The sequence below is a fragment of the Paramormyrops kingsleyae genome, chromosome 12 (assembly GCF_048594095.1).
Source record: "Paramormyrops kingsleyae isolate MSU_618 chromosome 12, PKINGS_0.4, whole genome shotgun sequence".
In the NCBI taxonomy this organism is placed as follows: domain Eukaryota; kingdom Metazoa; phylum Chordata; class Actinopteri; order Osteoglossiformes; family Mormyridae; genus Paramormyrops; species Paramormyrops kingsleyae.
In genome coordinates, this window is record NC_132808.1 from 25,446,191 (window position 1) to 25,507,138 (window position 60,948).

The 60,948-nt window shown below is 42.7% G+C and overlaps 3 protein-coding genes across 8 annotated transcripts; 2 read left to right on the top strand and 1 right to left on the bottom strand.

Annotated features, from left to right (window-relative positions):
* The first annotated feature begins 6,011 nt into the window (after positions 1-6,011).
* LOC111840405 (uncharacterized) lies at positions 6,012-28,574 on the top strand. Of its 4 annotated transcripts, none has more exons than XM_072697769.1 (4): positions 6,012-6,090; positions 11,962-12,090; positions 15,750-15,866; positions 17,200-28,574. In XM_072697769.1, exons 2-4 carry the CDS (start codon positions 12,066-12,068, stop codon positions 20,535-20,537), a joined length of 3,480 nt encoding a protein of 1,159 aa, XP_072553870.1. In that variant the 5' UTR covers positions 6,012-6,090; positions 11,962-12,065; the 3' UTR covers positions 20,538-28,574. The 4 variants fall into 4 exon arrangements, with proteins under 4 accessions (XP_072553870.1, XP_072553867.1, XP_072553869.1 ...); XM_072697766.1 differs by lacking the exon at positions 6,012-6,090 and adding an exon at positions 6,612-6,697 and having other exon boundaries at positions 11,905-12,090; XM_072697768.1 differs by lacking the exon at positions 6,012-6,090 and adding an exon at positions 6,648-6,697.
* On the top strand, positions 27,907-40,419 carry LOC111841400 (uncharacterized). 3 transcript variants are annotated; one of them, XM_072697763.1, is made up of 5 exons: positions 27,907-27,964; positions 28,146-28,171; positions 31,346-31,462; positions 35,791-39,492; positions 40,253-40,419. In XM_072697763.1, exons 1-5 carry the CDS (start codon positions 27,948-27,950, stop codon positions 40,375-40,377), a joined length of 3,987 nt encoding a protein of 1,328 aa, XP_072553864.1. In that variant the 5' UTR covers positions 27,907-27,947; the 3' UTR covers positions 40,378-40,419. The 3 variants fall into 3 exon arrangements, with proteins under 3 accessions (XP_072553864.1, XP_072553866.1, XP_072553865.1); XM_072697764.1 differs by lacking the exon at positions 27,907-27,964 and adding an exon at positions 28,493-28,580 and having other exon boundaries at positions 28,059-28,171; positions 40,253-40,418; XM_072697765.1 differs by lacking the exon at positions 40,253-40,419 and having other exon boundaries at positions 35,791-40,159.
* An 8,591-nt stretch (positions 40,420-49,010) lies between these two features.
* Positions 49,011-60,629, bottom strand: LOC140593547 (uncharacterized). Its single transcript, XM_072718474.1, has 3 exons — positions 60,441-60,629; positions 59,823-60,334; positions 49,011-49,203 (listed from the first exon to the last, which is right to left on the bottom strand). The coding sequence occupies exons 1-3, from the start codon at positions 60,627-60,629 to the stop codon at positions 49,011-49,013; spliced, it is 894 nt and encodes a 297-aa protein (XP_072574575.1).
* Positions 60,630-60,948: the final 319 nt, after the last annotated feature.

Genomic DNA, 60,948 nt, shown 5'->3' on the forward strand with positions numbered 1-60,948 from the left:
ATAGTATATGTAATAAGGGTTATACAGTACACGCAATAAGGGTTATATAGTATATGTAATAAGGGTTATACAGTACACGCAATAAGGGTTATACAGTACACGTAATAAGGGTTATATAGTACATGTAATAAGGGGTATATAGTACATGATGCAGTATTAAAAATGAAAAAGCAGTTATGCAACAGTTGAGTTATATGTATATTAGTTGTTTCTGAAAACTAACATTACAGAGACTTTCACTCTGCTCCAGAAAAAGAACTACTAAGTACGTCAATATTTGTTTTTAAAAATGTTCATGTAAAGGTCAGAAAATTGTGCAGTTCACGGTAAAACCAGCCTAAATTTTTTAATCTTCCTGTAAGTGCTTGTAAAACAAGCAAATAAATGTGCACATACATATATGTTCATTGGGTAGCGTGGCTCCCTGACCTTCCCAAAATAAAGAGTTTGTGTTACCACCCATTGATTAAAAAGGCTTTAAATTACTACATTTCATAATCAAATTATTAGACCCAGAACTGTTCAAGTTATATGGAGACCAGGCACAAAGTTTTGAGACACTGCTTTTTAATGGTCAGCCATAAATGGCGGCTAATCGGCATTGACCGAGGCTGTAACACCAAAAAAGTTACTATTCATGCTCCTAGACAGGAAAAATTTGACAATATTGAAGGAATCATTCTGTAATTTTAAGTTTGCCTAATCATTACACATTTGTCATCTTCAAATATCTATGCAATGCGATATAATGTAAGCATGGCCATAGTTTGATTAATTTCTACAGTATACTCACTTTGGACTGAAAGACCTCTTGGCTGAAGATGCCCATGTAGTATCATCCTGTACCCAGAGTTGGATGGCGCTTCATGATCTCCTCCACTGCATGGTCCAGGTGTGCGACTGTGATTTCTGAAGTCTGACACCTTATGCTGAAATAAAGTAAGGAATCACATGAGGGTGTGTTAGGTATTTAAAATTATGTGAAATTACAATAATTTAAAACAAGGTTTATCAAATGTCATTCCTCAAGGGCTGACTCCTACAGCTCTTCCACCCTCCCAGTACCTATGAGTAAGGAAAAGACCAGCCAGCAAACCACAAGAACTAATGATTAAAGGACCTCCTTAGTACAACTACAAACTGCAAAGTCTTGTATTAGATATAAAACTATTCAGTATGTGCTGCAGTATTACATCACTGTCTTTGCAGTGCTAACCAATAACCAAGGGGCTCAAGGCAAAGCAAAGATCCTGCCCAACACCAAGTCACCTAGCATGGCCTAAGCTTCTTGTGCTGCCATTGTGATTCATACTGACCACTAATGCCACAGAGAGGTGGTAGTCATATTCAGATTAATTTAGCAAAAGTGGCAGTTCCACAATGGAGAAATACTCACTCAAAAACCAACTCAATTGCTATTCATTGGTGTTAAATTGTCTCTATTACAAACTATACATAACAGGGCTTGCACATCTCTAGCCAATTAACTTAATTACCTGACAACAAACTCCTGCATTCTTTGTCTAATCATCCTTTCATAAACGCCAAAGAGATCCGCTATTTATCACGCCTTCACTCCATGGAGCAGGTACTTCCTCATCACGTCCAGGTCGATGTTTAGTCGAGGCCGACCTGGCATTTGCTATTGAGTTAGTTAAGGAGCATTCTTCCACTATATTACTGTTCATGTTACATGTTCTGCTCTTATGTTCCTATATACCAGTTCATGAGTTGACTTCCAAATTTGCCTTTAATATGCCAGTAAATAATCTTATATTTATCAACACTATCAAAAGCATCTTACAGAAATCACATAATAATACTAATAATATTAATAATAATAATAATTTGTCTTTCCTGATTAGAGAGATGACCAAGAGAGCAATGTAGCGTTCATGAAATAGTAGATAATGCCCATGTACCCCACCTATTTCTCTGGTCACAAGCCGCTACTGCTACTGTGTGAAATGTTGCCCACCCAGAATTTCTAGTTGCCCACCCCCAACCTGAGCAGTCTAGATCGGGGCCTGCTGGAATGTGAATTTTTACCAGAAGTACAAAAGGGAGTATGAGAATGTAAATAGGAAGAGAACATCTGAAGAGCTTAAAGCAAAGTATGAGAAAGCATCTGATGCCAAACTGACATCTCAGGAAATAATTAAAAAACAAGAGGAGGAAATTCAGCTTCTTCAAGATGAAGTACTGGATCTAATGGAAACAACACAAAGGAAATTGCTTTATAGCCCAACCCACTTTCCACACCAGAATACAGTGATTTGCTGATTAAGAGTGAAAAGGCAGAAGCTAAAGATAGATTCCTGCAGCAAATTCAGTCACTTTATCTATGAAAGAACAAGCAGTGATCATACAAAAGGTCAGCAAGAAAGAAAAACTTTCACCAGATGAGGAAAGAATACATAAATTACAACATGAAAGGCAAAATAATAAAAATTTAAAGGCTAAGGTATTTGAATTTTTCATATCCCTTTTCAGAAAATGAAAATACCGAGAGTTTCATGAATGAATTAAATCAATCATGAATAAAATTTGATTTAAAATGATTTTTTGAAAAGCAGAACAAAATGAAAGTCATCCAACATGTAAAAATATGGCTGTCACATCGTTCACTGATTCATTGACTGTATACAGTTGCATACATTTAAAATTGATATAATGGCAGTACGTTTTTGTGCTAAAATTGTTTCTGTTGTAATAATAGTAAAAAATCTGGTATTCTGATCATTAATAATTAAATGAAAAATTCTGTTATTTATATGGGCACCTGCATTATATTAATAATGAGAGGCAGGGTTTCCATATTAAGAAACCCCAGACACTCAGTCCTCAATCTATAACCTTGGAACTGAGGTATTATCTTTTTGTGGGGTTGAGAGTGTTAATTTTTATTTTCCATCTTAATATACTGCATTAAGAAGGTACCTATAGTGCATTATAGATGATTTCTTGATAGAGCATTCATAATGCATAATAAACATGGCTATGATGTCCTTTGCCTTTTTAATAATACTAATAGCCATGTTTATAATGCTTTATGAATGCATCATAATGTGTTATTAATGTGTTAATAGATTCTTATACACATAGCATTCATAGAAGTATTGACTTGGAAATTTGAAAAGGAAAATTTTCAAAATTTGCAATCATAAATGAAGATCTTGTACCAAAGATAAAACAGTTTTTCTATGAAAGCAGATAATAACAATTACAGTCATTATTAATATCTTTCTTTAAATAGAAAGTGTTACTTTGTCAAATTAATTTGTATGTAGATTTATAATGAAAAGGAAAAAAATGGGTACTTCTGTGGCTTAACGTTTTCTTTTTTCTTTTTAAATCCCCGCCTCTACTGATACTCTTGAACTTGTTGTAGACTGTAATTGAATTTATAGTGGGGTAGAAGATGTATTAACTTTAATCTATATCACTTTGTAATTGGACATTTAATCATTTGATGCAATGAAATATTTGCAATATAATATAAGCAAATTAAAATTAATTTTTAATATCAGCAACTTTTCTAATAAATAATGTAATAATCATAACATTAAGTTTGTTTTTCCTCATCATTATTATGCATCTATGGTCCATGATCACTTATCCAGTGCAGTCTATGGATGAGACACCCTGAGTGTCTCTCTGACATTCATTCACACACACAATCACACACAGTTAAGGAGATGTTCCTTTATTATAGGAGGAAAATGAAATCCAGACAAACATAGGAAGAAATACAAGCACCACACACACAGCCAAAGGCATAAGCCAATGTGCTGCCCTGGTCAAATGAACTGGATTATATAGTATATCTGCCCAAATGATGTAGAAGAAGTAGTCAAGCAACAAATCTATTACGTGCATTTACATTATAGTCCACCAGAGGGCCACAGTAAGCTGGTTTCCCCAGATGCATCCTGGCATGAGCCTGAATCACAGCGTTTGCAGAAAAAGAGCAAGTAAGTATGTGGAAATTTATCTAAAAAGTTCATTAAAATTTCAGAAAATGGTGCAATTTATGCTGAGGCTAGCCTTATTTATATATCTTCCTGCAAGTGTATGTATTGCATATAAATAAATTTGCACGTACATATATTTCAATTGGGTAGTTTGGTTCCCTAACCTTTCCACAATAAAAAATTGAGTTTCCACCCATTGACTTAAAAGGACATTAATTGCCTCATTACACCTTAAATTGCACCACCAAGAATTACACTGAGTTATAAGAGGGGACCCAGCCATCAAACACTCATATGGAATGAGACTTGTGTTCTCTGCAACTCATTGCAAGATTCAGAACAGCAAGGACTGAAAGCTGTGTGCTGCATAAAGAAGGTATTTTACTTAAAACGTGACTCTTCACAGCATATAGGAGGCCATGTATTAACAGCAGGCACAGAGGTCTGAGCTACTGATTTCAATGCTGAGCCACAAATGAGCAAATCAGCACATTTTTCATTTCATTTAAATTAATTTGTATGAAACAGTCACAAAAACACTGCAACTGAAACTCATCATTTTATTGGTGAAGTAACAGCTTTAATGTGCAAAAAAATCAGCAAATTGTAGAGGAGACTGAAATACATACATGACCATACACACATCTTCCAAACAGTACAGGTTAACAGGAAAGTTGGGCCCAAGGCAACATGCAACATGCACAGTGGGGTAAAAAAGTATTTGGCAGTATTTTATAGGACACGTTTAAAAGATACGAGAAATGTTATGGAGATAAAACATATCAATGCCACATATAAACGCCAGATGCCAGTCCATCACAGGGCACACAGTCACACTCTTGATCTAGAGAAGGTCGGTCCCCTAACTCGATCTGTGGGAAGAAGCAGAAGTACCTGATGGCCGCCCAGAAAAACACAGAGAGTGCATGCAAACAGAAGGGCATGAATTTCAATGAATGGGTGACTCCTCATCTGGGCTCATGCGGTACAGGGCTGCAGGCAGAGGTGCTTTAACTCGGCCAGGGGCCCCGGGGCTCATCGAGTTTTACAGGGGCCCCGGGGCTCATCGAGTTTTACAGGGGCCCCGATGATAAAATTTGTGTCAGTTCAGGGGATCAGTTGCGCAGTCTGGGTTAAATTGAATTGAGCACGATAAACTGCATCCGATATTGGTTCCAAATGGGACCCCTTGTTTTATTTCTCAATACAAGAAGATCCTGTAAAATACGGGACAGGTGGCAACTCTGGGTTTTAGATTTTATTAAACGATTTAGTTGAAGCTCCTTCTTAGCAGATGCCCCTGGGCTTCGGCCCCGGTAAGAAGATGTACATGATAACAGATATATAGAGTAGTGTGTAGTTCAGCAGGTTAAAGCTCTGTGTCTGTGTCCAGAAGGCTGTGGGTTCAAATCCTGTGGTTTGCAGAGTAATCCCTGCTCTTGGGATGCTGGCCGCCTCTGTGTTCTGACCCCAAAATTTGCTCTTCCCTGTGTATATATGCCTGTCTGTATATATATATACATGTCTCTCAGGATGAGATGTGTGAAAACTACCCAGTTTACCCACATGAATGTATAAAGTGCCTCTATTATGTACAGTGGGGCAAAAAAAGTATTTGGCAGCTACTGATTGTGCAAGTTGTCCCACTTAAAAAGATGAGAGAGGTCTGTAATTTTCATCATAGGTACACTTCAACGGTGAGAGATAGAATGTAAAAAAAAAAAATCCAGGAAATCACATTGTATGATTTTTAAAGTATTTATTTGTATAATGGTGCAGAAAATAAGTATTTGGTCAATAACAAAAGTTCACCGCAATACTTTGTAATGTAACCTTGGTTGGGAATGACAGAGGTCAAATGTTTCCTGTAGGTCTTCACCAGGTTTGCAGGCACTGTAGCTGGTATTTTGGCCCATTCTTCCATGCAGATCTTCTCTAGAGCTGTGATGTTTTGGGGCTGTCGCTGGGCAACACATATAACCCCCTTGCTTGTTTGTTTTATGCTTATCTGTATAAAGACCAATTGCTTCAGTGGAGTCCGTCCATCGCCGAGCACAGGGAAGCGCTTCAGCTTATCAGTGTCCCCCTAAGCGCTTCAAATGGTACATGCGGAATGGTAAAGTACTGCTGTCACTTTCAATTCCCGTTAAAGAACCGGCCGGTTTCTCGTACAATGTCTGATCTATCAGATCGGTAAAGTTGGAAAGATATTGGCAGATTCGAACTTCGCGGCTCAATAAATCTTAAACAAAACGTTCTTATAACACAATATACGTGTCTATTTAACAGTGGTAAGGTAGACAATGAGCTACAACCGGATTTTCGTCCAAACGATATGTATTCAAAGAAATACGGATAACATTGCTCCCTATATGAAAAGTCCGCTGTCAGAGGAGAGCTTAGGGATCGTCTGCAAAGTGCAAAACGAAAACGGATAATGTCAATAACTTCACTTCCAAAGAGTGAAGAGCCACCAAAATCACCAAAGGCTTTTGGAATGTTATCATGGTCATACATAATGAGTCATTATCAATTTGGCTGATATGTATTTCGTTCTAACGCGAAACAGGGGAAATTTTAATTTCTCATACTGGCAGCTATACGAACCGTACCCGTACACTTCCGTTTCCAGCACTGTCAAAACGAAAGTATAAAAGTGAAAGTATTTCCTTACATAAAGAACTGTTGTCATTTCAGTTGGAGTCCAAGACCTATTAATGCAGGTTAGTCAACAGTGATTACAGTTAAACTGTAAATGTACGTATTCTGATTGATGTATCTTTTAATATGAATGTTTACCTTAAATATGTAAAATATGGGTATAACATCCTGTGGAAAAAGTGACGAACAAAACGACGGTACAGAAATTGGCCTAATTAAGCTATTGAGTTACGCCCGGTCAAGGAAGTTCAGATCGCATGTACGTGCATGGTCCAAAGTAAATAATATACACTGATCGAGAGACGCCTGACAGTGGATGTAGTAGAACGTTCGCGGGTGTATTGCTATTTATTAACAGATGTTGTGATTTTATATTTACATTATTATTTGCTGCAGAGCACTGTGTGTATATTACAGTACGGTGGTTCCGCTTCAAAATGCGAACGCAAGGCTGTAATGGCGAGTTATAAAAATGGTGAGATCGCTATAAATTAAACTAGAAATTCATTTCTTATACATTTTATTATTAAACAAAGGACAGGGCTTTCATAAATTGATTTATGTTTGTTCTGATAATTATTACGGTGAAAGTGACGCGCACTAAAAATAAGATAATTAGGCTACTCTTTACTAAACTACCTGTTCTGTTGTTTTATTTAATTTGCATTTTCTGTTTACAAAAATATTCTGATTTATGTTAAAGTCAGGGCTCAGAAATTTGGAGTGAGATTACATCTGTTAGGGGCGGAGTGTGAATCTCACGGTCTACGTGTGAGACTTAAGAGCCCTAGCTGTCTACCGCATTCATCCCGTCTTGCCAAGGGAGTTCCAAGAATATGTTCTCTAGTGGGGGCAGGGGCCAGAGTACAGGACGGGGGTGGGTGAGGGGCATAGTCTTGACTTAAAAAGACTACGGTCTCCTGCTACTCCCCTGTCCATTAGGGGGGTGGATGTGGAGATCGTTCAGGACTACAAGTACCTCGGCATCCACTTGGACAATAAGCTGGACTGGTCAAAGCACTCTCTGACCACCTACAAGAAGGGTCAAAGTAGGATGTACAGTACTTCCTACGGAAACTCAGGTCTTTTAGAGTCTGCAACACTATGCTGCGGATGTTTTATGAGTCTGTGGTGGCCAGCGCCATTTTCTTCTCTGTAGCCAGCTGGGATGGCAGCATGAAAGAGGCAGAGGCCAAGAGGCTCAACAAGCTTGGAAATGGTGGCTGAATGGAGAATATTGTTCAGACTTCAGTCCATCATGGACAATGCTGATCATCCACTCCACAATGTGGTGGCTGACCAGAGAAGCACTTTTAGCTACAGACTGACTAGCATTAAGTGCTCCACTGAACGCCACAGAAGATCATTCCTACCTACAGCCATCAGACTCTATAACTCCTCACACTGATTTCACACCCAGCCTTCAGACACTAAACATAAATTCCATCCCGCCACACACCCATACTGTACCCTGTGCAATAAACCTGCTGCTACTCAGATGTGCAATATTCATCTTGCAATTTACCTGTATTACTACATGCAATAATCACTCTGCAGTATTTATTCTATTTAATACATCGTATTTCTGTATATCTTATGTATATATCATGGTGTATATAGCGCAGAGTCTCTCTTTTATAATTTTTTCAGTTTCTTATACTTATACTGTATCTTATATTTTTACGTTCTTGTCTTGTGTCTCTGTGTGACTGTTTAGTAGTTACATTTCCTCCGAATAAAGTTTTCTGATTCTGATATCAGGGGTGGCAGGGGCGTGTCACACAATATAATGGGGCACTCAACTGATAAACAGGTTCAACCTGTTTGCTCAATCTACAGTCCCGCCCCCTGCTTGATTCTTTGTATCCAGAAACATTTCTCAAGCATCCCCAGGCATCGTTCAGGCTGTTCTGTTGAGGATTCTCCTCCATCTTCCTCCTGCATCAGTCCTTTCCCTCCTAAATCCTCCACTTCAGCTCTCTGTGGACCTTCTTGCTGTGCCCAGTGTTATCCACAGAGAAGTTGATATAGTCCATTATACAGTGTGTAAGACTATCAGTATCCTCCCCTTGTCATCCACAGAGTGCATCCCAATCTGTAACCACAAAGCAGTCCACCAGAGCTTGTTCTGCTTCATCATGTACCTCGGTTACATTTAACGCATTAATGAATTCTTTTTTGCTTGTTTCTATATTTCTGCATTAGATAGTTTGATAGAAAACCGATAAACTTTTATCTATATCAGCAGTGCTGGCGGTGAAACTTGCCAGCGCTTATTATTTGAATAATATTATAATAATATTTTTTATTCAGTGGAAAACGAAAGATCAGTCTGCTGCCCACATTTTATATAATGAATCGTAAACATGTCGTGGGTCATTTAAATAAAATATAAATAAAAAGCTTTGTCCTGCTTTGATCGTAATCGATCTCCCCAACAGCATCCTCCATTGTTTTGGGGTGGCGGTGTAGTTTTGTATGACATTACGTGTGAAGTTGAACCTACAAGCTTTTGGTTTTCCCCAAGTTTATTTGGTATAAATGTTACAGTTCCAGTCGTGTGGTGAGAAAGCGATAAACGAAAGTGGTCAGGAGTTACAGGTCCCAGTTGAGACGCCCCAGAAAGTCGGAATCAGGACCTATAGGTTCCTGAACTTCATTGGGAAATCTATTGGTTGCTAATATGTTTTTAGTTATGGATCAAGATGAGTCCAGGAAAACATCACAGGAACTTCTCTTTTTTTTGCAATAGTCTGCAAGACTACCAGAGTGCAGCTAAACTGTGGTATATCTGAGAAAAACAGGCTACCTCTGAAGTTCAATAGGTTTGGTAAGGAATTTAACCCTCATCAAACCGACGTTTTTAAATAATACTTTGCAGTGCTGAAGATTGATTTCGGAACTCTCCCATGTCTGTGGACTGTGGCTGTGCATTGCAGATTTATTATATAACACGGCTTAGCTTTGTTGCTTAATACTCTATGCAGGCGCTGTGCATGAAGCTGTTTTTGTTGTCCCTGCATCTGCTATGGGGTCCTAGTTAAGATGCCGAATATAATGTTATGTTGTAGTTACAGAACAGAGCTGATTGGTTTCTGTTGTGTCCGTTGGGGGGGGGGGAGGTCTCCCCGGGGCTGGCAGGGCCCCCGCGGGGCACGCGAGCAGCCCGGGCTCCGGGCTCTATCCGTGCCTGTGTGGCTGGCCCCCGGTGGGGGGGCGGCGTGCTGCCGCCTGTGGCCGTGGGGTTCCTGGCTCGTACTCGCCGGTGGGGGGCGCCCGGTGACTGCCCCTTCTGCCTCCTTGGGCGGACGCACAGCCCTCCGGTGGCGGGGGGCCCGGGTACCTGGCCGCCGTGGGGCGGCTGGGTCCATGATCACTTGGGTCTCTCCTGGCCGTCTGGGGGGCCCCGGGGCGGCGCTGTTGTGGCCTCACTCACTCATTGGGAATCATTCCATGTTAACCTACACACTCATACATACACTCACAGCACACACACACACACATATACACTCACCTAAAGGATTATTAGGAACACCATACTAATACGGTGTTTGACCCCCTTTCGCCTTCAGAACTGCCTTAATTTTACGTGGCATTGATTCAACAAGGTGCAGAAAGCATTCTTTAGAAATGTTGGCCCATATTGATAGGATAGCATCTTGCAGTTGATGGAGATTTGTGGGATGCACATCCAGGGCACGAAGCTCCCGTTCCACCACATCCCAAAGATGCTCTATTGGGTTGAGATCTGGTGACTGTGGGGGCCATTGTAGTACAGTGAACTCATTGTCATGTTCAAGAAACCAATTTGAAATGATTCGAGCTTTGTGACATGGTGCATTATCCTGCTGGAAGTAGCCATCAGAGGATGGGTACATGGTGGTCATAAAGGGATGGACATGGTCAGAAACAATGCTCAGGTAGGCCATGGCATTTAAACGATGCCCAATTGGCACTAAGGGGCCTAAAGTGTGCCAAGAAAACATCCCCCACACCATTACACCACCACCACCAGCCTGCACAGTGGTAACAAGGCATGATGGATCCATGTTCTCATTCTGTTTACGCCAAATTCTGACTCTACCATTTGAATGTCTCAACAGAAATCGAGACTCATCAGACCAGGCAACATTTTTCCAGTCTTCAACTGTCCAATTTTGGTGAGCTCGTGCAAATTGTAGCCTCTTTTTCCTATTTGTAGTGGAGATGAGTGGTACCCGGTGGGGTCTTCTGCTGTTGTAGCCCATCCGCCTCAAGGTTGTGCGTGTTGTGGCTTCACAAATGCTTTGCTGCATACCTCGGTTGTAACGAGTTGTTATTTCAGTCAAAGTTGCTCTTCTATCAGCTTGAATCAGTCGGCCCATTCTCCTCTGACCTCTAGCATCAACAAGGCATTTTCGCCCACAGGACTGCCGCATACTGGATGTTTTTCCCTTTGCACACCATTCTTTGTAAACCCTAGAAATGGCTGTGCGTGAAAATTCCAGTAACTGAGCAGATTGTGAAATACTCAGACCGGCCCGTCTGGCACCAACAACCATGCCACGCTCAAAATTGCTTAAATCACCTTTCTTTCCCATTCTGACATTCAGTTTGGAGTTCAGGAGATTGTCTTGACCAGGACCACACCCCTAAATGCATTGAAGCAACTGCCATGTGATTGGTTGATTAGATAATTGCATTAATGAGAAATTGAGCAGGTGTTCCTAAAAATCCTTTAGGTGAGTGTACATCACACTAAATAGTTAGACATTATGATCTTCCGGACCATTGCTTCAAGAAATTTTCTGTAACTGGACCTCTTTAAATTTTAGCTGAATACCCCTGCAATACAGCTATTAAACTAATTAGATTTTTTTAAATCCCAATATCGCAATATATATCGCAATGTGATTTTTTCCCCAATATCGTGCAGCCCTAGCGTGTGTGAAGGGGCGGGTCGGGTAACCGCTGTCGGCACTTACATCATTGGTTGTACTTGAAGTAAGAAGTTATCCAATCCGTGGTCTCGGCTGGTCTCGAAATAAAATCCCAAGTCCTCTTTGTCCGAGTCCAAGACAAATGTGGCCATGTCCGAGACGAGTCCAAGACCTTCAAAAACCCGTCTCGAGACCGAGACCGATCTCGAGTACTACAACACTAGGTCTCTCCGTTCCTTCTTGGCAGTTTGAATCTGGTGCCAGATGACTTTGGCATGCTCCAGACATCCCGAAAAGCCTTGGATACCAGCTTTCTGCACTGATGTGTTAACAAAGTTGTTTCTTTGCAGGAAAATAGATAGCCTTTGGGCAAAGACTCTGAAGAAGATCTTTCCCTCTACATTCAGCAGGCTGATCTGGCGGAACTGGCTGATGGATAAGGAGTTCTTCTCTTTAGGGATCAGAATACCTCCTGCTCTTCGCCACGCCCTTGGAATCACTCCTTTCCGCCATGCTACCTTCATCAACTTCCACAGGTATTTGAGGGCTCCAGGGGTGTTTTTATAGAGCCTGAATGGAGTGCCATTGGGTCCAGGGGCTGATGTTGATCTTGCCTGCTTCACGATCTTCTCTACCTCATTCCATGTAGGGAGCCTTATGTCCATTTGGTGTTCAGGTGCCTGAATAGGTGGCATGTTGCTCGGGATGGTGACTGGCTTGTGCCTTCAACCATCAGAGTGCGTTTCCCTCAGGTGCTCTTCCAGGTCTTTTATGGGCACTTTGAGGCCCCCACTCTTCTCTTGGACAAAAAGGCCCTTAACAAAGCTGTACGGGTTGCTGTAGAAGAAGGTCCTTGTCCATTCTTTCCTCTTCCGTTGTCGTCTGAGGTGCTCTGCTCTTCGCAGCTTAGTCAGCTGCTGCTTTATTTCATCCTGCAGATCAGCAAGTCCCACCCTTTCTGTCTCATGGGCCCTCCTCCACTGTTTCCTCAGCTGTCTTCTCTCTTTCACCAACCTGTCAATTTCCTGCTGCCTCCTCGACTTTGGCTGGTTTAATGGGCCTTTCTGCTGCCTCTGTGTCTTGCTCTGGGTAGTGTTTACACTGATCGGCTGCAATATAGCACACGGATACATCTCTGCCGCTGAAGCTTTGCACCAGTTTCAGCAGCAAATCTCATACCTGTGTTCATGGCTCAGTGGGCTAAGCCTGTAATCATAAGATCGCAAGTTCAGACCCAGCCTATTTAGAACGTGAATAGCAGTCTTCAGCTGAGAGTGGTACTATATGCCCCCGATGCAGTTAAAAAAAAGAAAGGTGACATGGTTTGCTTTTTTGCCGATTTAACCTAATTTTAAAAACTTTAATACTTCCTACAATGGAAGTTTTGAAAAGAAGACAGATTATGGATTTAATCAGTGTTTTTTTCATGATTCTACATAATGATTTCAGCAAGATATAAACTGAAATACACAAGAAAGATACGCGGTCGACGATGCCCTCATCCCCAGAGTGTTAATAATAGTGAATTATTTTATTTCCGTTAACTCTGCATAGGCACTACATCATATTTATATGGTCACAATTTTTCATTTTTCATTCCATTTACCAATAAACTGTGAAAAGGATTTTATTGTTGCTACTTTTCTTGCGTTTCAAACTGCCTTTCCAAAGTGATGGGTGCGGGGTGCAGTGACATTCCAGACTGATGGGCCATTGACAGTATGCAAACTACAACAAGTGTGAGGACACCTATCTCATCAATATTCATTGTGCAGGCCACTGACTTTGAGAAAAAGAGTGTCACTCTAAAGTTCTAACACTTTAGTAATCAAACCATGTAAAATTTCAGAATGTCTCTTTCACCTATGTGTAGCCAACCCCTGTGTATATAAGCTTCAGAGCTCAAAGGTCTGAAGGTCAAATTTCTCAGCATGTCTGAAAATAGGTTTGAATATGTTTAAAGTTGATTTTAACAAAAAATAGAATAATAACATTCGAAGTGGTCTCAGATTATTGGTGCTGAGTTTGTGCTGAATAAAAGCAAATGTAACACTTTGGGAGAAATGTTCTTTAGATAGGTGAAATATTTTAAAATGTCAAGGCAAGTCAGACTACCCCGAAAGTGGCCGAGAGGCCTCAGACTCCCAAGGGTTAATATGTTTAACCCCATTAGCTTCCAAGAATGTCTCAAACTCTTTTGACACAAACTGTGGACCGTTATCGGAAACGACCACTTGGGGAAGCCCATACGCTGCAAACAAACCCCTCATAGCATCTATGGTAGCTGAAGATGTGGTACTGCTTGTCAATTTAACTTCTGGCCATTCGTGAATAAGCATCACTAACCAACAGAAACTGATGCTTCCCCTTTTCTGCAAAATCTATATGAATTCGTTCCCGTGGTCGCTCTGGCCATTTCCATAGGTGCACTGGTGCCTGGTTAGGTGCATGTCTGGTATTCTGACAATTTGGACAGCTATTCACCATGTTGTTCAGTTCCCTATCTAGACTGGGCCACCAAAAATGGCTTCTAGCTAATGCCTTTGTCCTGACAATGCCCAAATGTTCTTCATGTACTGTAGCTCTTTTAACATCTGAGGTCTCAGTGCCGTAGGTATTATAATTAAACCCCACAAAACACAATCCGCTTCTACCGTGAGTTCCTCACATCTGTTCCAGTATGGTTTCAATTCATTGTATATCACATGTTTTGGCCGTCTATTCTGTGTTAAATGTCTGACCTTGGTAAGTGTTTTGTCTTTATCTGTCTCTTTCTTTATGTCTTTTGCTGATACCGGAATTGACATCAACCAAGACACTCTAAATTCTGGGTTGCTTTGTGGCGCCTCTCTCTGTAAGGGTAATCGGGATAACCCGTCTGCATTTGCATGTTCTAATGAGGCCTTGTAGAATATGTCTTACTGATAGGCTGACAATAATAAAGCCCATCTCTGTTAGCGAGCAGCAGCTAATGCTGGCACCCCCGTTTTTGGCCCTAGAATCTTTACAAGTGGCAGATGGTCAGTTACCAATAGGAATTTCCTGCCGTACAGATAATCCCTAAATTTCTGTACCCCGAAAATGATCCCTAATGCTTCCTTCTCATTTTGTGAGTAATTTACTTCAATGTTGTTTTTAATGACAAAATCCGTAAAAACATATTTAATCTAATAATGTTTGAATATTTGGAGGTTGTAATTTAATGTAAATGTACACTGCACCCTCACTTGGAATTTACCCATCAGTAAAATTGGCTCTGCTGAGTAAGTTTTTAGACGCACATCACAAGGCTGCAGTTTCCACTTTTTAAATCTCCGTTTGTACAGCTTCCAGGAACTAGGTTCCAGAACTTCCTTGGAAAAGCTAATGTTAGCTAATATTTTTTAAATTATGGATTAAAAATATGACTCCAGCAAGACATCTAAGGTAGGTCTAAAATTGTTCTCTTTTTGCAGTAGTCCTTTTGTCAGGCTGTTATGTAGCCTGTTGAGTGTTTCTGCATCATAATGATTATGATATGTTAGCAAAGTTGGTTGTGAGTGTTGTTGAAGTTGTGCCTATAAAGGTTATTGCTTACAATGCATTTGATATTTCGTGTGTTGTCTACAAGTTGTCTACAAGTACCTACTCTGTAGTAGGGACTACAAAAGGTTCTGGAACTACCTCAGAGGAACTATAATCGGACTGAGTTCTTGCAGTGGGTACACAACGAAAGTTTCCAGTTTCTGAAAATGGTCCTGAAAATGGTCTTGAAAAAGGCTCCTGTGATGAGAAAGCACCTAATATTAGCAGATTTATTGCAAAAAAATAACTATTTGACTGGGTGGGCCTAAACACACAGCTATACCCCTGCTGTTACTACAACTTTAAAATGACTTTTTATTTTTCCAAAAGTGGGGTGGCATAATGGTTAGTATTGTCACTTCACCCCTCTGGGATCTGGGTTCAAGTCTCTGTGGTGCCCCACCTTCAGTTGTCCTCTGCCTTGCGCCCGTAGTCTCTGGGATAGACTCCGGATCCCCTGTGACTTTGAATAGGATAAGCAGTTCCAGAAAATGGATGGATTTTCCCAAAAGATGCTTGTATGCCTTCAAATCTTAATTCAGAATTATTCATTTTTAATATGATTTAGTATTTTATGTAATTTGTGAAATTAATACAATTATGAAATAATCATATACATCTATCTTTTCAGAGTTTAGAACTGAAACTATGAAAACTACTTCAAGTAAACCCCTGGAGGTGGCAGCCCTTGGAAGACCCTTCCAGCTGGGGATGCTGTATGATTACCGTGATGATTGTCTCATTCCAGGTATGTAGATAAATGCAGCAGCTGTTTTTGGTTCATTACTAGATTTTTTAGGGAAAGAATTGTGCAACTCTAGGGTAGAGTTTTCAATGCGAGACCACATGTTTTAAAGAGTTTAATCCACACTGTGAAGCGGATCCACCAAGTGTCCATGACACCGTTCAGGGTAGCTTAGCTGCAGTAGCGCAGCAAGTACAGTACTGTACTAACAATGGGTTCAAATCCCAGAACACACATTCAGATGACAAATATCAGGATATTTTTTTTGTATCAGACAATGTGGATAATTATCACAATATATTAATTATTTCTTTACTTCAATGTTCTAATGTTCTATTTCTGCTTAAAATTCCCTTAGAATTGCCTTTAAATAGATTCACAACATGAAAAAGGTGCAACAATTTAATGGACTGCAAACTGACATTTAATGTTATTAAACAAATAATATAAAAATAAAATCTTGTCCTTGGGCGTAACACTAGAAAACGCCAACAGTACGTTTTGTTTTCTTTTATTCTCTGACTGCCTCGCTGTTCATTCCAGGGAACAGGTTTGCCTAGAGCTGGGCGATGTGCCCTAAAAGTATCACTAGTTTTTCAGAGATTTTCACAATATCAATACATATCATAATATGCTAAAATTCATATGTAGGACACAGTAAAGTTCTTGAGCTTTTCTGGTTGTGATGAGCAAATTGTTTTACTAATAGTTATGGAGCATGTGAAGAGTGTAACGATCAACCACATCAACAACAGATTCAAATCATGACAGAATTTGTTGAAGACAGCGCACTATAACTGTTTATTGTGCAAGAAAACAAGCTATATGTTTAAGCTATATGATTATACGATATTCAAGTTGATAACGATATGAATGTTCTTAATCACAATACGATATTTCATCAATATATCACCCAGCTCTAATTACAAACCTCTAATGTAAATTGCTTTGGATAGAAGTATCACATAAACAAGTTAATGTAAATGTACCCTCACTACAACTTATAAGATGTAGCAAGTTGGTCATAATTTCATACATGAACAAAAAAGCAATTATCCTTAAAGAAAAGTATCACGTCGGAACAGGGAAGCAGGCGAGACGAGCTGTGAAGACGGGCAAACACAGGTCCTGAGTATTTAGCTAATATGAAATAATTAACATAATGCACCACAACTAAACTTATTTCTGGGCATTATTTCATAAAACAGTAAGGAAAATAGCCGTTGACAAAAGTATGAGAGTTTAGCTTAATTTAATGAAAAATCTATTCCTTATTGCTCTGTTTTTAGAAATACGTTTTTATTTAAAACACTAACATGATTATTGTCCTATGCAGGAATTACCTTGTGGGATCGGGAAGGCCTTCAACAAGACACATATGAAATAATGCAGCCCAAGACAGATTTTGATGTCATTGTATCTGATTCTGTAAAGGATAAGGCATGGGCTTTGGATATTGATGCTTCACTAAAAGCAAGTTTCATAGGAGGACTGGTTGAGGTTGATGGATCTGCCAAGTATCTTAAGGATACAAAGGCTTCGAAAAAACAGTCACGTGTCACCCTGAAGTATAAAAGAACTACGAAGTTCATGCAGCTGTCTATGAGTCACCTTGGACGGGGAAATGTTAAACACCCATATGTGTTTGAGAAGGGAATAGCGACACACGTGGTAACAGCAGTGCTGTACGGTGCTCAGGCATTTTTTGTTTTTGATCGAGAAGTGTCAGAAAGTGAGGACCAAAAAAACATTGAGGGGAACCTGCAAGTGATGATAAAGAAAATACCAAAATTGTCGATCGAAGGGGGGGCTTCCTTACAGCTGACAGACACTGAAGAAGCTACCGTTGAAAAGTTTTCTTGTAAATTCTATGGGGACTTTGCCCTGGAACAGAACCCAGTTTCCTTCCAAGATGCTGTAAACGTATACACAACACTTCCAGGCCTGCTGGGTGAAAATGGGAAAAACGCTGTGCCAGTCAGGGTGTGGTTACTCCCCCTGGAAATCTTAGATTCTTCTGCTGCCAGAATAGTACGTCAGATCAGTGTCAGATTAATAAATCAATCACAGAGCGTGATAGATCACTTCACGGAAATAGAAATGCAATGCAATGATATCACAAAGAGAAAGGTTATTTCATACTTTCCTGATGTTCGCAAAAAGGTGAAATCCTTCAAGAATATGTGCTTGGAGTATAAATCAGTGTTTCAGAGTTCTTTGTCAAGCATTCTACCATCAATTCGTGGAGGTGGAACAGAGGAATGTGTGCTTGCAAACATCCTAACAAAGAAGGAACAGTCTCCTTTCAACAGCAATAAACTTAAGGAATGGCTGGACTGCAAAGAAGAAGAAATCAACCTGCTCCAAGTGTACACTGACATGATGGAAGACATGAAAATTGTGGCATCAAATAGTGAGCTTCAAAGTGAAATCTTTAAAAATAGAGATAAGAATGTAGTGTGCTTTGCTTTAACATCACTGGGTGAGGAGGAGCCGTATCTGTCCTGCTTGGCAAACCACTTAAAGGCTCTTTCAACTGCAAAGCTAACAGAACCAACAGATGAAGATGGGAAGGATGTCGAGCCGTGTGAGTTTTACTTCTCAGATTCCGTGTCAGAAAAAATGAAAGAACAAGCGATCCTCTTCATAGATTTTGCAAAAGCAAACAAGGAGAATAAGAAAACACACTTTATAGCTGCATCCATACCTAACGATGAGCACAAAGGGGCAAGTATTTACCTTTACAAAGATGGGAATAAACAAAGTGACCATTTTGAGCCTCCGTCAAAGCCTGAAAGACCAAATGCATCTGATGTCACTCATGACAGTGTGACAATAATGTTGAGTCACCCCCAGTATGGATCCAGTGAAATCACACACTACCTGGTTGAATACTGTGCTAATGAGTCAGATGGTTGGCAATTTATTAAAGTACCCAAATCTAACCTAGAATGTACTGTGTCTGGGCTGCTTCCCCACACAGGCTACAGGTTCAGATACAAGGCAGTGTGTCCAGCAGGTGTCAGTCTAACCAGTGAAGCTGACAGCATTAAAACTTTGCCCACAAGTCCTCCTGGGAAGCCAAGACAAACATATGTAGAGTCAGAGGAGATTGTAGTTACTTGGACAAAACCTGTTATAGTTGGAAATGGGGTCAGCATTGAAAATTATGTTGTTGAGTACAGAAATAAAGAAAATGAAAATAAGTCAGACTGGAAAAAAAAGACTAGTAAAGGTGAAGTCTATAAAATTACTGGGTTACAGCCAGATACAACATATCATGTTAGAATTACATGCAATTGTGGTGAATCTGGTCAAAGCAAAGAAAGTCTGACAGTCTCTGTTTCAACATTGTCAGAGACACTAGCTGAACAGATAAAACAAAAGAGTGAATGTCTCAGCAAAGGGGTCCCCTCTGTGTACAAGGTTCCCCTGCAGGAGATACCCACAAACTTAGATGGATGCAAGAGATATGCTTTTGGCAAAGAGAACATCAGGGAACATCGAACCATTATGGTCATTGGGGCAACTGGAGCAGGAAAATCAACCCTAATAAACGGAATGATCAACTATATTTTGGGTGTTAAGTGGGAAAACAATTTCCGATTCAAAGTAATTGATGAGGGTGTTTCGAAATCACAAGCAGTGAGCCAAACATCCCTTATCACGGCCTATGAAATTAATTATCAAGAGGGATATACAATAAGCTACTCCATCACTATCATTGACACCCCAGGTTTTGGTGACACAAGAGGAATAGAGAGAGACAGAGCAATCACTGAACAGATCCGAAGATTTTTCACCTCTGACAACGGAATCAGCGCTATAGATGCAGTCTGCTTCGTAACTCAGGCCTCACTGGCACGACTAACACATGCACAGAAATATGTGTTTGACTCCATACTTTCCATTTTTGGTAAAGACATAGCAGACAATATCCAGATGCTTGTGACATTTGCAGATGGACAGAAGCCCCCAGTTCTAGAGGCCATCAAAGAGTCTGGTGTACTACGTCCGAGAACAGAAAAAGGGATTCCTGTTCACTTCAAATTCAACAATTCAGCACTGTTTGCAGACAATTCTCATTCAGTCAATGTGAAAAATAGTGATGATGAAAATGAGGAAGATGGTGATGACAACTTTGACAAGATGTTCTGGAGAATGGGTGTGAAGAGCATGAAGACGTTTTTTGTTGCCATAAGAAGTATGGAAACCAATAGCTTGAGGCTAACTAGGGAAGTCCTCAAAGAACGCAAAGAGCTGGAAACTGCAGTCACAGGTCTGCGACCACAGATCCGAGCTGGTTTGGTCAAACTGGGTGAAATCAAAACTGGTGTCAAACTGGCAGCTCAGGAAATAAGACAAAAGGAGGAAATTGAACATCTTCAAAAAGGAGTACTGGATCTAATTGAAACATCGCAAAGGTGTTTAACTCGACTAAATGAAATCGCTTTAAAGCCCAACCCACTTTCCACACCAGAATACATTGATCTGCTGATTGAAAATGAAATGGCAGAAGCTAAAGCTGGATTCCTGCAGCGAATTCAATCATTTGAAGCAGAATCGGGTGATAAATTGATTTCATCGATTAATTCAAATTTCTGGTTTAGAACGATGTGTGAAGTGAAAATTGCAATTCACTTTAAACTGTCTAATTCAGATGGAGCCCATTAAGTTACCAAAATACAGTGGAAACCGCTTATAGTGATCACATCTGGCTTGGTGACACTGATCAGTATAAGCCAGGGGTGGGCAATTATTTTCCCCAGGGGGCCAAATGAGACACGGACTGTTCTGGAGGTCCGAGCCTGACCAACAGCCTGAATTAAATTATGCTCGACATGAATTTGATCTATTTACAAAAAGCCGCACATTGTAAGGTTTTTATAAGCTGCTGCTGTAAGAGTAGGTGTCACAATTGGTAATGAAAACATGGAGCAGGGATAGTAAAAACGCGAATATTTTATCACTATTTAATCAACATTCAAAAAAACGATCTTGAAAATGTGCATGTTTTTGCAGTATTTCAAGGACTAGCATTAAATTAACTTTAAATTAAAAAGTAACAAGTCCTATTGCTGTTTTGTTTGTTGAGCGTGTTTAGTGTCATAATGGCGAGTCAAATTGCAATCCTTAAACACAGCGATCTGTACTCCACAAAGCACACAGCCTTACCTTTGACTTAAGTAGATAAATACTTAGATGTCTTAAAAACTCTACTTTCTGTATCAGTCTTTCTTTTTGTAACGTTGTTGAGGACTATCAGCTAGCTCACATCTGTCCTAAACATCTGCTCGTCAACACAATAACAGTTAACAGATAAGTTAGGTAATGCTGTCAATGAGTAACTTGAAGACAACAATTTGACCAGCAGGTGCCACTACCGTGCACCGTCCAGTGAGGCTTGGAGTAATGAACCGTTTTCTGACACATTTGGAAAGGAAGCTTCATAGCTTCAGAAAGCTTTGTTTCGACATCGCTACAGTACTTATGGGTGTCGCAATACGCATCTCATTAATATTATAGGCATACTATTAATCTGCTTACGAAATTGTGGGACGTAAGCTTCTGTATAGTACTGAAAATCTGGCGTCGGCCCAAACTTTGCGCTCCCCATCTAAAGTCCTGGGGCCTCATGTATAAACGGTGCGTACGCACGAAAATGTTGCGTAGGTCTGTCTCCACGCTCACGTCCAGATGTATAAAAATGAAACTTGGCGTACCGCTACGTACATTCTCACGGCAGCTCCAGACATGGTGTACGAACGTTTCTGCTCGGTTTTGTAAACGGACGGCACTTAGTGGCAAGTCATTACTACTGCATGTGGATTCCCTTTTTAAACTCACAATCATGACGCTGACTTTATCCAATACACCGACATTAATTGTATATTGTTTACAAATGTACGGCACCTGATTTTTTATCAATTTGTAACAATAAAACAGTGGAGAAAATGACCGAACTATTACAACTACCATGGCAGCTCTTGTGTTATTGGAAGACAGCTTATGGAAGAATTAGAAGAGAGCGCATATTCAGGGATCATATACTGATTTCCTGGCCCATGATGATGACTGGCTTCTAAGTCGATTCAGATCTCCAAGAGCAATCCTTTTGGAGCTGTATGCTGAACTGGGGCCAGCATTACAAAGGTAGACGATGAGGAATTGCGCTATACCTGTTCCTTTACAAGTTCTGTCCACTCGCGGGTTCTTCGCCACAGGTGCTTTTCAGCGAGAACTTGCGGACCGATCGGGTATTTCTCAGTCAACGCTGAGTCGCGCCATGCTGGCTGTATGGGACGGCATAATCTGCTTGTCACCCAGATATATAAAATTTCCTTACACTGTGGTTGAACAGGCAAAGATTAAAGCGCAATTTGCAGCGATGTCCGGTTTTCCCAGTGTAATCGGAGCCATCGGCTGCGCGCACATTGCTATAAAGGCACCTTCACAGAACGAATTTGCTTATGCTTATGTAAATAGAAAGCACTTTCACTCTATTCATGTACAAAATGTGTGATTCGAACATCTCATTAATGCATGGGCGTGTCCCCCTCACATTTAGTAATTATTCGTTAGTTTTATGCCAGTGTGTCCCCCCCATTCAAAATGCTTATGACACCCCTGCATTAATGTTGTGACTATATATAGATGGCCTGGCCGATGATTCATTCATTTTCAGAAACAGTAGTGTTGGAAACAAACTTGAAAATGGGGTGGTACGTGATGGCTGGCTGCTTGGTAAGAAGATTTTTCCCATTTTATAATTTGGCCCAATACTGTAAGCTTTCTTTGATCTAACCATTTGACAACTTAGGGGACAGTTGGTAACCACTGAAGTTGTGGCTTTTCACGCCGCTCGCAAACGCATAGAATGAAGAGGAGCGCCGTTATAATGTTGCCCCCCATTCTCGGGCTTAGCAGTGGTGGAGCGCACTGTAGGGCAGCTTTAAGGCTGTTAGCACTGCCTGGACAAGACTGCTGGGGTGCTGCTATACATGCAGTCGGCAAAAAGTGTGTCGCATTGTACACGTGTTGCATAATCTGGCACAAAATCGTGGTTTACCGGTATCTGAAGAGCTTAGGCGAGATGAACCTGACCCTGAGCCACTAAATTTTCTGCCAAATGGAACAGTGTTACAACTTCAGTATCACACAGCGTATCATTTAGATGTTTTAATTCATTAGCAACATCTTATAGCATTCACAATTTCTTTTGAAAACACGCCATGTTTTAGCCAAGAGGGTCTAGCTGCAGACGCCTGTAGAGTAGAGCTCCACCGGAAATACGTCACCTCCACAGGAAACACGTGATCTTTAAGGACGTAAAGTGGAGCTCCGGTTAGGGTTAGGGTTAAGGTTAAGGTTAGGGTTTATTCACTGTGACACTGAGTTGAGGCCACGTGTTTCCTGTGGAGGTGACGTATTTCCGGTGGAGCTCCACTCTACAAGCATCTGCAGCTGGACCCTTCTCTGTTTTAGTGTGAATTCTATGCACGTCGTTATACATGAGGCCCCTGGTGATTATTCCGCATGCGCCACATGATGGCGAGTGCATCGCGATGTGATACCGTGCAGCCCTAATAAATACAAGTGTGCGTGTCAGTTCATTACCGCAATCCACACCCATCAACGCCCCAAATCTTACCATATAAGGTGGTGCTGCCACACGTCCCCAGGATCTGCCAAATGTCAAAAGCAAAAAAAGGAAAAAAAAAATATTGGAAGCTTAACCTTTATCTATGGAGCCCGTAAGGGATGTGGAAAAATTGTAAGTTCAAGAATAAAAAGATGGATTTTTATTATTTACATATGCACTACGCTTGGTCCTGAGAATATGTAAGATCCGTTCGTTTTTACGGACAGACAGGTCCTTACTAAAACATCGATAAAAAACGGATTTTCCCTCTATGAACAGGTTACGAACAAATTCGTTCTGCCCACATTTCAGGAACGAGACCCAATGAGTTTCAAACTTTGCAATCATGAATGAAGCTGTTGTAAACAAGTTTTTCTATGAAAGCAGATATGAGCAATTACAGTAATTAATCACAAGAATGTGAAATAAAAAATGTTACTTGGTCAAATTTGTATGTATGTTGATTCATAATGAAAAGGAAAGAAATATGATCTTTCTGTTTTTGCGGTTTAATGTTTTTTTTTATATACATGTCTCGACTGATGCTGTTTAATTTACTGTATCATGTACCATTGCATTTATGTTGGGTGGAAGAAGTCTTAACCTTAATCTATCTCAGCTTGAAATTGGAAACAATCATTTGATGTAATAAAATTATCTGCAGTACAGTAAAAGTGGATGGTGAATGAGTGTACAAAAATTGCTATCACATGAATGGATTTTAAAATTACAATTAATTTTTTATAAGCATCAGCAGCTTTTCTAATAAATAATTATCAACACATTAACAGTGTTTTTCCTTATCATTATTATCCACATATATTGTCCATTATCACTTATCCAGTGCAGTGCAGTGGTGAGACACCCTGAGTGTGATACCAGTCACAGGGCTCACTGACATTCACTCATACATACAAGCGATCTCAGAGTCTGCTTAGGTCAGATGCCAGCCACTCTACTAAATTGCACATTTTTACTTCTTGTCCACAGTTCATACTCACAGTTAATGTATGTATGTGCATTTTATGAGACTCTATCTATCTGTGGTTGGTGGAGTGGTGGGTCTGAGGCTAGAGATCTGTGCCAGCAATTGGAAGGTTGCTGGTTTGAATCTTGTGAATACCAGGTGTGATCCTACTCCATTGGACACTTGAGCAAGGCCTTTGGAATTGGAATTTACAGTGTGTCTCAGCAGGAAGACCAGCAAACAGAGAATGACAATAATCGAGAAGGGAGGAGATTAGGCTATGCACAAGAATTTCGGCATCCCTTCCGATTACCATGAGGAGAAGCCTGGCAATATTGCGAAGATTAAAGAAGGAAGACTTGGTGAGTAACCTAATGTGAGCATCAAGTCTAAGATTCATATCATTTGGAAACACAAAGGTTGTGGATAGATTTAGAAGGATTAACCAGAAGACTATCAATGTTAAAAGCCTGTATCACAGTAAATGGCAGATAGAGCATTGGGGTGGATGAATAGCACATCAGTTTTGTCAGCTGCACAGCTAAATGCTAAAAAAAAAAACATATTTAGGTGTAATTTTGGGGGGCCGGGAACCAATTAATTGGTTTTCCATTACTTCTTATGGTAAAAATTAGATCAGAACTCGAACTTTTTAGGATTCGATCTGGAGTCCGGAACGGATTAAGTTTGAGAACCGAGGTACCACTGTATTGTCTATCAATAAGAAGTAGAGTACAGTACCAGTAATGCCAATAGATGAGAGACACCATAAGTGTAGCAGAGTTTATATCCAAAATAAGAAGAAAATTGACAGTCCCAGTGTCATCTGCCAAGAAAAGGTCATGAAGAACACTAAGGAGTGCAGTCTCAGTACTGTGGAGTGAACGGAAACCAGATTGGAAAGGTTTGTAAATTACACTGCAAATGGGCTGCAACAGCTCTTTCTAGTGCACTGGAGGACATGGCCAATAGCTGTTTAGATTGGGCCTAGAGCAGGTCTCTTGAGAACTGATGTAAAGACACAGGTTTATAGATGGATTGGATCGGAACAATGCCTGAGACTAGAGACTTTGTTCATCAGATCAGATAGGGCAGCAGAGCTATCAGCAGACGTGGAAGCAGGATCTAACTGGCAGAAGGTAGACGAGCTAAATAGTTTTTAAAAACGGAAATGGGAAATATGTGCCATTTGATTTTATTTTATTTCAGTTCGTTTTGAAAGCAGTATTTATAACTGACGTTTAGGTAGTTGTATTTTTTATTTTTGTATTATATTTTATTTTGGTTTATGGAAATGTTTATGATTATTATAGATAAATCTTAAAGATTATAACTCTGCCTTGCAAACTGTAAGTACAAAGTGCACAGTTATTTTTAGTAAAATTATTGTTTATTCTAATAAAATTTGTACCACACATCATAAACATGACACTCCAGGTCTGATGTCACAGTACACGGTTGCCTGGCGTGTTGGCTCTATAAATATGAACATGCAGGATCACGGATAGTCAAGCACTACGGCACACAAAGGTCTTTGTGAAGTAAAAACCAGCCTTGAGCTACATCTGTGACACAGAGGGCAGACGAGAGGGCAGAAGCAACCAATACGAAGGTCTGAAAAAAATGATTGAGGTTATTCCCATATATCATCGATAACTCAGTTAGCATGACAGGACCAGGTCCCTGTGCTAACCCAGTTCTGAATCCATGCACATCCTCTATGTTCCCTCATGTTTGTTACCAGTCCAAGGTAACGATGAGAAACAGAGAAAGGCCCTTAACCCCCAGCTCCAGGGGGAGCCACACCTTGGCTGACCATGTTCTGTGACCCCTAATCTATGGAGAGCAAGATGGGGTAGGCAGAGAGAAGAATTGAAATGTACCTGTACCTGTGAAAATGGCAAATAAAGGATTATTAATGTTATCATTATTATCTCTCTGTAAGAGCAGATCGTGAAGACATTTTAATCGTTCATGATCTAATATCATCAAAGCACACATCCCTAATTATTACTCCTTGCTGTTAGTGTGTTTCTGGATTCTCTGTCTGTGTCCAGTCCTGTAGGTTTATCCTGAACTCCTTATATCTCCAGTGTTCTTAGTATCTCCTGGTGCTCGAGTCCTTAGTGTTTAATAATGACCTCATCTGTTTCTTGTAGCTGTGTTTAAAGAATTCTCACGATCTGAAAGCCACATTGTGGACCCACCTCCCCTCCCCCCATCGTAATGCCAGTTATGTGGTTGCATCGCTCCTGGTTACACAGGAAACAGCATTTTTCTTTAAGCCTTACAAGACAGATAGTTGCACAGACAAAAATCAGAAGTGCACGCTGCAACAATGCACTACAAGAACCTCTGATTCTCACACATTAACAATGTTCAGAAAAGGAAAATTGAGGGATATTGCAAAGCATTTCGGAAGTTGGTTGGCCAGAGTGAAATCTTCCACAGAACCATGAACAGGTTTTTCTGTGTTGCCATACTGTCAACATAAAATGAAAGAATGTTCAATCCATAGAGAATCCATGCTGCTTATTCAGAGAAGTGACCTTTTACCAAACTGGTCATGCTGGATGATTACATTTAACGTCTGAGTATTAGTATGAACCTGCTCTCATCTGTGAAGAGATGAAACTAAAAGTATTCCTTTGTTTAAGTGTTGTCCTGATATCTCACTTGACTTAATTGTGCTCAACATAAATACACATTCTAACAAGGCACGTTACATACATGACAGGAACAAGGGCAACTAAAACAGAGTGGCATGCGAGTAGGACCTCACTGATGCTGACATACGACTTTACACTCTTGTTCTTTCTCTCACTGACAGTTAGAAATATATATTTAGACTACCAGTAGTTTTTGCACACCACAGGTTTTTACCACTTTTCCATTCAGTCAAGGGCATCACCTACCCCATGCCCCATGATGGACTGGCATCTGGTCAAGGGCGTCACCTACCCCATGCCCCATGATGGACTGGCATCTGGTCAAGGGCGTCACCTACCCCGTGCCCCATGATGGATTGGCATCTGGTCAAGGGCGTCACCTACCCCATGCCCCATGATGGACTGGCATCTGGTCGAGGGCATCACCTACCCCATGCCCCATGATGGACTGGCATCTGGTCGAGGGCGTCACTACCTCGTGCCCCATGATGGACTGGCATCTGGTCGAGGGCATCACCTACCCCATGCCCCATGATGGACTGGCATCTGGTCGAGGGCATCACCTACCCCATGCCCCATGATGGACTGGCATCTGGTCGAGGGCGTCACTACCTCGTGCCCCATGATGGACTGGCATCTGGTCGAGGGCGTCACCTACCCCATGCCCCATGATGGACTGGAATCTGGTCAAGGGCGTCACCTACCCAGTGCCCCATGATGGACTGGCATCTGGTCAAGGGCGTCACCTACCCAGTGCCCCATGATGGACTGGCATCTGGTCAAGGGCGTCACCTACCCCGTGCCCCATGATGGACTGGCATATGTGAGATATGTATCTCGTTATAAAACGAAACGGGGCAAATTTTATTTTCTCATGCTGGCAGCAATACGAACTGTACCCATACACTTCCGTTTCCATCACTGTCAAAACGAAAGTATAAAAATGAAAGCATTACATACAGTTACATACTGAAATGCACTGTTCTGTTCTGTTATCTTTTCAGTTGGAGTCCAAGCCCTCTTAATGCAGGTTAGTCAACAGTTTATCGATCATTTTGTTTAACTTAAACTGTAAATTTATTCGGATTGATATACTTTTTAGCAGCAGTGTATTAAACTTTAATTTACCTTTAACATGAAAAATAAGGGTATAATATTCTGTGGAAATGGTGAGTGACAATATTCCTACATTATACAGTATGAGTTACACCTTAAAAATTCCGGTCGGTTTGTACTTATACCATATGTCAGCTAGAGTATGCTATAGCTATACGCATTATGTATATAAAGCTTTCTATAAAACAGAAAAGCACGATGTCTCTATTGCCCAACTGATGTTTCACACCTGCAGGATTCCGGATGCAGTTCCACTCTTGGTTCTTTGTGAGCAGTTTTCAAGTTTAAAAATAAAGGCAAAGAATATGACAGTCTTACATCCGGTCAGTTCGCATTCATGTCCAAAGTAAATAATATACATTGATCGAGAGACGCCTGGCAGTGGATGTAGTAGAACATTAGCGGGTGTATTGCTTTTTATTATCAAGTGTTGAGATTTTATATTTGCATTATTATTTGCTGCAGAGTACTGTGTGTATATTACAGGCCGGTGGTCCCGGTTCAAAATGCGAACGCAAGTCGACGCGCACTGTAATGGCAAGGGTTATAAAAATGCTGAGACCGCTAAATTAATCTAGAAATTCGTTTGTTTTCAGTTTTATTATTAACACTAGAAAGACTGACTGGGTCAATTGACCCAAATCAAACAAAATCACTGCTATTTCTCATTGAAGTTCTTGCTACAAAAATCTGAAAAAAGTTAGCTTCAGTTAGCTTTCGTTTGACAGCTCATGCATATTTTGGCCAAGCATTTGCCGCAAACAGGACGCTTGCACGTGTCACAGGTAGTGACAGTTTTCTTGCGTTTACAAGCGACCGTGACTTGACAGCTGACTCTTCTCTCAAGTTGCCCTGTCGGTGATGGTGTTATGACTATTATGTTATTGTTATTATGACTTGGTTATCTAATTCATTTGCACGACATTACGTCAATTGACCCAGTCAGTCTTTCTAGTGTTAAACAAGGGGCAGGGATTTCTTAAATTGATGCATGTTTGCTCTCATAGGGTTTACAGCCTATCGGAAAACGTGCCAGGCGTCAGTCAGTTAATACTGTCAACATGAAACTCGAAAATTAAGTTAAATATTCCTTTACTTGACGACCAGTTATTTCAATTATTTCGGTTTACAAAAATGTTCTGATTATTAATAAAGGAAACCACATCGATAGTTGTTGGTTGTCAAGCTTATTGCGAAGCCATAGACATGCAAAGCAATGCTCGAAGAATGGAACACCTCAGATATACAATGATTTTCAGTCACATTTTTATAGTATATATAGTTATATTGAAAATTGTTATGAAATCACACTTATACTGAGAATGGAGTTATGATGAAATAAACCGCCTCAAGCTAGATCTGTGGTTGCAGGGCAGGGACTTATAACTACAGGAAATACCATTTACTGTATATTCTGCTTAGCAAGCAGACAGGTGTGGAGATGTAGTGATTTCCGGCCCCACAGTGGAGATCCCCTTAGTGGTGGAGCTCAGTGTTCTGCAGCCAGATCCTCTTGCCCTCAAACGTACTGAGTGGCAAAACACACTGCAACATACGTCGGTTATTTTTGTTGATAAATCAAACGATTATCTGCTTAAATTGAAAGCAGCTGGACTTAGAACTTCCCAAAGGACCAGTGGACCATGGACATTGATATGTGGCCAGGAATCAGGTTTCCTGACAACATACTTTGAAACTTTTTTAAAGTTATCTGTATAACTATATGAATTTACTTTGTGGAGTAGCCCCTGTAGCAGCCAATAATGTAATACCTACCCTTAATGTAATAACTGGCAATAATGTAATAATTTTTGCCTTTGGTTCACCCAATCAAGTGGCTAATTTTTTTTTGTAACAAATCTGCTATTACAGTAAAACCGGTCTAAGTCGACACTCGCGGGACCAGCTTAAAAGTGACGACTTAGAGAATTGACGAGATACACCTAAGTCGACACTTTGTCGACTTATGTCTCTCTCGCCGTTTTGTCGACTAGTAAATATAACTCGCCATTTTGCTGACTTATAAAATCGACACTTCGGCGACTTATGTCTATCTCGCCGTTTTGTCGACTAGTAAATATAACACCATACCTCTACTACACCGCACTATACACGCGAGACTTAAGACCAGGGAGCGACTAGTGCGATAGGTGGGGATTCCAGGGTGGGTTGCCTTCTCTTGATGGGGGATGAGTTGATGCCTCAGGTGGAGGAATTTGAGTGGCTCATTTCACGAGTGAGGGAAAAAGGGAGCAGGAGATCGACAAACGGATCAGTGCAGTGTCGGCAGTAATGCGGTGTCGGCGGTAATGCAGTGTCGGCGGACATGCAGTGTCGGCGGTAATGCAGTGTCGGCAGTAATGCAGTGTCGGCAGTAATGAGGACGCTGTACCGTTCTGTGGTGCTCTCGGGTACTAGTGACAGAAATTAGTTCTCCGCAGGGTGTCTGGGCTCAGCCTTAGATAGCGTGAGGACCTCAGACATTCGGGGGGGGGGGGGGGGGGGGCTCAAAGTAGAGCTGCTGCTGCTCCTCCTCATCGAAAGGAGGCAGTTGAGCTGGTCGGGCAGATATCTAGGATGCCTCCTGGATGGCTCCCTGGGTAGGTGTTTTGGGCATGTCTAACCAGGAGGAGGCCGTGGGGCAGACCCAGGACATGCTGGAGAGATTATATCTGGGAACCTCTTGGTGTTCCCGCAGAGGAGCTGGAGGATGTGTCTGGTGAGAGGGAGGTCTGGGCACCTCGCTTAGACTGGTACCCCTGCAACCTGACACCAGATAAGCAGCAGAAAATGGTTGAATGGATGGATGGATGGATGGATGGATGGATGGATGATGATGATGATGATGATGATGATGATAGGGGAGGCACGGTGGTGCAGTGGTTAGCACTGTTGTACACACCTCTGGGTTCAAGCTGTTATTAATACAATTTTAAAAATGACTTTTTATTTTCATAAATGTTGCTTGTATGCCTCCAAAGCTCAATTCAGAATAAGTCATTTTAAACTATATAATTTGGTATTTTATGTAATTTGTGACATTAACACAATTATGAATTAATCATAGCATATACACCTGCATTTTTAGAGTTTAGAACTCAAATCATGGAAACTGACTCACAGACGCCCCTGGAGGTGGCAGCCCTTGGAAGACCCTTCCAGCTGGGGATGCTGTATGATTGCCGTAAAGATTGTCTCATTCCAGGTAAGTCGCTAAATCAAACAGCTGTTTCTGGTTCTTTACCAGATTGCATAGAGCTGCAACTCTAGGGTGGAGTTTTCAATGAGAGACCACATGTTTTAAAGAGTTTAATCCATACTGTGAAGAGGATCCACTAAGTGTGCATGACACCCTGCCTTTTGGAGTTACCAAATTGCCCATAGGTGTGCATAGTTTGTGAATGTGCCCTGCGATTGGTTGGCACCCCATCCTGGGTTGTTCCCTGCCTTGTGCCTGTACTCTCCAGGATAGGCTCTGGACCCTTGGTGATCCTGACTAGGATAAGTGGTTTCTGAAAATGAATGAATGGATGGATTTATGACTTTGGTAAATAGCCAAGCAGCTGAAGGCAGGAAACTGAGGTGAGGACACTGGCTCTTGCCAACACATGGTTCCACTCTCCAGAGACTAGCAGGTAGCTGTCTGAGCCCAGATGGGCATCTGTTAGCCACTGGGTGGTGTAGCGTTAATTAATGCAATATGGAAGAGCCCAGTGGCCTGTACTACGAAGCGGGGTTACTGGCTTATCGGGGTAACTTGTCGGATTTAAGGTATCACAGTTTAAATGGACTTCATATTCGTTCACTTACATTTTGCCCAGACTACCTTAAATCCCACAAGTTACCCCGATAAGCCAGTAACCCTGCTTTGTAGTACAGGCCCCAGGTGAACTCCTTGGGTATCTTGTCTGTTGTCTTGGTGAGTGATGTCTCACTGCCAGAGACATTTTACTCACAACTTCGCTCGGTGGTTGTTGGGTGCCCACGAGGTGACACTCCTCTGGTCATGGGTGACTTCAATGCCACCACTGGCACTGACAGGACTTGATATGAGGATTGTGTCGGTCACCTTGGGTCTGAAGACCAGGGTGAGAGTGGCTCCATGTTCCTTGACTTTGTGAAAGGTCAAGGGCTGCGGGTCACTGGATCCTCGTTCCAACACCCTGAGTTGCATGGTTGGACTTGGTACTCCAATACTGCTGGTGCAGCGAAGGAGATCGATCACATCCTCGTGGGCAGATGCTGGAGACCCTGCAAAACTGCAGGGTCTACAGAAATGCCCAGTTTGTGAATTCTGACCAGAGACTTGTTGTTGGGGGGTGATAGGGAGGAACGGCCTCCCTGATCTGAATCCGAGTGGTATTCTGTTATTGGACTTCTGTGCAATGCATGGTTTGTCCATAACGAACACTATGTTCGAGCATAAGGGTGTCCATAAGTGGACATGGTACGAACATGCCCGGGGCTACAGGTCGATGATCGATTTTATAATCGTATCATCTGATCTGCGGCCTTCCGTCTTGGACACTCGGGTAAAGAGAGGGGCAGAGCTGTCAACTGATCACCACCTGGTGAAGAGTTGGCTCAGGTGGCAGGGGAGGAAGCTGGTCAGACCTGGTAGGCCCAAGCGCATAGTGAGGGTCTGCTGGGAATGTCTGGCAGAGGCTCCTGTTCGCAGGAGCTTTAACTCGTGCCTCCGGCAGAATTCCAACTGCATGCCGGGGGAGGTTGGGGACATTGAGTCTGAATGGACACTGTTCCGGACCTCCATTGTGGAAGCAGCCGTACGGAGCTGTGGCTGCAGGGTGGTCGGTGCCTGTCGTGGCGGTAACCCCCGTACCCGATGGTGGACACCAGAGGTGAGGGGGGCCGTAAAGCTGAAGAAGGAGGCTTACCGGGAATTATTAGCCCGGGGGTCTCCGGAGGCAGCAGACGGGTACCGGCGGGCCAGGCGGAACGCAGCTCGGGCGGTCGCAGAAGCAAAAACCCGGGCGTGGGAGGAGTTCGGTGAGGCCATGGAAAGTGACTTTCGGTCGGCCTCAAAAGGGTTCTGGCAAACCATCCGGAGTATCAGGAGGGGGAAGCAGCTCTTGGTTCCTACTATTTATAGTGGGGAGGGGGTGCTGTTGACCTCACCTGGGGACATCACCCGGAGGTGGAAGGAATACTTTGAGGACCTCCTCAATCCTGCCTCAAATACATCTACACACACTGCCTTTGAAACATCTGAGGGCACAGAGCCCGAGGGTGCTGGGGGGGGCTTGCACATCACTGGGGCTGAGGTGGCCAGGGTGGTTAAAGAGCTCCGTGGTGGCCGGGCCCCGGGGGTGTGCGAGATCCACCCGGAGTACCTGAAGGCTCTGGATGTTGTGGGGCTGTCGTGGCTGACACGCCTTCTCAACAGTGCGTGGAGGTCAGGGATGGTGCCGCTGGATTGGCAGACCGGGGTGGTGGTCCCCTTATTTAAGAGGGGGGACCGGAGGGTGTGTTCCAACTACAGGGGGATCACACTTCTCAGCCTCCCTGGGAAATCTATTCCGGGGTACTGGAGAGGAGGGTGAGATCGATAGTCGAATCTCGGATTCAGGAGGAACAATGCGGTTTTCGTCCTGGTCGTGGAACACTGGACCAGCTTTATACCCTTGCAAGGGTACTGGAGGGGGCCTGGGAGTTTGCCTATCCAGTCTACATGTGCTTTGTGGATTTGGAAAAGGCTTACGACCGGGTTCCCCGAGGTGCTCTGTGGGGGGTGCTTCGGGAGTATGGGGTCCGGGGTCCGCTGTTGTGGCCGATTCGGTCCCTGTACGAACGGAGAAGAAGCTTGGTCCGCATTGCCGGTAATAAGTCGGACGTGTTCCCAGTGCGGGTTGGGCTCCGCCAGGGCTGCCCTTTGTCATCGGTCCTGTTTATAATATTTATGGACAGGATTTCTAGGCGCAGCCAGGGTGTTGAGGGTGTCCAGTTTGGTGGCCTCAGGATTGCATCACTGCTTTTTGCAGACGATGTCGTCCTGTTGGCTTCATCTGCTGGGGATCTCCAGCGTGCTCTGGGGCGGTTCGCAGCCGAGTGCGAAGCGGCTGGGATGGGGATTAGCACCTCCAAATCCGAGACCATGGTTCTCAGCCGGAAACGGGTGGTTTGCCCTCTTCGGGTCGGGGAAGACATACTACCTCAAGTGGAGGAGTTTAAGTATCTCGGGGTCTTGTTCACGAGTGAGGGTAGGTGAGATCGGGAGCTGGATAGACGAATCGGAGCGGCGTCTACAGTTTTGCAGGCGCTTAACCGGTCCGTTGTGGCTAAGAAAGAACTGAGCCAAAAGGCAAAGCTCTCGATCTATTGGTCCATCTTCGTCCCTACCCTCACCTATGGTCATGAGCTATGGGTAATGACCGAAAGAATGAGATCGCGAATACAGGCGGCCGAAATGAGGTTTCTCCGCCGGGTGTCTGGGCTCTCCCTTAGGGATAGGGTGAGAAGTTCGGATATCCGGGAGGGCCTCAGAGTAGAACCACTGCTTCTTCACATCGAAAGGAGCCAGTTGAGGTGGTTTGGACATCTGGTGCGGATGCCTCCTGGGCGGCTACCCGGAGAGGTTTTCCGTGCATGTCCTACAGGGAGGAGGCCTCGGGGCAGACCCAGGACTTGCTGGAGGGATTATATCTCTCGGCTGGCCTGGGAACGCCTCGGTGTCCTCCCCGAGGAGCTGGTAGAGGTGGCTGGGGAGAGGGAGGTCTGGGTGCCTCTACTGAAGCTGCTACCCCCGCGACCCGAACCCCGGACAAGCGGTAGATGATGGATGGATGGATGGACTTGTTGTTGCTGCTCTGATTATTCAGCTTAGGTCCGGTAGGCTACCACCTACAGTACTAGGAGAATTGGGGGTGGTTTGACCTCGTCACAGCATGTGTGCACACGAGGGGGGGTGCAGTTGCTACCAGAACAGAGCAGTGGAGCCTGCAGCAGACAGTGAGGGAAAAGAAAAGAGACTTTCCACAAGACTTAAAGTTTTTAAATAATGTTCCATTTCAAACTTCATTTAACTTGATAAAAAAGATCCCTCCTCAACACATATCTCACTCTATTTGTACCCTGGTATGTTTTAAAATCTCGATGCACCGCCCAGCCCTACCAAATACAGAGTTACTTAGAATTACCTGACATCAAATACTAAATATGTTGCACCACAACTAAACGTACAGTAGAACTGCATTTACAAAAGTTATCAAAAATAATTATACACATTTCAACAATGGATATAAGCTTGTTTTTGTCCAGTTTATCATTGATATCACAGAAGTTACCCAGCAAAAAAGTATATTCCTACTTTATAGTTATTTGTGATGAAAAAGATTATTTATCCGGAGAAAAAAATCATCCTTGTTTATGGGATTTATTTACTTCATCAAATAATATAGAAAGTAATTGTGGAAAAAAGTATAAGAGTTTAGTTTAATTTAATGAAAAATCTATTCTTGGCTCCATAATTGAAATACATTTTATTTGAACCACTTACATGATTATTTTCCTGTGCAGGAATTACAATGTGGGATCTTGAAGACCTTAAAAAAGATTCAGATGAAAGAATTCAGCACAACACGGAATTTGATGTCATTGCATCTGATTCTGTAGAAGATAAGGCATGGGCTCTGGATGTTGATGCTTCACTAAAAGCGAGTTTCGTAGGGGGACTGGTTGAAGTAGGTGGATCTGCCAAATATCTTAAGGACAAAAAGGCTTCAAAAAAACAGGCACGTGTCACCCTGAAGTATAAAACAACTACAAACTTTATGCAGCTGTCTATGAGTCACCTTGGACGGGGAAATGTTAAACACCCATATGTGTTTGAGAAGGGAATAGCGACACACGTGGTAACAGCAGTGCTGTACGGTGCTCAGGCATTTTTTGTATTTGATCGAGAAGTTTCAGAAACCGAGGACCAACAAAACATTGAGGGGAACCTGCAAGTGATGATAAAGAAAATACCAAAATTGTCGATCGAAGAGGAGGCTTCCTTAGAGCTGACAGACACTGACAGAGCTACTATTGATAAGTTGTCTTGTAAATTCTATGGGGACTTTGCTCTGAAACAGAACCCTGTTTCCTTCCAGGATGCTGTAAAAGTATACACAGCACTTCCAGCTCTGCTGGGTGAAAAGGGGGGAAACGCTGTGCCAGTCAGGGTGTGGTTACTCCCCCTGGAAATCTTAGATTCTTCTGCTGCCAGAATAGTGCGTCAGATCAGTGTCAGATTAATAAATGAAACACAGAGCGTGATAGAGGACTTCAATGAAATAGAAATGCAATGCAATGATATTACAAAGAGAAAGGTTATTTCTTGCTTTCCTGAAATTGGACGAAAGGTAAAATCCTTCAAGGATATGTGCTTGGAGTATAAATCAGTGTTTCAGAGATCTTTGTCAAGCATTCTACCATTAATTCGTGGAGGTGGAACAGAGGAATGTGTGCTTGCAAACATCCTAACAAAGAAGGAACAGTCTTCTTTCAATAGCAATAAACTTAAGGAATGGCTGGACTGCAAAGAGGAAGAAATCAGCCTGCTCCAAGTGTACACTGATATGATGGAAGACACAAAAATTCTGGCATCAAAGAGCGAGCTTCAAAGTGAAATCTTCAAAAACAGAGATAAGAATGTAGTGTGCTTTGCATTCACATCACTGGGTGAGGAGGAGCCGTATCTGTCCTGCTTGCGGAGTCACTTAAAGGCTCTTTCAACTGCAAAGCTAACAGAACCAACAGAGGAAGATGGGAAGGATGTCGAGCCGTGTGAGTTTTACTTCTCAGATGCTGTGTCAGAAAAAATGAACGAACAAGCAATCCTCTTCATAGATTTTGCAAAAGCAAACAAGGAGAATAAGAAAACACACTTTATATCAGCATCAATACCTAATGATAAGCACAAAGGGGCAAGTATTTACCTTTACAAACATGGGATTAAAAAAAGTGACCATTTTGAGCCTCCGTCAAAGCCTGAAAGACCAAATGCATCTGATGTCACTCATGACAGTGTGACAATAAAGCTGAGTCACCCCCAGTATGGATCCAATGAAATCACACACTACCTGGTTGAATACTGTGCTAATGAGTCAGATAGTTGGCAATTTATTAAAGTACCCAAATCTAACCTAGAATGTACTGTGTCTGGACTGCTTCCCCACACAGGCTACAGGTTCAGATACAAGGCAGTGTGTCCAGCAGGTGTCAGTCTAACCAGTGAAGCTGACAGCATTAAAACTTTGCCCACAAGTCCTCCTGGGAAGCCAAGACAAACATATGTAGACTCAGAGGAGATTGTAGTTACTTGGACAAAACCTGATTCAATTGGCCATGGTGTCAACATTGAAAACTATGTTGTTGAATACAGAACTGAAACAAATGAAAATAAGTCAGACTGGAAAAAAAAGACTAGTAAAGGTGAAGTCTATAAAATTACTGGGCTACAGCCAGATATGACATATCATGTTAGAATTACCTGCAGTTGTGGTGAATCTGGTCAAAGCAAAGAAAGTTTGACAGTCTCTGTTTCAACATTGTCAGGAACCACAACACTAGCTGATCAGATAAAAGGAAAGAGTGAATGTCTCAGCAAAGGGTTCCCCTCTGTGTACAAGGTTCCCCTGCAGGAGATACACACAAACTTAGATGGTTGCAAGAGATATGCTTTTGGCAAAGAGAACACCAGGGACCATCGAACCATTATGGTCATTGGGGCAACTGGAGCAGGAAAATCAACCCTAATAAACGGAATGATCAACTATATTTTGGGTGTTAAGTGGGAAGACGATTTCCGATTCAAATTAATTGATGAGGGGACTTCAAAATCACAAGGAAAGAGTCAAACATCCCTTATCACTGCCTATGAAATTAATTATCAAGAGATATATAACATACACTACTCCATCACTATCATCGACACCCCAGGTTTTGGTGACACAAGGGGAATTGAGAGAGACAGAGCAATCACTGAACAGATCCGGACATTTTTCACCTCTGACAGTGGAATCAGCGTTATAGATGCAGTCTGCTTCGTAACTCAGGCCTCACTGGCACGACTAACACACGCACAGAAATATGTGTTTGACTCCATCCTTTCCATTTTTGGTAAAGACATAGCAGACAATATCCAGATGCTTGTGACATTTGCAGATGGACAGAAGCCCCCAGTTCTAGAGGCCATCAACGTGTCTGGTGTACCATGTCCGAGAACAGAAGAAGGGATTCCTGTTCACTTCAAATTCAACAATTCAGCACTGTTTGCAGACAATTCTCATTCAGTCAATGTGAAAAATAGTGATGATGAAAATGAGGAAGATGGTGATGACAACTTTGACAAGATGTTCTGGAGAATGGATATGAAGAGCATGAAGAAGTTTTTTGTTTCCTTAACAAGTATGAAAACTATGAAAACCAAGAGCTTGAGGCTAACTCCAGAAGTCCTCAAAGAACGCAAAAAGCTGGAAACTGCAATCACAGGCCTGCAACCACAGATCCGAGCTGGTTTATCTAAACTGGATGAAATCAAAAGGACCCAACAAATAATTCAGGAGCACAAAGCAGAAATCAATACAAATAAAAACTTTGAATTTGATGTAGAGGTGACAAAGCCAGTTCAGATTAGTATAAAAGGATCTGGACAGTATATAACCAACTGTCAGCAGTGTTTTGTCACCTGCCACTTCCCTTGTACTATTTCAGATGATAAGGATAAGACACGTTGTTCTGCCATGAACTCCAAAGGCAACTGCACAGTGTGTGCTGGCAAATGTCACTGGTATGTGCATTATAACCAGAAGTATAAATGGGAATATAAAAAGGAGAAAGAGAAGAGAACATCTGAAGAGCTTAAAGCGAAGTATGAGCACGCATTTGGTAAGAAAATGTCAGCTGAAGAAATAATTAAAACACAAGAGGAAGAAATTCGGTATCTTCAAGATATAGTACTGCAACTAATGGAAATATCACAAAGGTGTTTAGCTCGACTACAGGAAATCGCTTTAAAGCCCAACCCACTTTCCACACCAGAATACATTGATTTGCTGATTAAGAGTGAAAAGGCAGAAGCTAAACCTGGATTCCTGCAGCGAATTCAGTCACTTGAAGCTATGAGAGAACAAGCAGTGATCATACAAAAGGTCATCAATAACGAAGAACTTTCACCATCCGAGGCAAGGATGTATAAGGCAAAAACAGAAAGACAAGAACAAAAGGCATTGTTTGGTAAGGTAATCAAAGGCTTCGTATCCTTCTTCACAAAGTGAAAAAGTATGATTTTCAAACATTGCAATCATGAATGATATTTGAGTGAAAATAGAATTTCAAAAGACAAGAAAATTATAGCTGCCACATCTTTCATTGATTCCTCAATTCTATACTGCTGCTTACGTTATAAAGTTACGATGTGGTGGCATATTGTCTTTTGTGCTAAAATAGTTTCAGTTATACTAATAGTAAAAGCCCTGCTGTTTTGGTGAACAACTGAATGGAAAATTAATTTATTTATATGGGCACCTGAACCAAAAATCATCCCATTCTTAATGAGGGAAGCAGGCTTGGATTTCCTTTTAAGCAATCACTGATAGTCATAAATCAGAATCCTTACAATTGAGTTATGGTGTGGGGGTGGGGCTGTTTGAGTTTATTTTTTGTTTGTGATATCTTGGGAATGTGAAAACCAAAACGTTACTTTGTCAGAAGAATTTGTATGTAGTGGGTGTGTTTTTGTTTTTTTAATTTGTGTCTCTTGACAGCTGAACTTAATGTAGAATGTTGTATTGAATTTAAATTGGATAGGACATGTACTGTATGTACCTTAATCTATATCAGTGTGATAGTCATTCGATATACTTACATGTTTTCAGTACAATAAAAATGAATGCTGACTGAATGGTGCTGTGTACAAGAAATTACTGTCTCTTAAAATGGATTTTAAACTATGATTTTACTTATCAGTATTTTTCATCCATCTTCCACACCCCAGACTGGAATACCAGTTCAACACAAGGCTCACCGATATTCACTTTCATACATCATGCTTTGACTCGACAGACAGGAATGTTTTCAAAACTGCTACTAGCAGCTTGGATGAATACACGGACACTGTAACATCATACGGAAGCTTCTGCGAGGACTCTTGCATTCACAAAAAGTCTGTTGTCAGATATAACAATGACAAACCATGGTTTACAGCTGAACTCAGGCAGCTTCTTAAGACAAAAGATGAAGCCTACAGGAGTGGTGACAAAAACCTGTTCAAAACTAAAAAGCTGGAAGACCAGTTCTCAACAAACAAGCCATCTACAGTCTGGAAAGGAATGCAGACATTAACCAACTACAAAAATAAAAATGCCACCCAGCTACTAGACCATTGATTCCCAACTGGTGGGTCGTGACCCAAAAGTGGGTCGCAAACCCGTTTTCAGTGGGTCGCTGGCCTTTGTCGGGGCAAAAAAAATGTTGAGAAAAAATTAACTGTCGTCTGTTCACACTCCTTAACAGTAGGTGGTGATAATGCCCTGTAATGCGAGTTGACAACCGCTGTTTCACACAATAGAAGAAGACCCGCAAATTTTGTTTACATATGCTGATTGAGTATGATGAAATGCAGGTACGACACAGAATATATTAGATATGGATTTTCTTATATTGACGACAAAAGAGGACAAAAACCTCAGTGTGTTTTGTGCAGCGAGGTGTTGACGTGGATTTCGAGGGGAAAGGTACTGTCCCGTTTTTATAAACTACGAGCTGAAATCGCAGCTTTTCTTGCTCAGAACAATTCGCCTCTTGCCAACCTGTTTAGCAACAGTGTACGTGAGGCTCGCACACCTCGCTTACCTCGCTGATGTGTTTGAACAATTAAACACATTAAATGTGTCTGTGCAGGGGAGAGGGCACAACATTTTTGAACAGAATGACAAATTCAATTAGACTTTGAGACTCTTGTCAGGAACAAAAAACATTCCCCCATTAATTCTCCCATTAATTCCTCCAAACTCAGGTCTAAGGTGTCAGTGTTACACCTAAGGTTGAAGTGAGTGTTGCTTAATTTTCTTCAAAGCACAATGTTTTCAGCATTTACCTACTGATAAGGTAATCAGAAGAAAGTTTAATTTGGTATACTTGAATCCTTTTGAACTTCACTCTTTGTCTAATTTATTTCTCTTTGTTAAAAAAAAAACGGCTAATGAAGAAACTGGATTTTTTCCATAGTTGTCATATTTTCAGTGAGTGAGGATTCTCTGGTAAGCACTGTCGAGTGTTAAAAACAGTTACTGAAGAGATTTCAACATTAGTTACTACTGAAGAGTTTTGGTTTTAATTCAAATGCAGCTAATTGAGTGTAAAAGGGAACGTTCCCCCCTCTAGCATCGGCAATTGCTGCTCATTTCGGTTTATCATTAATTATCAGATTTTTTGTTTATTTTACTACCTCAGGTTCAAACTGCACCATCTTTACATTCAATAAATTTGAGAAGTTGGTGGGTCCCAAAGCCAGACCAGTTGAGAACCACTGTGCTAGACAACCATCAACTGCCCAATACATTAAATGAATTCTACTGCAGGTTTGAAAAGCCACATTCACACATCATACAGCCCTCACCTTCACAGCCCTCACCTTCACAGCCCATACCTTCACAGCCCTCGCCTTCACAGCCCTCACCTTCACAGCCCTCACCTTTTCAATGTCCTTCTTCACACCTGGGTTCCTTCACCCCCCCCCCCCCCCCCCCCCCCCACGTCCAGCCACCTCTCCATGAGAATCAGTAACAGAGATGTAAACAAGATCTTCAGGAGTCAGAATACAAGGAAAGCTCCTGGTCCAAACTCTGTCTCCCCAGCCACTCTGAAGCATAGCGCAGATCAACTGTCACCTGTCTTCACAAATATTTTCAACCAGTCACTGGATCTTTGTGTTGTTCCAGCCTGTTTTAAATCATCCATAATAACACCTGTTCCAAAGAAACCCAGAGTCTCTTGCCTCAATGACTACAGACCAGTGGCTCTCACATCTGTGGTTATGAAGGCTTTTGCTTCAAACTGATGTTGAGATGGATAGCCATGCAACTGAGATGAATAGCACAGTCCAAAGTCATTGAGCCATGAACGCTTCCCGTTCCTCAAATAAGGACTTAGTAAAATCACTACTCCCCAAATTCCTTTATTCTGAGCCTCCACAAACATGGCCGCCCTTGCCCTTATATAGGCTCTTGCTCCTTATATTCCTCTAGGACAGGGGTCTCCAACTCCGGTCCTGGAGAGCTACTATCCAGTAGGTTTTCTGTCCCACTTGGCTTCTGATGAGCTGCACCTGTTTCTGGTATTTACCTGAGAACAGGTGTGGCTCATCAGAAGCCGGGTATGATAGAAAACCTACTGGATGGTAGCTCTCCAGGACTGGAGTTGGAGACCCCTGCTCTAGGAAATTATACTGACCCCTAGAGGACAGTTATGCAGCATAACAAAAAGAAAAAAGCAACTATGCTCAAATATATTATGTACATTTACATTAATGTCCACCAGAGGGCCATGGTCGCCAGTTTCTTCACATACTGTACGCTCTGGCATGGCCTGTTTCCAACAGCTAGTATAATAAACACATTTACTGTTCTCCAGAAAAGGAACATATAAGTATGTTGATATTTAGCTTGAGAAAATGGTGCAATTCCTGTAACTCAATGTGATTAAAAGTGCACATACATGTATTTCGACTGGGTACTGTGGTTCTACACGTTGATTAAAAAGGACAAATTTCAAGTTACACTGTGTTAGAAGAGGGGACCCAGCCACCCAGACCTTCTGCACAGCAGGGACTGAAAACTGTGTGAATTGAGGATTCACAATTAAGCTGCAATGAAAATCATAGAGGAAAGCAAAGGATGGATATGTGTGCCTATGTGTGATGTATATGGCTGTGTGCCTATGGGTCTGTGTACCTTGTTTAGCTATACTTGTGAGGACCAAAAGACCTCACAGGAATTCACATCCTGAAAAAACGATGAAGCCAGCCAGACCTCACTACTTTATACTTAATTTAATAATAATATGTGAATGCAATCAAAAATAAAAAATGCCAAAAGTCTTGTATTTTGTTTGGCTACTTTTGCTTAAGGTTATGGCTGGTTAGGGGTTCAGGGTGTCGGGACGTGCCTAGGTGCTAGTTCAAAGCCCATTTTCAGCAGAACTGTCCCATCTCCATCGTGAAAGTATTCAGCATATCAGAGAAAGAGTGTTTGGCAGTAGTATGGGCTGTTGAAAAGTGGAGACCCTATTAAGAAGGCAGACATTTTTCAGTAATAACAGATCATGTGTGCATCGCTGATATTCCACTTGACCAGCAGAGGGCAGATGTATTGCAATAAGCACAAATGCAAGCAGTGCAGTGAAATGGGTAAACTTTTATGAATAGTTCTAATTTTTTTTTCTATAATTAATGCTTATAGTATTGGTGCTAGAAATACGAACATGCAGGATCACGGACAGTCCGGCACTACGGCACGCGAATATCTTTATGAAGTAAAAACCAGCCTTGAGCTACACCTGTGACACAGACGAGAGGGCAGAAGCAACACGACTGGCTAAAATGTTGCTGGCATTCATTGTTATGTAAACACAATTTGCCATTATCGAGGTCAGAAATAGATGATTGAGGTTATGCCCATATATCATCGATAACGCAGTTATCGTGACAGGACCAGGTCCCTGTGCTAACCCAGTTCTGAATCCATGCACATCCTCTATGTTCCCTCATGTTTGTTACCAGTCCAAGGTAACGATGAGAAACAGAGAAAGGCCCTTAACCCCCAGCTCCAGGGGGCGCCACACCTTGGCTGACCATGTTCTGTGACCCCTAATCTATGGAGAGCAAGATGGGGTAGGCAGAGAGAAGAATTGGAATGTACCTGTACCTGTGAAAATGGCAAATAAAGGATTATTATTGTTATTATTATTATCTCTCCGTAAGAGCAGATCGTGAAGACATTTTAATCGTTCAACCCTAATTATTAGTCCCCTCATGGTGTCTTTTGTTTTAAGTGTTTGGCACTTTGTGTTTAATGAATTCTCACGATCTGAAAGCCGCATTCTGGACCCCCCCGCCCCCCATGGTAATGCCAGTTATGTGGTTGCATCATTGCTAGATAGACAGGAAACAGCATTTTTCTTTCAGCCTTACAAGACTGATAGTTGCACAGACAAAAATCAGAAGTGCACACTGCAACAATGCACTACAAGAACCTCTGATTGTCACACAATAACAATGTTCAGAAAAGGAAAATTGAGGGATGTTGCAAAGCATTTAGGAAGTTGGTTGGCCAGAGTGAAATCTTCCGCAGAACCATAAACAGGTTTCTCTGTATTGACACCAGCCATATTGTCAACAAAAAAATGTAACAATGTTCAATCCACAGAGAATCCATGCAGGTTATTCAGAATAGTGACCCTTTACACGTAAATATGACCTTAATGAATATTTTGCAGTTAAATATGGACCTGACCATGAGTAAATCTAAACTGGGCAAAAGGGTGAATTTTAGGCCCCTGGTAGATTGGTACCAGGACAACAACCTCTCCCTTAAGGTTATGGCTGGATGGCTCTAGGGGTTAATACTTTTTATCGGGGTTGGAAAGTTGCTGGTTCCCCTTGCTAGTCCTCAATTGTATGTCGCTTTGGACCAAACTGTCTGATAAATAATTTTTTTTTAATTTTTATTGTGTAGTGCTAGTATCTGCATTATTCATGCTGTACATGACTAATGTTCAATGCATTTTTACTTGCTTGCCATTTGTCGTTATCCTTTGTTAACTGTCTGTAGGAGGTATGTGAAACTGAAAGCTTGAAGCAGTATAAGGTAAAAATGACTAACAAAAAATATATAGTGAAGTTTAAAAGAAGTCAGTTACGTGCTCTGAAAATATATCTCATCAGTCACATATCACTGCCAAAAAAGTGTAAAAGTAAAAGTGTTCCTTAACTTGAAGTACTTTTTTTATTACTTCACTTCATTTGGATTTTCTCAGCTGACAAAAATGTTATTTTTAATGTCAGAAAAAAAATCCCATGTGCCATTGTTGGTCATCAAGCTTATTGCAATGTAATACAGAACAAATGTAATGCTCAAACAATGCAATACCTCTGAAATTCAATGTTTTTCAGTCACATTTAAAAAGTGATATTGCTTATATCCAGATTGAGAAGCGGTTGTTAGCATCTGTTAGCCAACAGAGAAAGAAGTTCAGTTACAATAACCCGGCTCAACCCAGTAGTCATGATCGGTCCCTGTCTTGTCCGGTTCTGTCTGTTGTTTCCCTGCTTGGCCAGTGGGGGTCGCTGGTCATCTCGTTAGTTTCCCCGTGTTCCTTTTGGCCTCCCGCAGTCATAGTCATCACTGTTTCCCTTATTCCCTGGCCCACTGCGTGGCTAAATTGGCAAAGTATGCAGCTGCAAGCAGGATCGGGATCTATGATCTTACCACAATTGTTTTTCATGTTGGTTTTTAAGACTATTATGCAAGCTACTGAACAGTAATCGGCACGTGTGGTCGAATTCTTAAAATAGGGAAGGTGTTGCATGTTGTACATTGCATGTATGGATGATGGTGCAAAAGGAAGAGAGGAAAAAACTTTAAAGCACTACCTACTGTTTGCTATTCCTGGTTTAGTGTTGTGTCAAAATGGAGTTGGCTGGGAAAACAAATTTAGATGCTTGTATGAGCCATAGAACTGCAACTGATAGAATGTCCACTGTAGCATGATGCTAACAATGATACTAACAACCAAAAGGGGTGGTGAGTTGCTCAGTGGGCCAAGTCTTGATCAGAAGAACGTCAGTTTGAGCCTTGATCTTGGCAGAACAGCCACATGCCCATAGGCCCTTGACCTAGGCCCTTAACCCCCGGTTCCAGGGACGCCGCACGTTGGCTGACCCTATGTTGTGACCCCTAATCTATGGAGAGCAAGATGGGGCAGGCAAAGTTCTGATGTGCCTGTACTTGTGCAAATAGCAAATAAAGTATTAATATTATAATTTCTCCGTAAAGGCAGATTGTGGAGACAAGTCATTCATTCATGATCTAATATCATCAAAGAACACATCCCTAATTATTACTCCTTGCTGTTAGTGTGATTCTGGATTCTCTGCCTGTGTCCAGTCCTGTAGGTTTATTCTGAACTCCTTATATCTCCAGTGTTCTTAGTATCTCCTGGTGCTTGAGTCCTTAGTGTTTAATAATGACCTCACCTGTTTCTTGTAGCTGCTAGTCCCTAGAGTTTGATTAATTGTTAATGACCCACATCAGTCTGTAGTCTAGACCTTGATACTTGTGTATTTAAGTCCCTGTCTGTTCTCACTCCCTAGTCAGCTATTGAATGTGTTTCCTGTTAGGTGGTCTCTCTGCTAATCCTGTTCAGAATCCATGCACGTCCTCTGCGTTCCCTCATGTGTGTTACCAGTACCTGTTAGTTTTTGAGTTATCTGCCTGCCATTGTTTAGTCCCCTCATAGTGTCTATTGTTTTGAGTGTTTGGCACTTTGTGTTTAATGAATTCTCACGATCTGAAAGTCAGATTGTGGACCCCCCCATCGTAATGCCAGTTATGTGGTTGCATCATTGCTAGATACACAGGAAACAGCATTTTCCTTTCATGCTTACAATACAGATAGTTGCATAGACAAAAATCAGAAGTGCACACTGCAACAATGCACTACAAGAACCTCTGATTAACAATTTTCAGAAAAGGAAAATGTGAAGGATGTTGAAAAGCATTTAGGAAGTTGGTTAGCTAGAGTGAAATCTTCCACAGAACCATGAACAGGTTTCTCTGTATTGACACCAGCCATACTGTCAACAAAAAATGTAAGAATGTTCAGTCCATAGAGAATCCGTGCTGCTTATTCAGAGAAGTGACCTTTTACCAAACCGGTCATGCTGGATGATGTTGCAGGCAGTATAACATTTGCCATGACGTCTCCAGTCTCTTTCACATCTGACACGTGTTCAGTATGAACCTGCTCTCTTCTGTGAAGAGAACATGGTGCCAATGGTGAACCTGCCAATTCTGGCATTCTTTGGCAAATGCCAGTCGAGCTGCATGGTGCTGGGCTGTGAGCACAGGGCCCACTAGAGAACGTCAGGCCCTCATGCCGCCCCCATGGAGTCTGTTTCTGATAGTTTGGTCAGAAATATGCTCACGAGAGGCCCACTGGAGGTCATTTGTCTAGGCCTCTAGCAGTGCTCCTCCTCTTCCTCATCACACATAGAAGCAGATACTGGTCTTGCTGCTGGGTTGTTGCCCTTCCATGGCCCTGTCCAGCTCTTCTCCTGGTATCTCCTCCTCACTCATGAGACTGTGCTGGGAAACACAGCAAGTCATCTTGCAACAACACGTATGGATGTGCCATCCTGGAGGATCTGAACTACCTGTGCAACCTGAGTGGTCTGCAGTTACCGCCTCATGCTAGCAGTAGTGACAAGGGCAAATTGCAAACTAGAGAGAAGTTAGTCAGAAAGGATAAGGGGAGAGAAATGGCCTGTAGTCGCCACCTGCAAAACTATTCTTTTTGGGGGTTGTCTTGCTGTTGACCTTCCTGTCCACCTGTTGTTGCTTTTATTTGCACCACAGCAGGTGAAACTGATTCACAATCGCTAATGCTTAGCGATTAGATCAATACAACCGCAAACTTTTACTGTGCTGACTTATATAGTACACATGTAATCTGCACGTTCTTGTTTAATAACATGTAGTTGGAAAAATTAGTTATGTAATTTTGCTGCTCTGATGTCAGTATGACTATCAACAGATCTCTTTTTACTGAGAACCGCTTACCACACGCGTGACAAATAGGCGCCGCTACTCTCTAGATTGGGGGTGTCAAACTCAAGGTCTGAGGGCCACATCCGGCCCCCGGTACAGTTGTATTTGGTCTGCATGATAATATCTTATGTCTATCAGAACTGGCCCACCAGTATACAGTATGCACATCAATGGCACTACAAATTCCGGATTACACAACAAACATTTGCCCAGACGCCAGGTTTACTTAAACCCACAATTTGTTAAGCAGATTAGTAGTGCGCCTAAAATATTAGTATTCTGTATAAATTCAGCATATCCTCATGTTTAATAAACAATGGGACTTTAAACTGTAAAAAGTACCACCAGACCACCAACGTATTTTTTACCTTGTTTACCCTCGATATCTCCCCTTGCAAACGACGTTATGGCTGTTGAGCTGTCCCCTTCTTCACCGCCACTTCAGTGCTCATCATTTCCATGATATACCAAAACAGTGGTATATGGCATGCTCCGCTAACCAAATTTAATACACATCAAGATACGACAAATTTATACAGATTACTAATTTATGTGCGTCACCGTATGCATGTCATTAATATGACCCCAAACACTGATGAACTTGTATTCAAGAAAACATGCCAAGCATCTGGCTCAGGCTCATGTGCATCATAACACAGTGTGCATAAATGTGTGGTTTTTTGTAATCTATTAACATGGGCACTGAAATGATGATCAGTGCTTTGCGCAGCCGCGACGCACATGCCATGCATCCAGTGTGTCCCAGGCGTTAGAGATATATAAGAATTATAAGAGCTGTGTCGGAGAACAGAAAACTTGCAAAGACTGAATAAGGAAAGGTTCCCGGGACTGGGCTTTATTTAACAGAAGGAGTGCACGAGATAAGGAGCAGAAAGGGGTCCAAGGCAGGTCAGGGCTGTCTTGGGTTCAGAGGTGAGACTGGCACACGACAGGTGGAGCAGAAACGTGGCTGAGTCTCCGGAGACGTGGAGTCAGGGCTGGAATCCAGGCAGACGGGGAAGGCAGGCGAGAACCAGGTGAGCAAGTCTGGCGGAGAAGGCAGGGATTGGGATCGGGACCAGGATCGAACTCGGAATCAGGGTCAGGATCAGGAGCTGGGCTAGGAAAAGAGAGAAAGCACAGAGATGCTTGGTACTGTATGCAACACAACAGATTCCACCCTGATTAACCTGTTAGCACACAACAGATTCCACTGTGTCATTATTTATAAAAAAAAAATAGAGCCAAAGTGGAACCATGTACCAATGTAGGTCAAGAAATTTCAAATCTGGACATTTTACTTAACTGAAAATGCAGATTCTAGAGACACGCCCCTGTTATAAAGCAGACATCACGTGAATGCAGAGGCAGACGTCACGTGTATTGATGAGAGTGTGTGTGGCAAGACCATAGCTGTGGACCACGCAGAGCACCATACAACGCGGCCATTGTTCCCGGGCTTCCCGCCGTCTCACGCCTCGCGGCCGTGGCGCCTCGTCTACAGGGTCGGAGTGACACCTGTTTCTCACGCGTGCGGTAAGTGGTCCTCAGCAAAAATAGATCTTTTGATAGTCATACTGACATCATAACAGTAACATTACATATGTGACACCTTTCACTCTTAAATGTCTAGGCTACATATCACAGTCATGGAAATGAAATTGAAAAAAAAGAATATTAGTTATTTTTTACCATCTTGGCAGTTGCATGTTATTAATGGTGGAAGTATATGCTACATGTCTACTTTATTGTCACAACAGAAACCCAGTGCAGGCTATAATTATATTATGTCGAGAAGTTAACAGAACATTAGGTAATGCGCAGTAGTTTTCAGATGCGTTCTCTGATGTTCTCTCTCTCTCTCTCGGCCTGCACGAAGGTAAATAACAATCACAAAAATACGGGAATTGCAGTTATTTATTTATTAATTTTACAATTAAGAACGTACTTTTGTCTAACCTTTGTCTGTCTAAATGAAATATATAGTTATTAGTAATGCTAGGATAAGGTAATTTCTGGCTGATACCAATAGCCGATTACTTCAACAACTGACACAATTACCAATTGTTTGAGACGTTCTGCTTAAATAAGTTTAAAGGGACACTCCACCTAAATAAAATAAATAATAAATTAATTACTTTCCAAAAATATGAAAAATTATTTATTTCTTTGTAAGAAAACACCAACTTTGGCATACCATGTCCAAGAACACTATATTTTATAACTGCATGCATCTTTTATACACTTCTCTACTTACTGTACGAACCAGTTATGTCCCGAATGACCGCTGGCGTTCGTAACTTGAAATGTTCGGAAGTCGTTATTCAACATTATTTTAAGGGTATATGGAAGTACGAAGACCTAGGATACTGGGAGTACGCACGCTACGCTGCTGCAAGACAGGAGTTGTAATAGGCGGAATTGGCGCGCAGAAAAAAAAAAAATGATGTTGCGGACAGGAAACGGGAGCCCAACGAACACAATTTGGACTTACGGTCCTCTTCGTTCGTATGTCTGAAAGTTCATAAGTTGAAAGTTCATAAGTAGAGGAGCGTCTGTATCTATAACTTTTATAACAATGAAGAGTGTATCATGAGTTTGCATGGTCTGCACTGAATTTTCTTTTGCTATTAAACTGCCTGAACCACTCTTTCACAATTCGAGCCCGATGAATCTTGGCATTCTCGTCCTGGAAGTTGCCCGTGTCATTAGAAAGAAAAACACCCATTTATGTGATAACCTGCCATTCAGTAGATTCAGGTACTCAGCTGACTTCACTTCATTGCTGCATATCTTAGCTGAGCTTCAATATTGATCCAATCATTGGCTATTAATTTGCCGATTTAAATTGCTGATTTAAATTCAAATAGTGACATTTTTTGGCCAGGCACTGTATTTTACCTTTCTGTGCATAGTAAAGACTTGCAAACACACTAAAACAACGTACATATTAATAATAATAATTATTATTACAATAATAAAGTAACTACATATGTTACTGTATTCAGAGAGAAAGAAAGAGAGAATCTGTGTTTGTGAATGTGTGTAGGTATATAGTTCCAAAAACACAATCTGACACTTTAGATAGAAAAAAGATCATGATTAAAGGCTAACATTTACTTTCGTTCCATTGATGTCTTGCATACCAGAAGGGTCACACATTTGTGAGGTAACATTATGATAACGTTAATAATGATGAATCGCTGAAGCCATGCAATGATTCGTTTTCATTGTTTTTAAAATATAAAATAAATATAAATATAATACACAGTTCATTCTTAAGTAAGGGTTGTCTGGGAGATATACTGTATATATACAGGGATGCACAGTAACAAAGTACATTTACTTGAGTACATTTTTTACAAAGTACATTTACTTGAGTACATTTTTACAAAGTACATTTTTTGAGTATCTGTACTTTACTTGAGTTTTTACTTGAGCTTTTTTTGGAAACATGACTTTTACTTCACTACATTTGAAAGACAAATATTGTACTTTTGGCTCCTTTACATTTCTGTGAAGGTTCTCATAACTCACTACTTTGAAGCATAGCTTTAAAGGCAGCAAACAAATTGTTTTTTTCTGAAATGTGATAGGCCATATTGTGTTCATTACAGGAGAAAAACCTGTCATGGTAAACTACTCCTACGCTGTCAGTCGAGTTGCTACAGTATTAGGTTATAAAGCTTGGGGTGTGTAACTGGGTTGGTTGTTTTATTTATTTTTTAGTTTCTGAGGAAGTTGCAGTTATGGAAATTCCACTGTCTGCCTGATGCATGCATGTGTATGAACACATGCACACACATGCACGCATGAACACACACACACATACACACACACACACACACACATTGCCAGAGATACACTGCCCGGCCAAAAAAAAAGGTCGCAATTTGAATTTATATCAGCAAATACTTAAGAGTCAATAACTGGATCATTATTACAGCTCAGCAACGTTATGCAGCAATAAAGTGAAGTCAGCTGAGTACCTGAATCTACTGAATGGCCAGGTTACACCTCCATCCATCATCAATGGATTTTTTCTTCCCTGTTGGCATGGGCATATTCCAGGACAAGAATGCCAAGATTCACTGGGTTCGAATTGTCAAAGAGTGGTTCAGGGAGCATGAGGATTCATTTTCACGCATGACTTGGTCACCACAGAGTTACCTTAACTTCACTGAAGGTCTTTGAGATGTGCTAAAGGAGGCTTTATGGAGTGGTTCAACTCACTTGTCAATTCAGGATCTCGGTGAAAAATGAATGCAAATCTGGATGAAAATAAAGGGTGAGATGTTGCATAAGCTTGTGGAAACAATGCCATGACAAATGTGCACCATAATCAAAGCTAAAGCTAAAGGCGGCCCAACAAAAAATTCAAATGGTGTCTTTTTTTTTGGCCGGGCAGTGTATATCAGAACTCTACCATGCTGTTTTGTGGGGCTGGAAGAGTGTTAAATAAAAAAATTGAAAACGATAATGGCTGTCCCTTTGTCAATCCAATTGTGTTTCTATAGGCACTGTAGCATATTCCACAAGCATTTTATTCTACAGGTTCTTCAAGCAAGTCAGTGCACTCAATAGGTTGTTTCAGAGTCGTCAGATTCTGTAAATGCATTGTGGCAACAATACAACAGTGCATTGACATTAAAAAGAAAATGTACTTTTGAATACTTCAGTATTTCTAAAATCAAGTATTCCAGTACTTTAGCTCAAGTTAAAATTTGACTGAACAACTTTCATTGGATTGGAGTAATATTTGACCAGGAGTATTTATATTTTCAGTCAAGTAATGCAGTTGTATACTTTGTCTGCTTCTGTGCAGTGGTATGTAACAGTTAGTACTGTAAAAATAGAACTTTGAAATGAAAAGTGAAACATTCCTTTTCACTCTTTCTTCCTTAGCCTGAAATTAGATGCTTTCAGGCACATTTTTATAGTAACATTGTTTTTATCAAAACTTGACAAGATTTTACTTAGACTAAGAAAGGAGTTCAAGTGAAATAAACAGACTCAAATCAGTTCAGTAGTTTCAGAGCAGCTTGTTATACAGGAAACAGCATTTCCGTTCTGCCTAGCAAGACAGATAAGTCAGAAGAGTACATTGCAACTGTGCAACTTTTTTTTCAGTCTTCTAAACAATTTTGAAAAAAGTAAAGAGAAGATAATTTGTTATGCTAGTGGTATTCATGTAAAAATACACTAAAATGTAATTGTACCATTAATTATTTTTAGAAAAATATTTTTTAGAAAAAGTTTGTTTTGCTGAAGTATCCCCACATAAATCATGCTTTGGTTTGAAATAGTATGACATGCTGTCATGATTTAAAATGGATGGACTCGAGGGCAGGCTTTAGGGGAAACAAAGGGGGGTTTATTGGAGCCAAAAACAGGAGCAAAGGAAATAAACAGGATGTCAGGGCTGTGGGACAGGCGAGCAGGAAAGCAGGCAAGCGGAGCCGTGACGTCGGACAAACAGGGTTTAATAGCAATGGGATGGCTGACAGGCACGAACATCAAGACAATACAATGGCGGATCTGGGTAGACTGACTGAGACAAGGACTAAATACAAAAGACAAGCTACGGGTAACGAGCCACAGGTGAGAACAATCAGGGAATCACACGAGGTAACGAGGTGGGCGTAGCACACATCGGGATCGAACGGAGCGGATCGTGACACAGGACCACAAGGGGTCAAAACAAAAAGGTTAAGATGGGGAAATCACAGGCAAGAAGAGGATTGACTTCAATGACCGGACTAGGGAATGCAGGACTGGGAAGCAGATATATACAGGCAGGGGCGTTGCTAGAGATTTTGGGCCCCATGAAAGCATATGATATTAGGCCCCCCAGTCCAAACCAGTCCAGTTATTTTCCTAATTTTTTAGGGCCCCTGTCACTCAGGGGCCCTTGGAATCGTCCTAGCTTTCCTCCTCCTTACGGCGCCCCTGTATCCAGGACTAACGAGGGGCCAACACGATGCAGGTAAGGAGGGTTCGCACAGTAGGGTTGGGGATAATAAGAAAGACACCAGAGAAGAATCAGTAGAGATCCAGCAGCGACCCCTGCTGGTCATACAGGGCGGTGGACAGGATTGATTGAGACACATGTATAAACTTATCTCTAGTTGATTGGATTTTTGTAATGGCCTCCCGACTGGTCTTCCCCAAAAGACCATCAAACAGGATTTGAGTGATAGATAGTTGATGAGACATCAACTCATTCAGAGAGCACATTACTCCAGTTCTCAGATCCTTACACTGGCTCCCTGTCTCCTATAGAATCGATTTCAAAGTTCTAATTATGGTTTACAAATCATTAAATGGTTTAATCCCAAATTATATTGCTGATATGTTTGAATAACATAAGCCTGGTAGATCCCTTAGACCAGTAGGGACTGGTCAGCTAGTGGTGTCCAGAGCTGAAACAAAGCGGAGTGAAATGGCATTTAGTCGTTACACTGCCAGACATTGGGGTCTCCTTCTAGTGAACATAAAAAATGCCCCAAATGTTACTATTTTTATCTCCTTGCTAAAAACAATTTTACTCTCCACAGCTTTCACATTATTGAGACTGGCACTTTCTCACTTTTAATATCTGTTCTTAAATGCTTTATGTTTTTTTTATTTTTAATTTTCATATTTATTTGTGTGCTTTTACTTATGTCTATTTTTACTTTATGCATTTTATTTCATTTTCCGTAAAGCACTTTGAATGACCTTTGTGTATGAAAATGTGCTATACTGTACAAATAACCTTGACTATTGAGCCTGAACTACATATAAATTGCAGACACCAGAGGTGACATTATAAAAAGAGCTATATTTGTTATGAATATACTTTCATCAGATACAGCATGAAAAACACCTACCTGATATTGTGTAGGTCCCCCTCATGCTGCCAAAACAGCTCTGATCGATCAAGGCATGACATTAGCAGCAGATCCTTCAAGTCCTGTAAGTTATGAGGTGGGGCCTCCGTGGATCAGACTTGTTTATTTGATGCGGCAGACGTGCCAAGTAAATATACTAATTTCATGCGGCAGACGTGCCAAGTAAATATACTAATTTCATGTGGCAGACGTGCCAAGTAAATATACTAATTTGATATGGCAGACGTGCCAAGTAAATATACTAATTTCATGCGGCAGACGTGCCAAGTAAATATACTAATTTCATGCGGCAGACGTGCCAAGTAAATATACTAATTTCATGCGGCAGACGTGCCAAGTAAATATACTAATTTCATGCGGCAGACGTGCCAAGTAAATATACTAATTTCATGTGGCAGACGTGCCAAGTAAATATACTAATTTGATATGGCAGACGTGCCAAGTAAATATACTAATTTCATGCGGCAGACGTGCCAAGTAAATATACTAATTTCATGCGGCAGACGTGCCAAGTAAATATACTAATTTCATGTGGCAGACGTGCCAAGTAAATATACTAATTTGATATGGCAGACGTGCCAAGTAAATATACTAATTTCATGCGGCAGACGTGCCAAGTAAATATACTAATTTCATGCGGCAGACGTGCCAAGTAAATATACTAATTTCATGTGGCAGACGTGCCAAGTAAATATACTAATTTGATATGGCAGACGTGCCAAGTAAATATACTAATTTCATGCGGCAGACGTGCCAAGTAAATATACTAATTTCATGCGGCAGACGTGCCAAGTAAATATACTAATTTCATGCGGCAGACGTGCCAAGTAAATATACTAATTTCATGCGGCAGACGTGCCAAGTAAATATACTAATTTCATGCGGCAGACGTGCCAAGTAAATATACTAATTTCATGTGGCAGACGTGCCAAGTAAATATACTAATTTGATATGGCAGACGTGCCAAGTAAATATACTAATTTGATATGGCAGACGTGCCAAGTAAATATACTAATTTGATGTGGCAGACGTGCCAAGTAAATATACTAATTTCATGTGGCAGACGTGCCAAGTAAATATACTAATTGCATGTGCCAGACGTGCTAAGTAAATATACTAATTTCATGTGGCAGACGTGCCAAGTAAATATACTAATTTAAGACAACAGACTAAGTTCATTTTACAGTCCCACTTGGGTTAGTGGTGCTTGGAGTTTGATGTCCTTCTCTGTTTTCTGTTAAGTAAAATATATGAAATTGTTTTTTAAAAGTACAATAATACAATGTGTGACTAGTAACCTTTACAGGTAAATGATTATTTCTAAACACATTATAATGGTGTCTTAAATAATTCAATTAATGCAGTTTTTAAGTCACTTTTTGTTTTCTTAAAGTGAGATCAAATGTTCTCAAAGCTCAATGGAGAAGTAATAATTTTAAAAGATATTAGGGCTGCAACAACTAATCGATTTAATCGATTAAAATCGATTATTAAAATAGTTGCCAACTAATTTAATAATCGATTAGTTGGGTCTACGTTATTATACACATAAGTAGAGTGGCAACCTCCTAATTTGGGAGCAGTAAGCTAACCAAAGCCGCGGTGGCAGTAAAGTACCATTAAGCTGGATGCCGACCGCCATAAAAGAAAAAAGTAAATGCACATAAACGCCATTTACGCACCTTTTAAATTTACAAAACAGCTTTTACTCACCTTTTTTAAGATCACTAATGTCAATGATATAGTTACCCACCGTTTTTACTGCTGTGCATATAGTTTACCCACCTTAAATTTCTTGTTACCACTACACCACTGCTTCATTTCTTCACGATAGAAATTTATAGTAATATCAAATGTTGTAGTACTCAAGACCAGTTTTTGAAGGTTTCGATCTTGTCTTTGAAGCAGCCGTATTTGTACTCGTTCTTGTCAAGGACTCGGGATTTTATTTCGAGACCATAACTCTGAGAATATTCTTATTAATGAGCCGTTTACTGTCGGATTGGATAACTAATAACTGCAACCAATGGCGTTACTGCCGGCCGCGTTACCCGCCCCGTCCCTTCACACACGCACATGTGTTTAAATGAACGCAGGGGAAGTCGTAGTTGTCAACACAATCAGCTGTTATGGGGCTAGAAATGCGGCTACATACTGTATACCACAACGTGTTTACCCTACCATTCTATTAGGTGGGCGCCCCAAGTTAATTTTATTTAATTTCATTTTCTATATAGCTCCAGATCGCAACAGAAGTCATTTAAAGGCTACCTTTCCGATAGCACAGGTTTATATCTTGTCCTTTTATTAAACAAACTAAATAGCCTTATGTTATTTATCTTATTTACAGTTCATCACTGTAGTATGCTGAAACAACCGGACACGTTTTAAAACAAAATTTGCCGCCTGCCGTTCACGGGTTTTTCGTCACCAATCGTCTTATTTGCGTTGCTCAGTAATTTTTAGCGTAAGATGCGGAAAAGGCTTTTTCTTCGCAATAAATGTTTACTTTATTTGTCCGTAATAAATGCAGACAGACTCGCTGGCGTGCTCTCTCCCCCTGTCATATATGTGTATCAACATTAAATAACATAAGACAATTATTTAATAATATTCTTAGTAGCAGCAGCGGTAGTCTGTGCTTTTACATAAAAAAACTGGAGTACTGTTACGATCGGAGCGGGCGAGCAGGAAAGCAGGCGAGAGCAGGCAGATGTAAAGGGTAAACAGGGACTTTACTTGAGACGAGAAGGCAGACAGGTGACGAACATCGAAACAATACAATGACGGATCTGGGGTAACGTACTCAGACGCGGACTAAATACAGAAGACAAACCAAAATAACAAGGAACAGCTGGGCACGATCGGGAAAGCACACGTGGATGATGAGGGGGCGTGGCACACATCGGGAGCGGACGGAGCGGATCATGACAGAACCCCCCCCCAAAGGCGCGCACACCGGGCGCGCCCGAGAGGAGGCGACGGACGGGACGAGACCGGGGAACAGGACCTGGAAAACAAAAGCAAAACATCAACGAGACACCGGAAACAGGACAGAGACACAGAACAGGAACAAGGACCAACAGAAAGACAGGACCTGACAAAGAACAGGAAACGCAGACAGGCAGACAAAGAAAGGAGACACAGAGGGGACAGAAAACGGAGGAACAACAGGGCGAGGAGTGAACACAGGAGACACCGAGGGACGAGGAACAAAGACAGGAGGGACAAAGGGACCAGAAGGGAACGGAGGAGACACAGAGGGACGAGGAGCAAAAACAGACGGGACGGAGGGAAAGGGAGGAGGAGCCAGGGGAGCCCGAAGGAACCCAGGCGGGCGACGGGCAGCGGCCGGAGGGGCCACAGGCGAGAGGGAGGAGGGAGCAGGAGGGGACCACCCAGGGGCCAAGGGAACGGGACGAGGGAGTGACGGAGGGGACACGGAGGGAGCAGGAGGGAACACCGGTGCAGGCAGGCAGGAGGGGGAAGCCGCGGCAGGCGGAGGCGCAGCCGGAGCCGGCGAAGGCGCCGTCCGACGCCAAGCCGGAGCAGGGGGGCCCGGAGGCGGCCAACACGGAGCCGGAGGCGGGACCGAGGACCGGCACCGAGGAACCAGGGGGGGACCCGGAGGCGACCGCCGACCCCGAGCCGGAGGACCCGCAGGCAGCCACCGAGCCACAGCCAGGGGCCGAACGGGCGAGCTAGGGGGCAGGGCGGGCGGGACCCGGGCCCGACGCCTGTGTCCCCGTCCCTTGCGGGACACCGAAAGGCGGGGTCCAGGGGGCTGTTGACCACGCCGGGGCGAGGGAGTCATGAGGGAGGTCATTCCTGGGCGGACAAGAGTCAAGGCCTCAACCGGCGGGGCAGCCAGAGCCGCGGGCGTGGCCGCAGGCGGGGCCGCGGGCAGAGCGGCGGCCTCAGGCGGGGCCGCGGGCAGAGCGGCGGCCTCAGGCGGGGCCGCGGGCAGAGCGGCGGCCTCAGGCGGGGCCGCGGGCAGAGCGGCGGCCTCAGGCGGGGCCGACTGGACAGGCGAGCCGGGCTGGGCCGGCTGGACAGGCGAGCAGGGCTGGGCCGGCTGGACAGGCGAGCAGGGCTGGGCCGGCTGGACAGGCGAGACGGGCAGGACCGGCGAGCAGGGCTGGCCGGACAGGACAGGCGAGACGGGCAGGACCGGCGAGCAGGGCTGGCCGGACAGGACAGGCGAGACGGGCAGGACCGGCGAGCAGGGCTGGCCGGACAGGACAGGCGAGACGGGCTTGGGCGTGCGGCCAGCAGGAGGTGCCGCAGGCAGAGCAAGCACCTCGACGGGCGTGGGTGCAGGCGGAGATAGCACCCGCACGTGGCCAACAGGGGGCGCCGCAGCAGGCACCACCAGCACGTGGCCAGCAGGCGCCACCTCGGCGGACGCCGCAGTCACTTGGCCAGCCGGGGGCGCCTCGGCAGGCGCCTTGGGCGTGCGACCAGCAGGGGGCGCCACCATCACGTAGCCGGCGGTGGAAGCTGCAGGGACTGCATGCGGGTCCGGCAGGACAGGCGGGTCAGGCAGGACAGGCGGTGCTGCTGGCAAAGCGGCAGTGGCAGCAGGCAGGACAGGCAGGACGGGCGGGTCAGGCAGGACAGGCGGGTCAGGCGGTGCCGCTGGCAAAGCGGCTGGAGCTGCAGCAGGTGCTGCCGCGGGCAGAGCGGCGACAGCAGCAGCAGCAGCAGCAGCAGGCGGTGCCGCGGGCAGAGCGGCGGCAGCTGCAGCAGGCGGTGCCACAGGCAAAGCAGCGTCCTCCTCCGCCTGGGTGCGGCCAGCAGGGGGCGCCTCGGCGGGCGCCGCCAACACGTGGCCATCAGGGTACACCTCAGCAGGTTCCTCAGGCAAAGCGGCGATGGCAGCTGCAGCAGGGGTTGCCGCGGGCCAAGCGGTGGCAGCTGCAGGAACCGCAGGCAAGACGAGCGGGTCAGGCTGGACAGGCGTCGCCGCGGGCAGAGCGGCGGCAGTAGCAGCTGGTGCTGCAGGCACATCCGGAGCAGGCAGGTCTGCGATCGGCGCCAGGATCGGCGCCGGGCGTACAGGCGCTGCCCCTTTAAGGGCCTTGGGGATCCGGGGAATGGCATCCCAAACGGCCCTGGCCCCCCTATTGAACGGGCGTGCTGCCCGAAAGTCATATGCCGCCAAGGGTGGCGGCATCTCCTCGGCGGGGCTGGCGAGGGGTACCGGTAAACCGGAAGCGGGGATAACGCCCGGGGTAATGGCAGCGGAGAGAGAGCAAGCCCCCAGAAAGATCGCCGGTCTCTCCTCCTGTCTGTGCTCTCTCCTTTTCTTCTTCCGCCTCCGGCTTGTGGCGGGGGAAGGAAGCGGTTGCGCCGTTTCTGTGGGGACAGAAGGCGGTTCAGCAGCCCCAGCGCAGCACAATGCGACCAACTGGGCTCTCCGGTCTGTTACGCGCTGTATTAGCAGCCGAAGGTTCTCGCGTACCTCCTGCAGGGGGTACGCGTTTCCGGGTGGGGGTGCCTCACTCAGGAGGTCTCCACTCCGGCTGGCTAGGTCCCGGGCAGCGGGGTCTTCCTGGACCTCGGGTTGGGACAGCCAGTATATCACCTCCTGCAGCAAGCCGATCCGTTGGTCTTCGGCTTGCTGCGGTGAATTGTTGTGGAGATCCGTCATTCTGTTACGATCGGAGCGGGCGAGCAGGAAAGCAGGCGAGAGCAGGCAGATGTAAAGGGTAAACAGGGACTTTACTTGAGACGAGAAGGCAGACAGGTGACGAACATCGAAACAATACAATGACGGATCTGGGGTAACGTACTCAGACGCGGACTAAATACAGAAGACAAACCAAAATAACAAGGAACAGCTGGGCACGATCGGGAAAGCACACGTGGATGATGAGGGGGCGTGGCACACATCGGGAGCGGACGGAGCGGATCATGACAAGTACTGAATACATTATCTAAAGCACCATGCTGGTTGCACTTTATAAAAC

What these genes read in the sequence shown, in the direction of transcription:
- LOC111841400 (XM_072697763.1), top strand. An exon ending in TCCAAGCCCTCTTAATGCAG is followed by an intron (nt 28,172 to 31,345) that starts GTTAGTCAACAG and finishes CTGCATTTTTAG; the next exon opens with AGTTTAGAACTCAAATCATG. An exon ending in TAAAGATTGTCTCATTCCAG is followed by an intron (nt 31,463 to 35,790) that starts GTAAGTCGCTAA and finishes TTTCCTGTGCAG; the next exon opens with GAATTACAATGTGGGATCTT.
- LOC140593547 (XM_072718474.1), bottom strand. Translation starts at nt 60,629, where the DNA reads ATGACGGATCTCCACAACAATTCACCGCAGCAAGCCGAAGACCAACGG. An exon ending in ACGCGTACCCCCTGCAGGAG is followed by an intron (nt 60,335 to 60,440) that starts GTACGCGAGAAC and finishes CTGTCCCCACAG; the next exon opens with AAACGGCGCAACCGCTTCCT. An exon ending in TGCCTGAGGAACCTGCTGAG is followed by an intron (nt 49,204 to 59,822) that starts GTGTACCCTGAT and finishes CTCTTTTCCTAG; the next exon opens with CCCAGCTCCTGATCCTGACC.
- LOC111840405 (XM_072697769.1), top strand. Translation starts at nt 12,066, where the DNA reads ATGCTACCTTCATCAACTTCCACAG. An exon ending in ACCTTCATCAACTTCCACAG is followed by an intron (nt 12,091 to 15,749) that starts GTATTTGAGGGC and finishes CTATCTTTTCAG; the next exon opens with AGTTTAGAACTGAAACTATG. An exon ending in TGATGATTGTCTCATTCCAG is followed by an intron (nt 15,867 to 17,199) that starts GTATGTAGATAA and finishes TGTCCTATGCAG; the next exon opens with GAATTACCTTGTGGGATCGG.